Source organism: Myotis yumanensis, unplaced genomic scaffold, assembly GCF_028538775.1.
Source record: "Myotis yumanensis isolate MYYU_CA2020_CCGP unplaced genomic scaffold, mMyoYum1.0.hap1 SCAF_18, whole genome shotgun sequence".
Lineage (NCBI taxonomy): Eukaryota > Metazoa > Chordata > Mammalia > Chiroptera > Vespertilionidae > Myotis > Myotis yumanensis.
Window position 1 is genome coordinate 27,276,834 of NW_027223769.1, and position 71,600 is coordinate 27,348,433.

The 71,600-nt window shown below is 46.2% G+C and overlaps 1 protein-coding gene across 1 annotated transcript; it reads right to left on the reverse strand.

The window, feature by feature from the left end:
* Positions 1 to 532: 532 nt before the first annotated feature.
* Positions 533 to 43,812, reverse strand: CDH3 (cadherin 3). Its single transcript, XM_070399059.1, is given in 17 exon segments — positions 533 to 1,388; positions 3,377 to 3,523; positions 4,046 to 4,066; positions 4,068 to 4,177; positions 4,813 to 5,022; positions 9,871 to 10,095; positions 10,861 to 11,006; positions 11,896 to 12,137; positions 13,210 to 13,395; positions 14,422 to 14,550; positions 15,968 to 16,140; positions 17,632 to 17,776; positions 17,869 to 18,024; positions 18,227 to 18,352; positions 19,283 to 19,365; positions 43,342 to 43,456; positions 43,662 to 43,812. Coding segments are annotated over 17 exon segments (2,484 nt in total). The 5' UTR covers positions 43,722 to 43,812; the 3' UTR covers positions 533 to 1,178.
* Between the last annotated feature and the right edge of the window lie 27,788 nt (positions 43,813 to 71,600).

The window sequence follows — 71,600 nt, forward strand, 5'->3', positions numbered from 1 at the left end:
CACCTTGTGCCACACATGAATTCACTTACCCTCCACAGGACCACCTCGTTTTATGCATGAAACCTCTGAGGCAGGTAGAGGTTAAGTGATGCTAGGAAGTAGCAAGCCAGACCCCCGCTCCCCACGCCCCCAACCCGTCTCTCAACACAGCCTCTCAACACAGCCCGTGGCAGAGGAAATCACGCGGTACATACGCCCCAAAAGAAATGATGTCCCAGGCAGCCCTGGTGGGGCTCAGCTCAGGGGTCAGGAGGTTAACTGGCTCTCACACAGACGGGAGACTGAATCCACAGGGAGGAGAGCAGCTTCGTCCCCACCTGGGCCTGTAAAGGGATCCTGAGTTTCCTCTACCAAGTGGGGGAAGCTGTGGTGAAGCCGTGGGTTGGGGGGTGGGGGGTTTAAGAGCACTCACTTCCCACCCACAACTCTGAAAAGTCTAAAAACCATTGAATTTTACACTTAAGTGGGTGAATGGTATGGTATGTGCATGTGAATCAATAAAACCGCTTAAAAAAGGAGTTCACTCCCCTGACACCTCTGGGAAAGTTCCTTTAATAAAAAAGTTCTAGTACATTTACCCGATTGTCATCACCCTTCGTCTACAGCACCCCACGGGGAAAATAAAAATAAAGAACAACCTAGACACGCTCAGTATAAAAACGCAGCAATCCGTTCCGATTAGGAGGCCTCGGGCCTGGAGATCAAAGAGAAATGTGTGAGGCCGAGAGCCCAGCAGCTCTGGGCTGGGCTCTGAAGGCTCCAGGGGACCGCTGAGGACCCGCCTCTAACTTTTTGAAAATAGCATTAAAAAAAAAAAAAAAAAAATCCGGGCTGTTAAAAGCAGCCTCTTCCTAAGGGGAAAGGTCCATTCCAGAGAGAACAGTATCTTGGGGCGTCAGGACACAGGGCTGAGCATTTCATGGCAGGGAAGAGACTCCCGAAAATTCAGCCTCCGGGGCACCCAGCCCGAGGCTGCGAGGTTTCAGTGCTGAAGTCCAACGGCCCATGTTTGAAGGGCTGAGAACCAACCCATCTGCTGTCAGACTCGAGGCCTCTTCCCTCCAAGTTGCTAAGGCCACTTCTCAACAGCTCAGAGTCCTGGGCTGAGGGGGGACTGAGCCCCTTTGCAGATGCAGCTGGGCCTGACGTTCAGCCCTGGGCCCTGCTGGCCCGGAGGCCTAGTCATCCTGGCCAGCCCCGTACATGTCTGCCAGCTTCTTGAAGCGGCTGCCCCATTCGTTCAGATAGTCATAGTCTTGGTCCTGGTCAGAGGCCGAGGAGGTGAGGGAGCTGAGCGAGGGGGCCTCAGAGCCGCAGCCCTCGTAGTCGAACACCAACAGGGAGTCATAGGGCGGGGCCGTGGGGTCCGTGTTGGCCGCCTTCAGGTTCTGTAGCGACAGAGAGCAGGTGGTTAAGAGCCGCGGGATCCCACACTTGGCAGCTGCGAGGACTCAGGCAAGTTGGTTCACTGGGCTGAGCCTGCATTTCCTCACTTGCGAAGCCACTTCTCCCCTCCCTTGAGGTTTTGAAGGTTGACATGAAATCATGCAATGAGCTCAGCACGGGGCCCGGCATACAGCAAGTGCTCAGCGCGACAGGCCAGCACGGTGAAGGGCCAGGACTCTGACATCAGAGGGCTTAAGCCAGAACTCAGACTTCACACGCTATCATGTGACGTAGGGCAAGTCCTTTAACCTCTCTGTGCTGCTTTTTTCTCATCTCTGAGATGGGGAGACTTCATATAGTTTTAGAGGAATAAATGGATATATGTAAAGTGCTTACTGAATAATACCTGGCATAATAGCAGAACACTATTTCCTTATTTGTAAAACGAGGATGATGATGGGCTTCCTACCCTACAGAGTTGCCATAGGGGTTAAATGAGATACTATTTGCAAACTGTCCAATACACAGAGACATTCTAGAAACTGACTTCATCTAAGGAAAAAGCTGCAGGTATTTAGCTCCAAGGTGTCTTCTCAAACCCACCACTCCAGGTACTTTCCCCAGATGCTGTTGTTTTAGCACGGCACTCTCAAATATGCTCAGGCTACTTCCAGAAAGCAAAAAGTGTAGCTGCCTTTTATGCAGAAGAGAAGACTGAGCCAGAAGGGGTCAAAAGCCAGGGTGAGGTATCCTGACTGCCCCTGAGCCCTTTGCCCACTGCTACTTCCTTGCACTCCCCAATCCATGCACCCACCCATCCATCCATCCATCCACCCACCCTTCCTATTAAAAACCTCCATTTACTGATTGTTACTGAGGTACCAGGCTCATATCATCTACCTCCTATGTACCTAGTTCAGTGGTTCTTACAACCCTGGGAGCCAAAAATATCAGAGCCTATAAAAACAGATGCCTGTGTCCCTGGCATTGATATTTTTCAAAATTCTTCAAATGTGTGACTAGAGTTAAGAACACTGGAGGCACTCAGCTACTAACCACAATCGCTAGCATTACCTAACGCAGTGGTCGGCAAACTGCGGCTCACGAGCCACATGTGGCTCTTTGGCCTCTGAGTGTGGCTCTTCCACAAAATACCGACTTTTGCGCATGGGCCACAAAGTTTCAATCGCACTGTACATGCGTGCCCACACGTGGTATTTTGTGGAAGAGCCACACTCAAGGGGCCACGGAGCCGCATGTGGCTCGCCAGCTGCAGTTTGCCGACCACCGACCTAACACATGGGAGGTGCCGGTCAGTGGTTCCCAAACTTAAATTACCTGGGAGTTTTTAAAACATTCCAACGCCCAGGTATGATCCAGGGCAATTAAATCACAATCTTGGGTGTAGGGGGGTGGGGTGAGTCCAAGGCATCAGTTTTTGACGTCCCCAGGAGATTGCAATGGGAGGGCAGCTTGGGAGCCACCGTGCTAGCCCTGTTCCAGGTGCTTATGCATCCAAGCCTTAAAGCGACCTGTAACACAGATCCCAACCCGACTCCACACCAGGACCGCCCGGCACCTTTAGAAATCCAAACCCAGGTTCTCTGGCTCCAGTTTTTTCCTAACAACCACTATACAGGGTGGGGCAAAAGTAGGTTTCCAGTTGTTCATATGGAAAATAATACAATAACTAATAAATAAGAATAAACTGTTTTGTGTACTCAAAACCGTACACCGACTTCTGCCCCATCCTGTATTTGTTGAATAAATGAGTAAATGATTCCTAATCCATTCTTTACCACTCTGCAAGCTAGGGTTTCATAAAGCAGGAAACAGAAGCACAGACGTTACTCAAAGGTGTCAGAGGTCACACGACTGGTTGGTGGTAAAGTCAGGATTTGAACCAAGAGCCAAGACTATGGCCCATGCTCTTTCCCTGTGCCACTGGAGCCTGAGTACCGGGCTGCCCTAGGCTGGCCCCCATGCTCACCTCGGTGATGAAGTTGCCGATTTCATCGGGGTTGGCTGGCCGCTGACGGTACATGGGCGTGGGGATAAAGGCTGGCGCCACATCGTTGCGGAGAACCACCTTGGGCCGGGCCTCCAGACCCCGGTGGAGCTGGGTGATGTCATAGTCCTTTGAGAAGGGAGAGCATGAGATTGAGAAGGACTCCCCCGCTCCCCCACCATCTACATCTCACCCCACTTCGCTCCCAGTTGGATGTTCTGGTTCATGGGTAGGTCTGAGAAGACAGAAACGCCTGTGATTTCTGAAAGCCCTAGTCTCCACGTCCCCTCTCTCAAATTAAGTGCAGGCTGAAGGTCACCTTATTTGGGGCCAAAGAGACTATAGCAATGGACCAGATACCCTCTCAGAAGAGGAGAGCTGGTGGTGGATCCTGCACGAAGATTAACGCTTTAGGGCAGGGGTGGGGAACGCCCACTCATTTGGTCTGGCCCTGCCAAGGCATTAGGGGTGAGTTTAATTAAGTGTCTGACCAAATAGAGCAGGCTAATTTTTAAGTTGATAATTTTGTATGGCCCGAGATGTTATAAATGTTAGGCCAGGGTCTGGTCAATGTAGCTAAGTAACATGGTTAGTTGGCTGACTTGACCACCCCTGCCAGTGGCCCACACCCCAGGTCTCCCAATGCCCTACCTGGTCCTCCTCGCCACCCCCCCTCTTCGCCATAGTAGAAGACGTTGTCACGGGTGTCGTCTTCTGGGAGCAGAAGGGGTTCCTTGACCTTCTGCTTCTTTCTCACCAGCAAGAGGAGCAGTACCAGGAGGACTGAAAGGGTGGGGAAGTGTGAACATTCACCGCCCCCCACAACCACACAGGACCCCCAGGCTCTCAGAGCCCCACCTAGTTTTAGATCCCTCCACTCGGTAGCCAGAGCATAACACACTTCAATCACTCCCTTGCACCTAGGCACACCTGTAACTCATCAAGGTGTACAGGATCTGGCCCTGGCCTGTTCCCAAACCTCCCTCTCCCCCACCCAGGTCTAGTCACAGTGGCCTCCTGGGAGTTCCTTAAATATACCCAGCGGGTCCCCACTTCAGAAAAGCTCCGGGCTTTTCCCTTGCCTGGAACACTATGCACATGCATGGCTCTCACCCTTCATGTCTCAGCTCAATGCCACCTCCTCCTGGCAGCATTGTAACTTCATCCCCATCTACAATTCTGCATCATTTATTGTCAGTCTTCCCTTATTAACGGTACTGGTCTTAGGGGAATTCTCCTTTGTAGGAATGGGACTCTTCTAGCTGATGTTCCTTTTCTACTGACTGAATGACACTCCTGGAATTCAGAGTTTAAGGAAGAGAAGGGCAATGCTGGTGGCCCTTGGTCCCAGAAGTTCAGTGTAGAATCAGGTTTTCTAACTACCCCATCCTTAGAGCGGGAAGGGCACCGGTACTCACACAGCAGAGCCAGGACGGCCCCCAGGATGGGGAGCAGGAGGAACCCCCCCTTCCAGCGTTCGGGGCAGGTCTCCACGTGGCCGTGGCAGTCGCACACGGTGGCCTTGATCACTGCCAGCTGCTGCTTGTTGCCGCGGTCAGACAGAGAAAGGTGCACATCGTATGTGTCTTGCTTTAGGAACTTCTTAAGCGACAAGGCCACTGTGTCTCCTGGAGTGGACAGATAATTTATTCACCTCAGGAAACCATAAAGGGAACAGAGCGTATCACAATGGAGGTTTGAGGCAACAGCCTCTATACCTGGGTGACAAAGGAAAGTATCCCCAAAGCACACTTTGATCAAGTGTTAAAAATTGGTATTTGGCCCTGGCCAGCAGAGCTCAGCTGGGTGTCATCCCGTGTACCAAAAGGTTGCTGGTTCAGTTCCTGGTCAAGGCACATGCCTGGGTTGTGGGCTCCATCTCCCATGGGGGGTGTGCAGGAGGCAGCCAGTTAATATTTCGGATGGTCACTCTCATATGGAAGTTCCTCTCTCCCTCTCTCTCTCTGAAAATCAATACAGTATCTTAAAATTTTTTTTTTATATATGGCCGAAGCCAAATTCACCATCATGGTAAGGATTATTGGGGCAGAAAAAAAAAAAATTACATTAAAAAACACACACAATAATCACAGTATTTTTAAAATATGACGTTTCTTAAAAGTCTTGTCATGCAGAGCCAGTAATTTCTTAGCACCATTAGCTGCTAGACCAGCGGTCGTCAACCGGTGGTCCGAGGTGGTCCGTGAGGTCCGAAAGGTTGGCGACCGCTGTAGACTGTTCTTTGCCTCAAAAACAACACTGTTCTTCCTAGGACAGTGATGGCGAACCTTTTGAGCTCGGCGTGTCAGCATTTTGAAAAACCCTAACTTAACTCTGGTGCCGTGTCACATACAGAAATTTTTTGATATTTGCAACCATAGTCAAACAAAGACTTACATTTTTGATATTTATTTTATATATTTAAATGCCATTTAACAAAGAAAAATCAACCAAAAAAATGAGTTCGCGTGTCACCTCTGACACGCGTGTCAGAGGTTCGCCATCACTGTCCTAGGAGATAGCTAACCTCATGCTTTCTTTCTTTCATCATCACCTGAGGATATTTTAAAAATTGATTTTTAGAGAGAGAGGAAGAAAGAAAGAAACATCGACATGAAAAACATTGACTGGTTGCCTCTGTATGCACCTCGATCGGGGACTGAACATACAACCTAGGTATGTGCCCTGACTTGGAATTAAACCCATAACCTTTTGGTATATGGCAGCGGTTCTCAACCTGTGGGTCGAAACCCCTTTGGTGGTCGAACGACCCTTTCACAGGAGTTGCCTAAGGCCATCCTGCATATCAGATATTTACATTACGATTCATAACAGTAACAACATTACAGTTATGAAGTAGCAACGAAAATAATTTTATGGTTGGGTCACAACATGAGGAACTGTATTTAAAGGGCCAGAAGGTTGAGAACCACTGGTGTACGCGATGGTGCTCCAACCAACTGAGCCACCTGGCCAGGGCTAACCTAATATTTTAATAGTCCTGTTAACTGGCCACTGTTTTCCTATTTGAAAGTTCACTACCATTTACTACTGCAACATTTTGCTCTTGCAATAGTAAATACAATGTTGACACCTCAACTGCATGATAGCATTTCACTATCCCAAGCACTGACATTGTGAGCATCAATTATTAATAAATTCAAATGCACACGACTTGGTGACATAACATGTTGTTAAGCAGGTCAGAGAGGACGCTAACCTGTGTTATGACTGCACACAAGTCAGGGTTGCTGGAAATGAGGCTGCAATGGGCACTGAGCTAACCGGCCTTCAAAAGCCCAGGGAGGGTGGCGGGCTAACCACAGGCAGAAGCTGAGCTCGGTGCAGCCTGCACAGGGGGCATTATTCTGGGGAGACGGTGGGGCAATCCTAGAGTGGGGAGAGGGGCTATGTTTGCAGGTGAGAAATACAGTCAGGGGCATCTCTGAAAAAAGACCTTCCGTTTAGAGCCAAAGTTCTCAGGCAGAGAGCTACTTAAGCTCGGATGGGACTATTTTTCATCATGCAGGACTTCCCCAAGCATGGCAGATCCTCACCACTCAAGGCCACAGTATTTCCCAATCACTGGGACAATAAGAAACAGCCCCACATTTCCAGCTCACCTGCCCTCAGGGGTGCTGGCCTATGCCAGCACTGACCTCGAGCCATTTTCAGTTCAAAGCCTCTGTACACTCACTGGGCCCCTCTTAGTGAAAAGGCCAGAAGGGAGAATCCACCCTGTGCCCCTTCGGCAATGGCAGGGCGAGTTCTGCAGGCTGAACGTCTGGTCTGCATGTAGAGAGGCCAATGTGGGGTATTTCACAAACACCTCTATCACCATGCTGTTCCCAGACACTGGAGGGCCGATTTCTCAGTTGGTGGTGGTGGCGGTGCTGGTGGCCGTGGTGATTAAATTGACGCGTACTATGTATATGTACCAAATCCTATTCTAATCTTCACCATAGCTTGGAGGCAGGTACTGCTATCCCCCTTTTACAAACGCAGGAACTGAAGCTTAGGGAGATCAAGTAACCAGCTTGAGGTCACACTGGGTCAAGTTTGAATTAATTCCCCTGACAACGGGGACAAGATCAGGTCAAAAAACTAAATTAAAACCAAGAACCAGATATCAATACTGTTATCAGGTGCTGGTACCATTGGGCTTTGGCCATAATGCTCACACCTGACAGAGCCGGAGCTGATCTGTTGGGAAGTCGCGGTGGTGAAAAGGGCATCTACCGAGCACTGACGTGCCAGACACAACCTTTCCATGTGATCATTTACTCACCCTCCATCGTAACTGGAGAAGCAGGTTCAGTTACTGGCACCATTTTATAGACAGGGGAATCGAGGAACAGTGAGGCTCGGCAACTTGCCCACAATCACAAAGCTAGTAAATGAAGGAATCAGGTCTGGGAACAAGGCCTTGTGGCTCCAGAGTCCACTCTCTCTGAACAACATGGTCAGGGAGGGAAAAATGTCTTCTAGGCCACAAGGGGGTGACAGGAGACCAATCTGGGCTCCCCAAAGGAAAGGTGCTGGATAGATATACCCAAATCACAGGAATCACAAAAATGAGCCAATGCGGGTGTCTGAAGCAGGTGGGAAGTCCTTTCTGCACTGGGATTAGCAGCAGTAATGGACACTGGGCATCTGGTTTCACTGCAGCAGAAGGCAGAGCCTGATTGTACTAGTTCCCAGATACTGGAGGACCGATTTTTCTCCTGGGGGATCTTGGCCCCAAGAGGAAGAGGAGAACGTTTTTTAAAATATACTTTTTTTCCTTGATTTCAGAGAGGAGGGGAGAGGGAGAGAGAGACAGAAACAACAATGATGAGAAAGAATCACTGACCGGCTGCCTCCTGCATACCCCACAAGACTGGGGACCAAGCCCACAACCTGGGCATGTGCCCTGACTGGGAATCAAACAGTGACCTCCTGGTTCTTAGGTCGATGCTCAATCGCTGAGCCATGCTGACCAGGCAAGAAGAGAACATTTTAAAGGAGAGTGATGCAGACCCTGGCCAGGGTGCTCAATTGGTTGAGTGTTGTTTCATACACCAAAAAGGTGCCGGTTTGATTTCGGGTCAGGGTACATACCCAGGTTTCGGCTTAATCCCTGATCAGGGTGCATACGGGAGGCCAACGATCAATGTTTCTCTCTCACATTGATGTCTCTCTCTCTCTCCCCATTTCCTTTTTTCTCTTCCTAAAAAAATAAGTAAATAAACACATATTTAAAAAAATACTGCAACCTTAAAAAAAAAAAAAAAAAAAGGAAAGTGATGCAATGCTTCTCCAGGGACCTACTGGCACTTACTGGATCTGCCTCTCTCATGCACCCGGGGTCATCACCCATTTAATACTAGTAAAGCCCCTCTCTAGGCCTGTGGCAAATAAACTACTACTGAAGGTCGAGAAGCGACAGGGGTATCAGAAAGAGAAAGGACAGAGGCAGGTGGGAGCAGGGTTGGGGGCCAGGGGCTCTGGCTTCAATCTTTATTGCTCACTCACTCTGTGCCCGTGGGAATGCTATTTAACCTCTCTGAGTCTCACTCTCATCTGTAAATAGGGAGAAAAAATACTGACCACAGAGGTGGTAGAAATATTAAATAAGGAAAAAAGAAAAAGCATCTGCACATCACCAAGGTTCAATAAACGGGAGGCAGCAGAGTATTAGAGTAAATCAGACTGCCTGGATTCAAACCCTGGTGCCATCAATTTCTAGCCATAGAGCCTCAAGCAAGGTAAGCCTTGGTCTCCTCATCTGTAAAATGGGTGTGCACACGTGTGTATGTGGTAATGGTACCTTCTTCACAGGATTGTTGTGAGGATTTAAAAATCGAATCTACGTAAAGCATCTGAAGTGGTGGTTAGCACGCTCAGTGCACTTTAGCTGTTATCATGGCGTTGGGACCCTGACTCACGTGACATAGTCACACCCCCTCTCTCTGGGCTTGTTTTTCCATTTACACAGGACGGCAGTTGGGCTAGAATGGTATTTAACACGTTAAGCGCCCAGCCTGTTTTGTCTTCTGCATGGAAAGTGTAGAGCAGGGGTCCTCAAACTTTTTAAACAGGGGGCCAGTTCACTGTCCCTCAGACCGTTGGAGGGCCGGACTATAGTTTAAAAAAAAACCAGGAACAAATTCCTATGCACACTGCACATATCTTATTTTGAAGTAAAAAACCAAAATGGGAACAAATACAATATTTGTATTTGCATGTGGCCTGCGGGCCGTAGTTTGAGGACCCCTGGTATAGTGTCAGTCATCGGTGACTGGGCGCTTAACGTGTTAAGGCTCTTATGGAATTCTACAGGCTCCCGGTAGGTAAATCATTAGCCTTGGATTGATGTTCTCGAGACCATGACCTCTGTGGCCCACAAGATGCTCAGTGGGCGTGTGTGTGGGGTCCTGGTGTGGGGCAAACCCACCCAGCAGAGCTGGCACCCGCCTGCCACCATCGCTCATTACCTTTCTCATTGACCTTTGCTGTCCAGTAGATGTCCGAGTCCTGTGTGAGCTGGGCCTTGAAAGGGGAGGTGTGTGGGGACAGGTCCTTGTCCGTGATGTTCAGCACCTGGGGCACGGGGCTTTGGTTGCAGATGGTGATCTGACGGGGCTCGGGGACAGGGCCGTGGTCGTTGACGTCCACCAGTGTCAGCAGGAGGGTCCCCGTGCCAGTGGCGGGAGGGCTCCCTGTGCATAATGACACGTATGATCCTTCTCAACACCTGCCCTTGATTGGGTTGATGAATCAATGCTAAGCTCCCCTATGACCTACCCAGCCGGCCTCAGGGAGGGTCCTGTTACCGCCTGGCTGTAGCCTCTGAAGACCCTCCATACACCAGCTTCACTATAGATCAAACCAGTGATGGCAGATACAAGGCAATGAGCCAGCATTCTCGTTTCTGTGTCCACAGCAGATATTACTAACTGACCAGAGCACAGAATTGCAGCCACTTCATCCAGACAGCCACTAGCATTCTGTCACAAAGCACTACTGGCCACCTCTGGGCTAATGCAGCTTCCCTTCACAGACCTCTCACCTGCCTCCAGGCCTCCATTCACTCACTATGTGTCAAACAGAGATGACAATCACATCACAACCCCCACCCTGCCATAGTGTGACATCACTAATCAAGCATGGCACTTCCAGGCAACCCCTTTCAATTAATCCAGGGGCACGGACAGGCTAATTCAGGGCTTAGTGAACCACAAACTTAGGCTCCAAAATATCTCCTAACTCAGGTTTTAGGAAATCAGAACCATAGCCAGCCACCCAAGGACCAGTCTTTAAAACACTCCTCTGAAGGACCCCTTCGAACCTTCCAGATTGGATTGTTAACAGCCCCCTACACACACACACACACACCCCTACTCCCTCTATGGAGGGGACATGCTGTGTTATGTGACCTGGGAACCAAAAGTGCCCATGAGGAGGGGCTGGGAGGAAGCTCTCACCATCGTCCGTGGCCAAGACCATGACTTCATAGATGTTGTTCCTCACAAACCGCTCATCCTCGCGGTCCAGGACTCCCGCGGCAGTGACCTGCCCACTGTCCGGGTCCATCGCCAGCCACCCTGCTGGGTCTCTCAGGATGTGGTAGCTGGAGTGGAAAAGTGGAGAAGAGTCACACACAGAATACTCAGAATTCTGGTGTCATTATTCAAAGCTTCCTCATGCCAACTAGCGGACAGTATCCTGGGACGCAGGGCTCCTGAGCAGGATCATGTGGAGAGCATCTTACCCCTAAATGGGAGCCTGAGCAGCAGGTGGGGGGCCAGCACGAATATGTGAGAAGGAGCAGGAACACCTGCCCCCTAAACCCCTGCCCAGAGTCTTTAGCCTTGGGGAGGGTGGGAAGGGGAGCCAGGGGAGATGTTCAAAATACTTCACAATCTTTACGGCAATAAGAACAAACACCGGCCATGATAAACAACCATCCAGAAGGTTCAAAATACTTAACAATCTTTAGGGCAATGACAACAAGTACTGGTCATAATAAATAACTGTCCAGAAGGTTCAAAATATTTCACAATCTTTATAGTAATAAGAAATACTGGCCATAATAAACAACCGTCCAGAAGGTTCAAAATATTTCACAATCTTTACAGTAATAAGAATACTGGCTGTAATAAACAACTGTCCAGAAGGATCAAAATATTTCACATTTTTAAAATATATTTTTTAATTGATTTCAGAGAGGAAGGGAGAGGGAGAGAGAAAAACATCAATGATGAGAGAGAATCATTGATTGGCTGCCTCCTGTACGCCCCACACTGGGGATCAAGCCCGAAACCCGGGCATGGGCCCCGACCAGGAATAGAACCATGACCTCCTGGTTCATAGGATGATGCTCAACCACTGAGCCATGCCCGTCGGGCAAAATATTTCACAATCTTTACGGCAATGAGAACAAACACTGGCCATAATGAACAACGCCCAGTGCACTGTTCCAGTACATCTGGAGGCATCCGAGCCCAGCCCCTGCATACCTGACCCTCTGGCTCCCCCTGTCCGGGTCCTGCGCGGTGTAGGTGCAGACAGGCTCCCCAGCAGAGATGTCCTCCTGGACCTCAACGACATTGGAGGGTGGGACGAACACGGGGGCCTCATTCACATCCTCCACGTGGACCACTACAGTGGCCGTGGAGGTCGGGAGCTTCACTACGAAGGGAGCCTCGTTGGTCACTTCAATGTACAGAGTGTGCTGGTTTTTGGCCTCAAAATCCAAGCCCTGAGAGGGAAGAAGGAGGATCTGAGCTGCCATTTTATGAGGAGGCCCCCTGCAGAGATGGGATGTCAGAAGGAAGGGCCCACCACGCTGCCCCTTCCCTATCCATAAAGCCACCTGCATTTCCTGAGTGGCATCTAGAGGGGCCTCTCAGACCACCCCACCGCCCCAAAGGCAATGCCCAGAACTGGTTCCCAACGGGTGGTGCCGCCCCCTAGTAGGCACTGTAGACACTTGTGAAGGCATTTCTCTCTGTCATAACGACTGGGGGTACCACTGGCATTTACAGGCTGAGGCAGGGACACAAAGAACTGTCCCATATCCATATGACTAGACAACATTCCGCTGGACATTTGTGTATTCACGGGTGTGAAAAATCTGTTAACAATTGCAATCTAGAACGTTTTACGTAAAAAACCCTTTTCGGTGTGGTTTTAATATAGACTGAATTTTCTAGGAATGGAACTTCTGAGGGGGAATTGCAATTTGATTTGTTCAGGCCTTTCCCAAGAGTTGTTTATTTGCTGTTGTGGGGGAAAACATTAATACCACTTGTGCTGTGAGCCGCCTGAATGAGCCAGTAGTCACTACATTAGAATGATTCTACAGAGATACAAAAGAAATCAAAGAAAGATCAGTCCCATTTTCCTGAAGTATCTATTTTATTTACGTAGAAGTTAAGACACCTAACTACTAAGTAATTCAGAATACCTTACTATCCAATCACCTAGATATGGATTAAGTACAAAATTAGCAAGAATTCCAATAAGACAGGGACCCTCTGTGTGTGGACTGACTGAGGCCAGCCAACGGACACTGGGAACTGAGCGGAGGGTCTCCACTGACCTGCTTCGATGCGATTTGGGTCCCTGGTTAAGATTTAGTATGAAGGAAGGTATTCCGCCACAGGAAAGGGATGGGGAAGTGTTGGAGGCCACTGGCCCGGTGCGCACTCTGATGAACGAATGGTCCAAGGCACATGTCCCCAGGCAGGGGTTACCTGCCTCCTTGTCCTGGAGGCTGCAGACCTGACTGTCCCAGGTGTGGCCCTCGTCTAAAGCCCAAACGGACTCACCTTCTTGGTTGTCAGGATACCCTGGTTGCTCTCGGGGTGGGTGGTGACGGTAAAATGGTCCCCACTGTCACCTTCCAAGATGCGGTAGGTGGCACGCCATGCCGGTGAGTTGGGGGCGTCCAGATCAGTCACTGTCAGCCTCTGTACCTCACGGCCCACCGCGTTCTCGGGCACATGGGCCTCATACTGTCAGTGGGAAGCACAGTAGTCAGCGCAGAGACCAACACTCAGAGAGACTGTTCCATTCTTCTCCCGCTGCGAATCCTCCATCCAGCTCTAGGGCGCCTCATGCCTCTTAGCCTTTCTGGGACCACCCGCCTCAGTCACCAGGGTTTCGGGGCACAAAGACAGGCAGCATGCCCCGAGCACTGGCCTCCCAGCTACTGGGACAGACCACAGCCATCTCGGGCCTGCTTTCCCTATACCCAGGGGCCTGATACTCCAGGAATCTCACCGGTCTGGGTGCCCAACCCCCTCCAAGTGTGACCACCTATGTAGTTGAGATCAGGAAGGCGTAAGTGCTCTGAGGCAGGGACCGGGATGTTTTTTGGAAGTTCTAGAACAGATGACAATGACTAGGAAGTCAACTGCTTAGAACAAACTTTAATCAGCCTTAAGTAATGCTCTGCAGCCAAAGCTGCCTCAAGACAGAAGGGAGTTAGGTTTCGTCTCAACTGGCCCCGAGCTCTGTCACTGGAATGTACAAGCATTCACTGGGTGGGCGGGTAAGTCAGAAGTTTTTTTATCATCGAAGATTTTCATACGACTTATACACCAGGGGTTGTGTTACACAGATGATTTCATTTAAAACTCAGAACAATGAGAAGGTGTTATCATGATCCCCGTTTCTCAGATGAGGAAATGCAGCACAGAGAGGTGGTTCTCAGCCTTCCTAATGCCGCGACTCTTTAATACAGTTCATGTTGTGGTGACCCCCAATCATAAGATTATTTTCGTTGCTACTTCATAACTGTAATTTTGCTACTGTTATGAATCGTAATGTAAATATCTGATAGGCAGGATGTATTTTCATTGTTCTCGACCCACAGGTTGAGAACCGCTGGGTTAGGGAGTTTGCCTGAGGTCACACTGCTCGTAGGTGGTGGGGCTGGAATTGAAGCAACATAAGCTGGTTCTGGAGTTTCATTAGAAAGGAAACCCCTCGTCCTTCATTGCTGATGCGGGAAGAGGGAAGGAAGGAAGAGGCGTTACCTTTTGGGGATCAAACACGGGAGCGTTGTCATTGGCGTCGAGGACTGCCACGATGGCCACTGCCGTGGTGGTGGAGCCTTCCCCGTCCAGGTCGGTAGCCTGGACGGTCAGTGTGTACTCAGGGACTTTCTGGGGAGGAGAGGAGAGTGGAGGCCACTGAGAGTGCATGCCAGGGACCAATTCCAGCATGTCATAATTTCAAGAGTTTCATCAAAAGGTTGATGAGACTTGGGGACTCAACAGGGTTGAGTCACACGTGTAGTCACCTGTTGGAAATGGCTAAAGGCATTTCCCCAAACCTGAATAGGAAACTGATTGTGGGTGCCAGTCAGTTAAAGGGCATCTTAATCTACATGTTATTGCCTCCTGCTGGCCAAACACCTGTACAGCCGTAGGCTAATTCCCCCATTCTGACAATGGACTCTGTACCAAACCCTGACCCTTTGAAGTGTATATCCTGCCTTGCCTCAGGACAAGTTGTGTTAATAAAAAGCATGGGGTCCTGGGGACGGAGAGAACCTAAGACCTAAGACTTAAGATCTTAGAACTTAGCTCCTTTAGCTAAGCTCCTCTGACCCCCAATGCCTTTCAAAATTATATCTTGTCTCCGGACTCTTTATTAGTCTCTGGACTCCTATGTCATCTACGTACAGCCCCTTCTCCAGATTCCCGAACCCTTCTTAATGCTGGGACAAGATCCCCGGCAAGTGCAGCCTTGGGAAGATGTGGAGGGCGGCTGAATGTTTCTCCCTCTCACAGTGTTCTCTCTCTCTCTCTTTTTTTTTTTTTTAAATATATTTTATTGATTTTTTACAGAGAGGAAGGGAGAGAGATAGAGAGTTAGAAACATCGATCAGCTGCCTCCTGCACACCCCCCACTGGGGATGTGCCCGCAACCCAGGTACATGCCCTTAACCGGAATCGAACCCGGGACCCTTCAGTCCACAGGCCGACGCTCTATCCACTGAGCCAAACCGGTTTCGGCATCACAGTGTTCTCTTGACTCCTCAACCCACCTCCCGAAGGAACAGAAGCAAAGGGTGGGAGGGGAGGGAAACTGCCCATACAAACAGCATCCCTGGGCCTGTCGGGGGCTGAAGCCTGGGCACTGCCCCCTGACCCTGGGCAGATGCAGAACGAGAGCTTTGAGCAGGGATGTGGTCAAAGGAATTAATTAGGAAACAGGAGGCAACTCCAGTATCCAAGGAGCTAATTCTACTTTGTGGTCCACGGGGGACAAATCTGGGCCATGTGCATGCTAAGTGAGCCGTTCCGAGAGGAAATGAGAAAACCTACAGAAAATATCAAATGTCTGCATTTTATAGCTGCCTCCTCAGCCTCAACAAGATGGTTTGGCGGCATGCCATTGGCCCAATGAGCTGGGGGACGCCAGCATAGGAACGGAGCAGCAACCACTGCCAGCTGACGTGGGTCCCCACTGCTCCACCGTGGGCTTTGGGGGCAGGGCCAGAGGCTTCTGCTCTGAGTGTCAGGCCCTGGCCTGGACAAACCTGGGTAGGCAGCACTTTTCCTAAGGGCCACTCACCTCCCGGTCCAGGCCACTGGAGATGACGCTGATGGTGCCTGTGCTCCGGTGGATGGTGAACATGTTAGGAGGGTCCTTTGGCTCTTGGCTGTGAATGGAGTAAGCAACCACCCCATTGTAGGTGTTGATGGCATCGTCCTCATCTATGGCTGTCACCTGCATCACAGATGTACCTGGAGGGGAGAAAGGATGAGTGAGCCCCCTTCCTGCTCAGCGGCTTAGACCCATATTCCACTTTGTGACAGAGATTGATAATTGGTGCCCATTTTCCATTCTCCCTTTCTCCTCCCTCCCTTCTTTCTTAGAGACATAATCCTCCACAATCACTTGAGGCTGGGCACAGGCTTACCTGGAACAAAGACTATTTCCCATCCCTTCCTCAGCTAGCTGTGACCACAACTCTAAATTCTGACAAACGGGATTTACAACTTTGGGGGATGTGTTTTTCCGAGTATGGGTTTATTCTTCCCACCCTTCCCCTTGTCCCAGGTGGAATGGCTGGAGCTCCAGCAGCAACCATGAGACAACCTTGGGAACCACGCCAAAATAGCAGAGCAAGGAGATAGATGGAGTCTAGGTCTCCAACACTGGACAATACCATTCCAGACTGAACTGACCACTTGTAGGCTTCCTAAATATAATGGGGGGGAGGGGGGAGCTTCCATCTTGTTTAAGGTACTGTGTTTCTTTTGAGAATTTCTGTTATTGGCAGCCTAACCAATTTATACTTCTCTGTATGTATTGTCTACAATTCGGAGAGGAAGGAAGAGGATCCCTTCCCAGCAGGACCCGTCTTTGAGAGCATTACTATGTACCTATTTTCCTGGTTTGCTGCTGGCCTCCCCCACCCTGTTCTCCAGCCCTGGGAATTTATTGTTCGCTCAGCATAAACCATGCTCCAGGACCTCCTAGCCCAGTGATGGCGAACCTTTTGAGCTCGGTGTGTCAGCATTTTGAAAAACCCTAACTTAACTCTGGTGCCGTGTCACATATAGAAATTTCTTGATATTTGCAACCATAGCCAAACAAAGACTTATATTTTTGATATTTATATTATATATTTAAATGCCATTTAACAAAGAAAAATCAACCAAAAAAATGAGTTCGCGTGTCACCTCTGACACACGTGTCATAGGTTCGCCATCACTGTCCTAGCCTCTACTGCTTTTCTGCAGCTGCCATTCACTGCAGAGCCTCGTGGCAGGTGCTTCATGTTACATAAGTTAAGTGTATTATCTCTAATCTTCAGAATCCTTTAAGGCTGATATTATTGCCATTTTCAGATATGAGGACTGAGGCTCAGAGATCAAGAACTTGCCCAGGGTCACAGCAAGTAAAGAGGCGAAATCAAGATTCAAATCTGGTCTTTGTAGCTCCAAAGCTAGTGGTTCCTAAACCTGGCTGATCATCTGAGACTTCTGGGAAATTTTCATATATACAGTTTCCAGAGCTCGAGTCCAGGATCACTCTTACTCAGGGATCTTGGGATGGAGTAGGAGCATCTAGATTTTAAAGAAGATCCCAGGTGATCTGTTGCACAGCCAAGGAAGTCAGAGGTAGGGGGTCCTTCCAGCCTTAAGGGTCTGGGCTGATCTCCAGATGGTACCATAAGTCGACCCAAGGCCACAGACCTCGATAGCTATCCCCTCCCCCAATCCTCTTACCGGGCAGTGCCCCCTCCAAGACACTCCCTTTGAAGACATCCTGGGTGAACTTGGGCTTGTGGTCATTCTGGTCTGTCACAATGATGGAGATGTTCATGGGTTCTTCCACGGAGGCGCCGTTTTCTGACACAGCGTGGCCAAAGAGCTGCGGGTGCACAGGTCTGGGGTCAGCTTGGCGCCTCCCTTCCCACCAGGCCCCCGGGCCCTGCTTCTCATTGGATGCTAAAGGTTACTTGCCTCATACTTGGCAATCTTCTCCCGGTCCAGTGGCTTATTCAACAACAACCAGCCCGTTTCCTTCTCTATGGTGAAGACACCCTCAGGGGGGCTGTCTGCCCCAGGCCCTGTGATGCTGTAGAAAATCTTGGTGCCTCTGTCCTTGCTAGATTTGAGCTGGAAGCAAAATGAAAAATGGCAGCTGACCAAGTGACAAATATCTCATGGGTGAGGAGGCGCTGCCTTATCAGAAACTGGTGCCACGAGAGAGGCTTTCCTCGGTGGGCCCCAGTGCTCAGCACCAAGAAACCTCTATTCAGGCCTTTAGGTGAGGGTCCCTGCAGCCACCAATGACGCCCAGGGAGAAGCACAGTCATACCTGATTCAGCCTCTGAGGGAAGGGACCCTTGCCATTCTCAGGGACAGACAGCGGCGGGAACACCCATTCTCTCTTGCGTCTTCGTAAGATACGTTTGGATGGGGAGGTCCTCAGAGCCTTACTTTCCTGTAAGGAGAGAAGACCCCTTAACCGAGATATGCAAACAGCTGGAACACACCCACCATCCTCACCTACAGGAGTTAAGGGTCAGGAGGCAGACCTGGATAGGTCTATTGCAAAAGAAAAATTGGAATAATCTAAGGTCCAGAGGACCAATGGAAAATTCTACAGTATATACATCTAGTGGAATACTATGCAGCTCTAAAAATGAGGAGTAAGGAAGCTCTCTATGTGCTGACATAGAAAGACCTTTGATATGTACTGTTGAGTGCCAAGAACAAGGTACAGAATGATTTAGCATTTTATTTAACAAACACATAGTGCTTAACAGATGCCAGGCACTGTTCCATCTTTTGTGTAAAAAGGTAGGAAAATAAGACCATATCTTCATATTTGCTTATTTATAGACGAAGTCTGCGGGAACACAGAAGAAATTAATAATGGTGATTACCTGTGGGAAAGGGGTGGAGAGGGCATTAGGCAGATGGAGAGAAAAAAGGGGAGGTAATTCATTGCATAATTTTAAATATATGTATTTTTTATTTTTGAACCATGTATACTAGTATATTAGCTATTCAAAAAACTAAAAGAAACAATGTGTGACCAAGTGCCTCATGTCCATCTTCCCAGGGGCTCATGGGATTGGCAGTTCTGTGTGGGAATTGCCTTCCCTCGGGGTTTACCCAGATGATATGGGAAAGAAAAGAGAGGTGAGAGAAAGAATCCAAGGTTACAAGAGCATTGGACCATTACTCACAAGACAGCTCTCTGCCGCCCCTCCTGGGCAGCTGCAAGCACTACACCGTGGTACCTGAGGGCTAACACCACCTCCTCTGAAGGGGATAAATAAGGTGGCTCACAGCAGCAATCTGGGCATGCACGAAGAACACCCCACCGACTCCCCACATACACACACGGGTGGACACAGTGTTTTACCTGGACTGTTGTGTCGTTCAGTGCAGTGAAATCGTGATCAGTGCTAAGCAGGGCCAACTTTTGCCCAGGGCAGCCCATGAAAACTGGGGAGAAGAGAGAAAGGGAGTATTAGGAAGGAGGGGCTTCTGGAAGCTACCCCAGAGAAACTACAGCAGACAACAGCCCCCTGATTGGATCAAGGAGTGTTCTACTACAGGAGGAGGCTCGGCTTACTTCCTCTGAGCAGCACTGTGACCAAATACGAGTTTCAGATGGGGCTTCCAAAGTTTGGTCTCTAAAGGGAGGGCCACTTTGTGGTCAGTTTGTAAGCCAAACCCCTTTCTTCATTCACGAGGCCAGAAAACCAAGATCACAGACACTGAGTGACATTAGTTCCCAGTGGCCTCATGAGAAGTAGGGAATGGGGAGGGGGGCAAGGTCACAGCTGGAGGCAGAAGATTTTCATGCGCTATGCATCCTGCTCCATCATCGCTCACAGAGCTTGCTCTAAACCAGCAGTCGCCAACATTTTGGACCACTGGTTGGCGACTGCTGCTCTAGACAACCTCAGCTTGTCACACTCCTTCTGGATCCCTCCTGCTTGGCCACTCTTTAAATAACATTGTGAGTTAATAACTATCATTCACCAAGCCAGAGACTGGGCCCATTTTATCCTTACATCTACCCCACCAAGGTAGGTGTTAGCCTCTTTTCAAAGATAAGAAAACGGAGGTTCAGAAGCCAGGTCAGCCTGACCCTAAAGCAGTGATGGCGAACCTCTGACACGCGAACTCATTTTTTTGGTTGATTTTTCTTTGTTAAATGGCATTTAAATATATAAAATAAATATCAAAAATATAAGTCTTTGTTTTATTATGGTTGCAAATATCAAAAAATTTCTATATGTGACACGGCACCAGAGTTAAGTTAGGGTTTTTCAAAATGCTGACACGCCAAGCTCAAAAGGTTCGCCATCACTGCCCTAAAGCATACGCTATATAAAACTCACAACCAATGTTCTTACACGCTATTCCTGTGGCCAAATCAGGGAACCTGCCAGAGGCCACAGGTGGGTCCATCAGCACCAGGCTCTGGCCCAGTGGTTCCCTTTGTGCTGGCCCAGACCCCAGGTCAGTCTGTGCCATGGAAATGTCAGGGTGAGGCCTTCCAACTGTCCTTTTTTGAAGAATTGTCCTTGAGGCTCAGTTGATGATGATGGTAATTGTTTTTCTTTTAAATCCTTCTTTAGTATAAGAAAGGGTAACAGATGAGGTTTTTTGGTAAAGTACAAAAGTAATGTGAACATGACAAAGTATTTAAAGAATTTAATATAAAAAGTCAAATTCCAAAGGATTAATAACCAGAAAATACAAAGAACTCCTTAAAACTCAACAAAAACAACCCAAGTTGTTTTGGGGGCAGGCAAAAAACTTGAAAGGACATTTCTCCAAAGACAATATACAAGGAAGGGCCAATAAGCATATGAAAGATACTCAATATCATTAGTCATTGAAAGAACAAATCAAAATCACAATGAGGTACCTCTTCACACCCACTAGGATGGCTATTTTTTTTTTTAAAAAACCCACGTGGGCCCTGGCCGGTGTGGCTTAGTTGGTAGAGCTGTTGTCCTTTGCACATGCCTGAGTTTGGGACCTCATCCCCAGTAGGGGACAGACAGGAGGCAGGGTAGGTCAGTTGGTTCAAGCATCGTCCAATTCCCTAAGGTTGTAGTTTCGGTTCGATCTCTGGTCAGAGCACATACAAAGAATCAACCAATAAATGCATAAATAAGTGGAACAACAAATCTATGTCTGTCTGTCTGTCTGTCTCTCTCTCTCCCCCCTTCCCCTTTCTCTAAAAATCAACACATTTTTACAAATGTGTGACACCCCCACCCCTCAAATGGAAGATAGTAAGTGTTGACAAGATGTAAATAAATTGGAACCGACATGCATTGGGAATGTGAAATAGTGGTTCCTCAAAAGGTAAACATAGAATTACCGCATGATCCAGCAATTTCACTTCTAGGTGCATACCCAAAAGAATTGTGGAAATTCAAACAGATATTCATATACAAATTTTCAGAGCAAAATTATTCATAATAGCAAAAAGATAGAAACAATCCAACTGTCCATCAAGAGATGAATAGACAAAATGTGGTTTATACATACAATGGAATATTATTCAGCTTTTAAAAGGAATAAAGTTCTGATACACACTACAATATGAACAAACCTCGAAAACATTATGCTAAGTAAAATAAGCCAGTCACAAAAGGACAAATACTGTACGGTTCTGCTTACATGAGGTACTTAGGATAGATTAATAGAGAAAGTAGAACAGAGGTCACCAGGGGCTGGGGATTTACTGTTTAATGGATATAGAGTTTCTGTTTCAGAAGATGAAAAAGTTCTAGAGATGGAAAACGGTGATGGTTGCACAACATTGTGAATGTACTTAATATCACTAAATTGTTTACTTTAAAATGGTTTTTTAAATGGTCAATTTTTATGCATATTTTAGCTCAATAGAAAAGTGGAAGTCCGACATGAGAGTGTAAAATGGGACAGTCATTTTGGGAAACTGTTGGTCAGTATTTACTGAAGCTAAATATACACATTCCCCAAGACCCAGCAATTCACTCTGAGATATAGATTCAACAAAAATACATTGACCAAAAGACATGCATTAAAATGTTCACAGCAGCACTGTTTATAATAGCTAAAAACTGCAAACAGCCCAAAGGTCCATCAAGGTAGAATGGCTAGAAACATCATGGTATATTCACATAATGAAATAAATCAACTGTAAGGACATTCTGGATGAATCTTACAAACATATGGTTCCCTAATAGAAGCCAGATTGAACAGAGAACATATGCATGATCCCATTAACATGAAGTTCAAAAACAGGCAAAACTAACCTAGGTGAAGGAAGTTATTAACATACTGGCCATAATTTGGGGAGAGGGGTTAGTGATAGAAGGGAGTAAAGGGGGACTTAAAAGCATACAGAGCTGCCTTCAGCTCCCCAGAGCCCAGTGCCAGCTCCCTAGAGCCCACAAGCTCTCTCACACAGAGGCAGGATCCGTTGCGGGAAGGCTGGAATGCACCCACGTGAAAGAGAAGATTGCTTAGAAACCAGCCCTGCCTCCTTGACGACATTCCCACTGAGGAGTCATGGGTTGTGACATGCCTGGCCAGTGGGAGGAAGGGAAAGAGAGACCAGGCCTGATTCCGCTCCAGAGGGCCTCAGGGGCAACAAGATCCCCAGGGAGAACCTGCCCTTTACCTCCAACACACAGCGTTGTAGTCTCATCTTCTGAGTTATCTTTTGCTCTGCTTTAGGGCTAAAAGGACCAGGAATGACATGTGGCAAAGATTGCATCATCTTTAATATAGGGCAAGAGTTAAATAATCTAGCCCTGGCCAGGTAGCTCAGTTGGTAAGAGCATCATCCAAGGTTGCAGGTTTGATCCCTACTCAAGAAGCAACCAATTAATGCGTAAGTAAGTAGAACAACAAACCTCTCTCTCCCTCCCACCCGCCCCCCCCCCCCCCCCCCCCCCCCCGTAAATAAATAAATTTTAAAAGAGCCCCTAGCCGGTTTGGCTCAGTAGATACAATGTCGGCCTGCAGACCAAAGGGTCCCAGGTTCAATTCTGGTGAACGGCACGTGCTGTACCTTGGTTGCAGGCTTCTCCTCGGCCTGGCCCTATGCAGGAGGCAACCAATTGATGTGTTTCTCTCTACCTTTCCCTCTTTCATTCTCCCTAAAAATCAATGGAAAAATATCCTCGGGTGAGGATTAACAACAAAATAAAAGAGTTAAATAACCTATGGGGTACTAACTCCATGCATTATTGATCAACTATGCAAAATGATATTTATAGTAGTGTTTAAGTTATCTAGGGAAGGACTTATACTATGAAGTAAAAAAAAGTAAGCAGAATGTAGAACTGTACATACAGTATATGTAATTAGTCACAGAAAAAGAAAAAAAAAGACTGGAAGGAAGTCCACCTTCCCAATGATTAGGGTTATCAGACATTTACTTTCTTGCCACTGGAGTGACTCAGTTGGTCGAGCATCAAAAAGTTGCTGGTTTTATTCCAGGTCAGGCACATACCTAGGGTGCAGGTTTGGTTCCCGGTTGGGGCATATGCAGATTAATGTTTCTCTCTCTGCATGTGAGGATTAGAAATGTATGTTTAAGTTTTCTCTTAACATGACTCTTAACAGGAATCATGTCTCCCCTAAAACTCGTATGTTGAGGTCCTAAACCCCAGTATTTCGGGATGTGACTGTTTTTGGAGATAGAACCTTTAAAGAGGTGATGCGTTAAAATGAGGTCATAGGGTGGGTCCTAATCCAGTATGGACTTAGGGGCTTAAACAACAAAATTTTATTTTCTCATAATTCTGGAGGCCAGAAGTCTGAGATGAAGGTGTGTCATAGGGTTGGTTTCTTTTGAGGCCTCTCTCTCTCCTCGGCTTGTAAATGGCTGTCTCCTCCCTGTGTCTTTGTATAGTCTTCCCTCTGTGACTGCCAGTGGCCAAATTTCCTCCTCTTATAAGGACACCATAATCTTTCCTCAGCTTTCTAGCAAACCAACCAACAAAGCGTTCATTAAAATAGCAAAAGTCCCGAAAACAGAAATGTCCATCAACAAGGTTAACTTTGGGTGATGCTACCATTTATACAAGAGAACATGATGTAGCCATAAAAACTATAAAAGATGAGGAAGCTCCTGTGTCTTGATATGGAAAGGTCTCTAAGACATATTGTTAATTAAAAAAGAAAAAAGATATAGAACAATGCAGTCTCTACAAAATGCTAACATTTGTATTTTTAAATTGTATTTGAGAAATACCTCTAGAAGGTGACTCAAAAAACTGGGCTTACAGGTGGAGACGCAGCGAGGGAATAAGGATGAGACTTTTTAGTGTATACCCTTCTGAATGCTGACCCACTCGAACGCATTAGCTATTCAAACACTGGTAAAAAATTAAGTCACTTTTTCCATTCTTAAAACAGTCCTCTTCCTAAGGGAGGGGCTTCAGCGAGCAGAGGGCTGGCCAGATCAGTCTATCAGCGATTTTCCTTCATGAGAGACTCAATGAGCCCTGCAATCCTCCCCAGCAGGCTTCCCAGCAAGAGGCTAATGGAGTGACTCCCCTTATTACTCAGAAGCCTGAATCCTCCAAACTCTAAAAGCTGCCAGGAACCAGAAATCCTCTTTCTGCTATCTGCAAGATCTGCCCCCCAGGAACATGAACACGCTTCACTACTGCTTGCCAGCACATTTCCATTATTCTTATGGTTCCAAATATTTGTAGCACAGTATCTGGGCTGTCCATCTAATCTTCGAGGGGAAAGCGCCAACGATCAAGAAGCCAAGAGTGATGTATGCCAACTGTACATGCCTCCCACTCAGGCCGAATATTCCAGTTGCATCAGAGGGCCTGGCCCCACCAGCTCCAACCCGCATTCAGCTGGAGGCAGAATACAGCCAAGGGCCTGGGCCAGGCAGGCAGGAACAAGCTTCAAAGGCCTGAGACACCCAGCTAAGTGTTTTCCTATCCAAATCCTCAAAAACTAACCTGCAAGGTGGATATTACACCTCCTCCCCTTTCTGACAACTCAGGAAACCAGAGGCTGCCTGGGGTTGAAGTGCCGTAAGAAGCCGTTTCAGACAGGTAAGCATACAAGGCCCACAACCAAGAAGCAGCAGGACCAGATTTCAAATCCTAGAGGCAGGGAAGTGATGAAGAACATGGGAACTGGAGACTAAAAGGCTTGGGTTCAAATCCATATTGTATGAGCACATGGAAGCTGTCCGCCTCTGGAAAATAGGAATAATCATAGGTATCTCATAAGCTTATCAGGATTAAATGGGATAATGTTTCACACAGCACTGAGCACTGTGTCTAGCCCAAGCAAGCCTTTAACAAAAGTTACCTTTAGCCTACTCACAATTAACCTAGGCTTCAGACTCCAAGTCTGGGCCTGCCCCTACAGCACAGACAAACCATCTCTCAAAGTGGGTAGGGGCTTAGCTATAGCCAAATGCTTTGCCTGAGGGATGAAGCACTGAAGGGAGGAGGAAATACATGGGACCAAAGAGCACAAAGGGATCTGGCTCAGTCTGCATCTGGAGGACTGTTGCTTAGGGGTGCTCTGGGCTGATTGGGGAAGGCAAAGGATAGAGATCTCACGGACAAGCTGACCTGCCCACGGAAACTTGCTGAGACAACTGTAGGAATATGAGCAGTTTCCTCTGCGAGCCATGAGTCACAAAGAGACCGGTGAACAGCAAGCCGTGGGGCAAAATCATTACAACTTCCTCCCAGATGCTTCCTGGCACCAGTGGCTTGCATCATTTGTTTCAAAATGAAATTGATCTGAAACCAGGTCTCGTAATCACTCATCCACCCTCTACTCCACCTTCTAACAGCCGGTAAAGTGAAGTAAGTAGATGTATTTCCTGTTCCTGACTGCAGCCTGGCTCCACAAGGCCACAAACCTTGGCCAAGTCCTGAAGGCATGAATGGGCCTGTGTCAAACTCTGCTTGGGGCCAGCTAGTGGGTGCTGATGAGCACATGGGCAACAGTTCATATCTTAAGACTGGAAAACAGAGACCTACTATCCACCCACATCCTGTACGGTAAACAAAGTCAGTTGACTGCTTCAGGTTCAGTTTCTCCCACAGGAATTCTGAATCACAAAGTCAATGAACCTGATGAAAAGGTAGATATAAATTGATAGTTTTCAGCACTGAGCCTAAATACACAATTCCTCGAATACTGTACTGTTGGGGAAGGGAGTTGATAACCTGAGACTGCTTCTAGAGAAATTAATTGATAAAAACCAGAGTTCTAGGTATCTGCACTGGATAGGAAGACATCCAATGGAACCAGGAGTCCCTGGCCTGTGCTCAAAGCTCCTCTGTAAAGATCGCCCCTGCCAAGCCTGACCTCAGATCCTGAAATGGCACCCCTATAAAACTTGGGCAAGAAGAGTCAAGTCCCTGGGGTACTAGAGCTATTGCAGAAAGAAAGCTTTTTATTTCTTTATTATTTTAAATTTATTTTTAGAGAGAGGGGGGAAGGCAGAGAGAGAAAGATTGATGATGTGTTCTTCCACCCACTCATGCACCCATTGGTTGATTTTTGTACGTGCCCCGACTGGGGATCGAATCTGTAACCTTAGTGTTACAATGCTCTAACGAACTAAGCCACCTGGCCAGGACAAGAAATATGTTTAAATAGACTTACAAGAACTGATGGATACTGGGCTGAGAAGTCATTCCAGGCCTGCTTTAGGTTGGAATGGCCTGGGGCACCTCCAAACTCTCAAGGGAACACCCTTGAAGGTGAGGAGCTTATCTTCTCAGTCATGACATAGAGGTACTATAGAGCCACAATATCCATTCTTACTGAACGAATGTCTTGGCAAAATACAAGAGATAATACCTACCTCATAAGCTTATTGGGAGGATTAAACAGAATGATGTTCACATAGCGCTGAGCACTGTGTCTAGCCCAGAGTAAGCCCTGTGTCATCTTCTCCTCAGGAACTCTGACTGATAGTGTCCTTTCTGAAATAGCAGAGTGCATTTAGGTCTAGAGGAGAAACCTTTCATTTGAAGTTGAACCTGAGAGCTGTAGGTAGTATTCCTCTCCCTGCTTGTTATCTGGCCTACTTTATAATTCCTGAATAACTCATAATTGGCACTTATTGCCAACTAGAGGCCCGATGCACGAAATCTGTGCAAGAGTAGGCCTTCCTTTCCCCTGGCTGCCGGCACCAGCATCCGGGACCTGGGCTTCCCTTGCAGCCCTGGCTTTGTCTGGAAGGTCGTTTGGTCTAATTAGCACATTATGCTTTTATTATAGATAAGTCATTGCAGAGTCTCCAGTAAATGATAATGTATTGTGAAACTGAAAATATTTGCTTATACTGCTCTAAGTAAGAAGTCTTTTGTTTTCATTTCTTTAACTCTTTATTGTTGAAAGTATTATATATGTCCCGCCCTCAAAAATGACCCCTTCCAGCCTGTTCCCACCCAGTGAGAAGTCTTTTTTTAAAAATGTTTTTAGCCCTAGCCGGTTTGGCTCAGTGGATAGAGCGCCAGCCTGCGAACTGAAGGGTCCCAGGTTCTACTCTAGTCAAGGGCACATGCCTGGTTGTGGACTCAATCCCCAGTAGGAGGCAGCCAATCAATGATGCCCTTTCATCATTGATGTTTCTATCTCTCTCCCCCTTTCCCTTCCTCTCTGAAGTCAATAAAAATATATTTTTAAATAGTAATAAATAAATATAAAATAAAAAACATGTTTTTATTGATTTAGAGAGAATAAGGGAGAGGGAGAGATAGATAGAAACATCAATGATGAAAAAGAATCACTGATTGGCTGCCTCCTGCATGTCACACTGGGGATCGAGCCTGCAACCCAGGCATGTCTCCCCTGGCCAGGAATCAAACCATGACCTCCTGGTTCATAGGTTGACACTCAACCCTGGAGCCACACCAGCCAGGCTACATGAGAAGTCTTTTATAAGGTTTTCAATACACTGCAGAATTTTCAAGATAAAGGAATATGATATGAAAAATGTCAGTTTTGATACACTAAAAATAGTGACTTTTCTGAACATAAATGTGTTTGCAATTCCATTTTTGTACACATTGCATGGTGTAATGGTTTGAGAAATAAAAACAAACAAATCACTGGTAATTGCCACACCCAGGTAGAAAATTTTCTTCTAAAAAACATACAAAACCAAGATTTTAATGTAAAATATTTTCCTATAATTGTATTTTATATCTTGATTAATGAAACATGGAAACAGTGATTTTCAGTTTGGGTCACCTGAGAAACCTATTTTCTTTTATTTATTTCAGAGAGGAAGGGAGAGCAAGAGAGAAAGTGAGAGAGAGAGAGAGAAACAATGATGAGAGAATCACTGACTGGCTGCCTCCTGCACATCCCCTCCTGGGGATCGAGCCCGCAACCCGAGCATGTGCCCTTGACCGGAATCGAACCCGAGACCCTTCCGTCCACAGGCCAATGCTCCATCCACTGAGCCAAACCAGCTAGGGCTGAGGAACCTATTTTCGTTTGCTTTTGGAGAAGTCCATTTCCTAAAATAGATACCAATGTGCAAAACCTTTTTGGTAAGTAAAAGTTGTCTGTTATTTCCAAAAAAGCAAAATACAACCAGCCATCTCTCTGGGGACAAATGTCCTTTGAGTGATCAACCTTGGCCAGTTTCCCTACTGACCTTTGGGCATTCTGACTGGAAGGGAAGACTGTTTGAAAGTGTTGTGGCAAAGGGCAGCTTGTGAGGGATGGGGGGGACTGTCCAAGAAGTCTCCACCTCGCTTGGTGTAGGGACGTATCTAGCTCATGAAGCGAGCACTTGTCTTTGCAGCGATCACTACCCTGTTAGGTATAAGAAGGTGCAGGGGGAAATTATGTAAAATTGCCTTGAAAAAGATTCTGCTGATTTCCTGAGTAAGACTATATAGTATATATAAAAAGGCTCACTTATTAAGAAACACAAATGAAGAGAACAAGTATGTGGAATACTTGGGAAACGGTGCTGCTATATATTGTTAGGGGTGGGGGAGTGCAAACTGGTACAACCTTTCTGAAAATTAAGCCTCAAACAAGCCCTTTGACCCAGGAATTGTGCCAGAAATCATCCCAGACGTCAAAAACCGGAACTGCAAGGATGTTCGTGACTGTTGCTTGAACGGTGTATTAAAAAAAACTTTTTAAAGCTTCAACAACTTTACTTTCAACAGAATCCTTAATTATGTGTGCAACAAGTTGTTCAAATGTCTAACCTATAGCCTTAAATGTCATAAAAGAAGACCTATCACTCTGCTGAAGGCGGGGATGGGGACAGGTCACAAAACAGGCATGTATAGTTTATACCATGCACCTGGCAATTAAGAAGTATTACTATGTTTATCTTATAGAAGAGAGAGGCAGATGCACAGATTAGATAGATTACATATGGCCCCGAGCGCTGGCACCAGGAAGGCAGACTAGCTCTCCCCAGAACCACCCATCTTCCTGGCAAAAACACAAAAACAAAACAAAACACTAACAACAAAACAAGCTGGCGATGGGCAAGCAGGGCCAGAGGGAAGAGGCCCGTGGGGCAACATCAAGCCACGCTGGCAGCCAAGGGGCTCGAGGCCATTTGATTGACAGTGAGCCGAGAGGAGCTAGGTCGCTTAGGCAGCTCCACCTGCCCCCCCAGTGCCCTCCTAGAAGCCAGGTTCTTCTTCCCAAAAGCCAACCCACCACCATGGAAGTGTAAGTGATAATTCATCACCACAAAATCACTGTCTTCCGGGCGCCAAGGAGCCCAGCGCTGTGCTGCAGCTGAAGCGCTCCGTGGATGGGATTCCCCCGCGGTCACCAGCACAGCGATGGCTTTACAGAGATGACCAGCTGCGGGGCCACAGCATGGCCCTAGGAGAGTGTGGCTACACTGGCAGGGGGCCCCCACCTATGCTCTCCTCACCCTGCAACTGGATCTTCCTGCAGATAGAGCAGGCAGGGCAGTTGAGGCCCTCGGCTCGGAACCCTTGGAACCCTTCTCCGACCCAGCGAAGTAGGAGGGGCAGCTGGACTGCCAGGGAAGGGGGCTGGAGAGCGTGCACAATGGATGCAGGTCCACTCCCTCCAGGTCCACTCACTCCGATCAGACACCCTCGATGAAGTCTTGGTTAGGTAAATGGACCTGAAAGATCTATTGAAAATGTTCACTTGAAAAGGCAAAGGTCCTCTATGGGTGGTGACCTCCATTTTGCTTATTTTCCATAGTAAACATTGGATTTGCAATTAAAATGAGATGTGATTCTCCCCCCCAACCCTCACTTGAAAAGCATTTTGGTAACCAGCTGTTAAGGAGAAAGCAATTCTTTCCAGGGGATTCAGTTTTAACTCTCTTTGGAAAGAGCTTCCCTTCTTACCGGTGGGAGCCGGGTCCTCCCTTAAAAAAAAAATCCCTACAGCAGCGGTTCTCAACCTGTGGGTCGCGACCCCTTTGGGGGTCAAACGACCCTTTCACAGGGGTTGCCTAAGACCATCAGAAAACACATATTGTTTTTGTGATTAATCACTATGCTTTAATTATGTTCAATTTGTAACAATGAAAATACATCCTGCATATCAGGTATTTACATTACGATTCATAACAGTAGCAAAATTAGTTATGAAGTAGCAACGAAAATAATTTTATGGTTGGGGGTCACCACAACATGAGGAACTGTATTAAAGGGTCGCGGCATTAGGAAGGTTGAGAACCACTGCTCTAGAGAAACCCAAGCTGGGCTACACTCCACAGCACTCAGAGCTTGAAGCACCCACAAACTCAAAGCTGCGCATGAGGTGTTCGGCTCACTGATTTCAACTTTCAAGAACCAAATCAGAATAGAGTGCTCAACCTGGGACATCTGGGATAGCAATTAAGGGTCTGTTGGGTAAAACTGCTGCACACTGGCTGGCCCTGCAGCCTTGAGCAAGTCACTTCATATTTAAGCTGTGTTACAGTAAGCACTCCACAAATATAAGCCCTTATTCAGTTCCAGTCTCTAAAATGGGAAAACACACACATGTAGGGAGCGGCTATAAGGTTAAGCCTTGGACTGACCTGTTGGCAAAGCCACAAACAAGTCCCAGCTTAGAGGGCACAGCCCTCTCAGCATAATTAGGCTTGACCTTAGCTCCCTAGATCTTATCTGGGTAGCTAATGGGCTGAGGGAGATGCAGCAAGTGCTGCCAAAACAAGTAAAACTCACAAGAACATTGTAACTATGGTGACCACTACCTTGTTTACCTCTGACTATAAAATAAAGGCTCAGCTTGCCGTCTGGATCTCTCTCTGTGGCCTCAGCCAGGCATAGGAAGATCCACCTAGACCAGCCGTGGGCAAACTACGGCCGCGGGCCGGATCCGGCCTGTATGAAATGAATAAAACTAAAAAAAAAAAAAAAAAAAAAAGACCGTACCCTTTGATGTAATGATGTTTACTTTGAATTTATATTAGTTCACACAAACACTCCATCCATCCTTTTGTTCCAGCCCTCCGGTCCAGTTTAAGAACCCATTGTGGCCCTCGAGTCAAAAAGTTTGCCCACCCCTGACCTAGACCCAGCTTATTCTCTTTGTCTTTTCTTCATCCTTTACTGCCCTCCCTCAGGCTTGCGGAACCCTTGGCTGAGGTGGCTCGGTGCACGCTCTGATGAGGGTCAAACAGGATGTGTTGTGCTTTTAAAGGCACAATTAACACTGGCTGGTGTGGTTCAGTTGGTTAGGTGTCATCCTGTGCACCAAAAGGTTGCCTGTTCAATTCCTGGTCAGGGCACATGCCTGGGCTGTGGATTTGATCCCTGGTAGGGGGAGTGCAGGAAGCAACCAATCAATGTCTGGCTCTCACATCGATGTTTCTCTCTCTCTCTCGCTCTCAAAAAATAAATAAATACACACATAATTAAGTATTTAAAACCAGGGACAGTAATTTAAAAAGCAAAAAACAACAACAAACCAATACCCAAAATAGAAAGTGAAGGCCACCCAGAATCCTGATTTAAGCAGAAAGTTAAGAAAAAACAGATCAACTGCCATAGAGGCAAGCACTGGAAATTAAATTCAAAATGCCATGCTTCTTTCATTCATACCTTACTAGTTTCTTTTTTTCTTTTAGATCCTCTGTCAAAGAGATACATTAATCCCAGCCCCTGTGGCTCAGTAGTTGAGCATTGACCCATGAACCAGGAGGTCATGGTTCGATTCCCAGTCAGGGCACATGCCCGGGTTTCAGGCTCGATCCCCAGTAGGGGCCATGCTGGAGGCAGCCGAGCAACGATCCTCTCTCATCATTCATGTTTCTCTCTCTCTCTCTTCCCTTCCTCTCTGAAATCAATAAAAATAATTTTTTAAAAATAATTTTAAAAAAGTGAAAAAAGGATCTTTTAGCATGCTCTCCCTCTGGGGAGCACACCCGCACCATTCCCTTCCCCCTCTTCTTCCCTCACAGGCACACATCTCCTAAACTCTAAGGGACCCCATGAGACTTGCAACCAGAGAAGCAATGGGCACTGGCAGCTCAGGCTACCCCCAGAACCTGTCTCCAAGGCCCCCTTTTCTCTGACTTCCCAGTGAGCCAATGCAGCCCAGACTAGACTTTCCTGTTGCTTCTTCTATGCTAAGTCCTTCCTTGTTTTCACTATCCTGAGTGTGTTTTTGCTGTGGCCAATAAATGCTTGCTTGCCTTGCTGCAAAAAAAAAAAGGGGGGGGGGGTCCTTTACAAATACAACAGATGATACATTTGAGAAAATAAAATTAATTCCTTGTTTGAAACTTATCAATGATGTGCCATTGTTCTTAGGATCAAAAACATTATCTTTAATGTGCTCAATCCTTATCTCTGCAGTCTACCCATATTAGTTCTTTTCTAATATTCATCATAATCCCCTTACCACAGGCCCTTTGCACATTCCATTTCCTCTGTCTAGAACAGTTTCTCCCTGTATTCCCACTCTAATTTTACCCAGTTAACTTCTAACATCCTTCAAATTCAAAAGTTACTTTCTCAGGAAAACTCCCTCAACCCTCCCAAAGTAGATCAGTTTCCCATTTTAAAAACTCTTCTAGCTCTAAATAACTTTATTCCATAGAATGCCTTACACTTTATCATTGTTTACTTATTAGCTAAATGCTTATCTCCCCTCCTAGTTTCTATAATGTGCAAAGGCAAAGATTGTGTTAAAATTTGCTTATCACTGTATCCCAACACTCAGCACAATGCCTGACACACAGTAGGTATTCAATAATTGTTGAATGAACTATGAAAGTCCTTTGATCTGGCAATTTTGCTTCCAAGAAAGCATCCTAAGGAAATATGCATACAGACTTGTCCAACTGTAATAATACTATTAAAACCACCACTAACACCTAACATTTATTTACTACATGCGTTTTCTTTTTTGTTGTTTTTACTACATGCGTTTTCATACACTAACTCATTTTTGTTGTTGTTAATCCTCCTCACCTGAGGACAGTTTTTCCACTGATTTTTCGAGAGAGTGGAAGGGATGGAGAGAGGGAGGGAGGGGACAGAGGGGAAGAGGAGAGAGCGAGAGAGAGAGAGAGAGAAAGAACGATATGAGAAAGACACATCAATTGGTTGCCTCCTGCATGCGCCCCGACCAAGGCTGGGGATTGAACCTACAACCCAGGTACCACAACCCTTCGGTGGGTGGGCTGAGGTTCCATTACGCCACACCAGCCAAGGCAACACTAACTCATTTAATCCTCACCACAGTGTTATGAGATCCCCATTATTATCCCTATTTTACAGATGAGAAAAGAGGCATAGAGGTTAAGCAACTTACCCAAGATTCCACAGCTATTAAGGGGACAAACACAGTAACTCAGGCAATGTAGCCCTGAACTCCAGCTCAGGCCTCTAGGCATTATAATATGGTTATATTTTGTGCAAATTTCAGTGATAGAAATTTGAAATGGTGCCATAATTATTAAGTCTCACTTTGTACGCAAAGTTTAAAGAAATGCAAATCTCCAAAATTAAGAAAAAGTGTAAAAAGTCTCATAATTTCAAAACTGGAGGGACTAAGTGAATTGTAAGCATCCCCTAGCTTCCTCATCCCACACACATACACTTCACATATGTTCATATGAGACTGTAAGTCTTGAATCATGGAAGTTATGAATTTTTGAGGTTTCTAAGAATGCATATTTTACATCAATGCAACCACCCTGTATAAGACTGTGTATTGCAGTAATATTTGTGTTAGAAAAAAGACACACCCAAAAGCCCCTCTTGGGGGGGAGGGAAAAGTAAGACCAGAAAAGAGTATCCTCTTTAAAAATGGAAGTCAGCTTTTATTCAGCACAATACTTGCTAACTAGATTTTGGGATCTGAAGAAAACTTGAGAAAAAATGCATTTTTGCTTTGACCGAATGTCACATTCTCAAGCTCTCAACACTTCAGGAAAATAATACAAGTGCTAATAAATTTGTTACACAAGTAAATTTTTTTACTTTTGGTGATTTCAAATGCTTTTTGAAAGTCAGATAATTAAGACATACAACAATGGTTAGTCTGAAAACTATGATTTTTAAGTGGTACAGTAAACTTATTAAGCTTATAAGCAAATCTTGTCCTTGAAGGTTATTATTCAAACGTAAAGGCTAAATTTATCTGGATGGGGTTGAGATGAACAATTCATTCACTCCTCTTTCTATAGCAGTCTTTCCTAATAAGGTGATTCCTGATAGTTGAGAGTTCTAAAAGTCTAAACACTTCACAATTTTTATGGTAAGTCCTCCCCACTCCACATCTGTCAAAGATAAAAATAGGGGTCAGCTATATAAATCACGGTATGCCTACCATGTAGACCACGGAGCTGTTAAAGGACAAGACAGATGTGTGCTTAGCACGCTGGAAAGAAACCTGATTCAGTAAGTTGGAAAAGCTACAGAGTAATATTCTTGTGCATAATACAGTTCAATTCGTGCTTTAAGAATTTTGGTGTGCAGCCATACGTTTTTTTTTGTAAAGAAAAAGGTCTACGAGGATTCACATTAAACCGTTCATTGTGCTTATCCTTAGGGAGTAGGACTGAGGAAGAGGAGAACTTTCATGTGTTTGTTTCTGTTTGCTTCTATTGAGAGGCAGTGACATTTAGTAGTTAAAGCTCAGGCTGCTTAGATTTGAATCCAAGATCTGCTATTCACTAGCTGTGTGGTCTTAGGCAAGTTACCTAACCTCTCTGGTCTTGGTTTCCTCATCTGTAACGAGAGGGTGATAGTAGTATCTACTTCAAGGGATGCCATGGTGATTAAACAAGCTAACACATCAAATGCTAAGAGCAGTACCTGTTACATAGTAAGTGCTATATATTTGAGTGGAAAACGTGGTTTTTACAGTGAACACATACTTATGTATTATCGTAAAATCCCAACCACCCAACCCTACATAAACAATATAAAATAGTATACAAGGAAGGGAGTAGGATGAAAATAAAAAGCTCCCTAGGCAATTTTAACACTCAGTCAAGCTTGCAAATTACTGACTTGGATGCCAAAGGCAGGGGCAGACCAGTTAAGAATGTGGTTGAGTCCCAGATGGGGCATGCAGGAGAATTCTGGAAGCGGAAAAAGACAAGAAAATAACAGGTCTTGAAGCCCCGGTGGGAAGCCCCAGCTGAAGCCGACTCCACAAGGAGAGGGCAGGGCGTGGGGCCTGGAGTCTTGTTCTGACTTGTGTGCGGGGAGCCCACAAGTAGCTGTCTTTTCTCTCTGCCTGAAGCTACAACAAGACAGGGCTCGCTGAGAAAAGGCAGCCCGCCTGAGCAAGACACCCAGGCTGGCAGCTGAGCGCTCCAGCCCTCTCACCGACCGACCAGCAGTCCACCTCCCCGTAGCTCAGGGCCAGGGGGCATTTCCCACATAGGACGTTAGAACCTAAAGGCTGATGCTTGCGTGTGCCTTGACCGAGGACTGAACCTTGGCGTATTGGGACCACACTCTGACCAACTGAGCCACCCAGCCAGGGCCACATGCTCTCTTGTACACAATTCATGGCAGGGGAGCAAAGACTTCCTAAAGGTAATGCGAGACCCGGAGGTCGGAACCCCTGGGCAAGATCAATTTACTTCTAGTCTTCAACTCCAGTTTAAGGTTTCTTAGAGAGATGTCATTCCGAACTGACCTTATGCACTAAGTGGGTTACTGAGATTGAGGGTGAAGAGGGAAGCCTGGGATGGTGCGTCCTCAGCCCCACCTCCCCATCTAGCCCTTGAGATGCCTCAGAGTCCGGGGGGGAGACCAGATCTCTCCTCCCTAGGGTTGTGTGTAGCCTAGAGATACTCGGCTTGTGGGGGTAGCAGCCTTCAGCCCTCCCACCTACTGGCTGTGTAGTCCTGGCTGTGAGCCTTCCCCTCAAAAGTCAGGCAGTGACAGAGCCAGTTGTGAGTTCAAAGATGGGGTGAAGGGAGAGAGCAAGGTGTGCATTTAACTTTCTTTCCACGGGTTCACTGAGCAAGCAGTGGGATCCCAGCACGCTGATGCTCAGCAGGACCATGGCCACCGCAGCGGGAGGGGATTCTGCCAGCTTGAGGGATTTTGCAGCCCACTGGTGTTCTAGGTAATCCAGAAGGGCAAGGGTATCCAGATATGGCCGGAGGAGTAGGGGGAGGGCAGAGTACATCAAGCTCCTCCACTCAGAGCAAGGTGGGGGGAGGGTCTTGGTTCCGGAGCAGGGGGGGGGGGGGGGGGGGGGCGCGGGGACCGGCCGGAGGCAGATGAACACCAGAAGCAGATTCTCTGCTGAGAATGTCAGTGTGAGGCTATCAGGCCTGGGTCCTGAGCCCTCCCTGCCAGCCTTACATCCTAAAAGGCAGGCCAGGGATCCTGGATAGAAATGCCCCCTCCCCCCCAACTCCAGCTCCTGGTGATTAACAGAGGCCTGTGGAGGGGACAGGAATTCAAAGCTCTTAGGTCAGAAGTTAACTATTTCCAATCTTCCTCCAGCTTGGCCGGGGCCAGAGACTCACACCCTCTTTCCCTCTCTCACCCCGACTCCCAAATGGCGAGTACCTCACACTTAGAGTCCAACCTGGGTTCAAACCCTAACTCCACAATTTACTACCTGGGTGACCTTGGATAAGCTACAAAGTTAAAAGCCTAGGTTTCCTATCCAGTTTAATGGGGCCAATTCCACCCCGCTCACGGGGCTTTCAGGAGGATTAAAGGGGCTTATTACATAAAGTACACAGTGTAGTTTCTGGAACTCAGTTAGCTCTTGGCAAATGGTACTTAGGTTGTGTTTTTGTTTCGTTTTGTTTGAAAATCCGTCCTCATCAGCCCGGCTGCCTGGGTTGGCAATGCCCAGTAACTAAATGAAATGAGGGGGAAAATTCAACTGAGGCTGACAACATCCTTGCCCTCGGGTCTGGGAAAAGGGAGGTTGAGAAGGGATGCAGGCGGTGGGGCCCGGTGTCTTGGCTCAAGGGGAGACTTCAGAGCCTCTGGCCTCCATGGGGGCACAACTGGGACTTCAGCCCCCTGTCCTGCCTTTCCAGAACACCTTGCAACCTCTGTTCTGAGGGGATACCAATTCCAAGCTGGACTGGACCCTGCCTACTTCTTTTGCCTCTCCCCACCTTACACTCCATGGACCAGCCAGGGACACGTATTTAAGTTCCTAGAACCCATATGCTGTTCCCCTGCCAGGAACACTCACTCCCTCTCATGCCTCAACTCTCTTGCATTAAGTCTTCCTCAGACTCCAGCTTGGCCACCACTTCCTCCAGGTTCCCCCAAGAACATGTCAGCAGCCATTCCTATGTGACTCTAAATTTTTTCTCTCCCACCTCCCACTCAGTCATATATGTATATAAATAATACACACACACACACACACACGCACACATTCATGTAAATAACTTAATTTGTCTGTCTCCCTCCACTGACAGATAAGTAGCTCATGAAGTCTGAGTTTTTTTCATGTTTTGTTCACCAATGTATCCCCGGCACCTAAAACAGTACCTGGAACTTAGTAGGTACTCAATAAGTATTTGCTGAACAAAGGATTCACTATTAAAACCGCCTGGTGACTGCCCTGGCCAGTGTGCTCACTGGTTACAGAGTTGGCCTAAACACCGTGGGGTTCGATTCCGGTCAAGGGCATGTACCTGGGTTGCAGGTTCGATCCCCTTGTGTGTGGAAGGCAACCAATCGATGTCTCTCTCACACTCTGATGTTTCTTGCTCTCTTTCCCACTTCTACTCTCTCTAAAAAAAAAAAAAAATCAATGGAAAAATATCCTTGGGTGAGGATTAACAAAAAAGTAAATAAAATTGCCTGGTGACTGCTTCCTCCTCTAATCAGAGGAGCCCACTGAGGTTAAGGAGCTGTGGGTCTTGCTCACTTATGAACATCTATCAGACATTTGTTGGCTGAATGACCACTCAACTTGGCTTTTGATCTCAGATACTTCACTGCCTGTGTATTGAGGGAGGAGCTGGACTTGACCACCTTTGTCATAGGAGGAGTCTGCTGCCCACCCACACACTGGCCAGGATAACAATCTTCACCCAGGAAAAAGACCCCACCTAAGGAATTCAGGGTCCTTTTGAGATTTCCTTTCTACTTTGGGGGAAAATACACGCATTCGCTTAAGGGCAAAAAAAAAAAAAAAAAAAAAAAAAGATAAAGATTTCTCCCCCAAGATAAAGGAAGCTACCAAGCACATAATAACAACTTGTCTCTTAGCATAAGGCCAGATAAGAAGCAACACAGGATGGGTCTGGCAAGGAGACTGTTGGGGGAGGGCAGGTGGCTGAATCCAGAAGAGACTCAGCTACTTCAAGACAGAGAAAAGCTGACTTCTCAGGACACGGTCACAGTACTGTGAGTCTCACTCAGTTAACCCAGCAATTATGCTCCCAGGTATGTAGCTAACAGATCCTGTTTATAGTTTCACCAAAAGTCTTGAACAATAGTATTCACAGTAGCACCAGTTATTATAGCCAAAAAAGGGGGAAACTCCTCAATCGCTGCTCAACAGAACTGTGGACAGTCACGTAATGACTACTGTATGATCACCTTTGTCATACGAGGAGTCTGCTGCTCAAATACTCAATTCCCAAATGCTATACTGAGTATTTCAGCCACATGAGAATCAACTACAGCCACATCCAGACTATGCAAGAATCTCACATACGCAGTCAAGAAGCCGGATCCAAGAGGATATTCTCTATGGTTCTTCTACATAAAGTCCAAATACAGGCAAATTAAATTATCTTATTAGAATCAGGATAGTGGCTTTCTTGGGAGGCAGGTAGAGAGAGACTGGAAAGGAAGGGGTATCTGAGGTGCTTGTAATGCTGTTTCTTGAGCTGGGTGCTAGGTACATGGGTGTTTTCAGTAAAGTTCATCAAGCACTTTCCTCCACATGTTATTCTTCAATAACAGTGGTTCTCTGAATAGAGCAGTGGTTCTCAACCTTCCTAATGTCGCGACCCTTTAATACAGTTCCTCATGTTGTGGTGAACCCCAACCATAAAATTATTTTCGTTGCTACTTCATAACTGCAATTTTGCTACTGTTATGAATCGTAATGTAAATATCTGATATGCAGGATGTATTTTCATTGTTACAAATTGAACATAATTAATGCATAGTGATTAATCACAAAAACAGTACGTAATTATATGTGTTTTCCCATGGTCTTAGTTCTATCCCCAAAGGGGTCGCGACCCACAGGTTGAGAACCGCTGGAATAGAGCCATTTCAGTCTCAGAACCCAAGTTTCAACTGATTTGGGCAGGGGAAGCCCTTCTCTCCCTCCTTTTCCATCACTCTCCAAATGCTTTGCAGAGCTAGTTTTTAGCCCTAGAAACTCATTGCTCATCATAAGCCATGCCTTTCTTACACAGCAGAGTTGTGGGCGCCCTGCACTGGGTAACCTAGGAACAGTGCCTTGTGAGGAGGTGGGAAGGGAGTCTAGAGATTTGAGACCTGCTCCCCAGGCACAAGCTAACAGCGATGTGCAACAGGCTTTGGTAACCAACCCTACTCTGCTGCCGAACCAGCTTGAAGCCACAATTCCCAAATACTCATTCATCAGAGGCAGATTTTTCAGGCACTGCAGAATCCCTCTGGGTTTCGATCCTGGCCGTACTGCTGACTGCCCCAGTGACCTCATGTCCAGTTCCTTATCCCCATCCTACACTAAGGGGAAAATACCGTCACCTGTTCTGCAAGGCAGTCAGTCAGTCACAAGCACAAAAATAACTAACTTTAGACTGTAAGTTCCCAGAAGGCAGGGACTTCGTTTTGTTCATTGCTATATCGCTGCAGATCTAGAACAGTATCTGATACATGCAGATGCTAAATATATGTTTACTGAAAGAATAAAATGTAACTAGAGGCCAAATAATCATCAAATAGAGGGCACGGCCCAGAATGGGGGCTCCAAAACAAAAGGCAATTTTTACACAAGTTGAAATAAGCAAAACCATCTTGAAGTTAACTCATGTTCAGTCAGATTTATTACGAACTTTGAAATTACCCAAACGCTGAGTAAGGGGGAGCTGAACCTGCTGAGGGACCACATGAAGTACTGAATTTCTTGTACTATAAGCTGCCTCTCAATTGTTCACCATTAAGGATGTACAGACCGCTTTAGGTCACTCACTTTTAATCACTGCACTAATATGCAAGTCCTTCCTCCCACCTCTCCTTTGTCTTTGCTTGCAGACCACACTTGAAGGAAAGCAGACCCCACACTGTGGGGCTGGGGTAGAGAACATTCCTGCTCTATCTCCATTTCATCCACCTCCCACTTTCTGGCAGTAAAAAAAAAAAAAATGCCAGGGGACTTGGGAGTCAGAAACTGCCATTCAAGTCCCAGCTGGTTACTGCAGTGATGATGTTAGTGAAGCCATAAATACTCAGGTTTCACCTGTAAAATGGGCAGACTCTTCATAAGAGTGTCATGATTCATGCAAATACCCACTGGGCATCCGACTTAACAGGTCCTGGGCATAACCCTACAGGTAAAAGTCATGCCTGTGATGCTCGAGGAAGCTTGCGAGCTATTTAACCAAGCAAATTAAATTCATTAAGCTGTTCCTCCATTTCTCCACCTTTTAAAACCTCCAGAAGGGCTGCGCTAAGGCTTTCTGAAGTCCCAACTCAGATTGGGAGCTGAAGTAGTTTAATATTTACCTTACCAGCTTCAAGAGAACGTCAGGAGGATTAAGCAAGCTCAGGGTTGTGGAAATGCTTTGAAGAGGAAAGTGCACATACAAACAAGGTATTAATTATATCAGATAATTTCTTTGAGCTCAACTTCATAGACACCTGTGATATTCATAACCCAGGGGAGAACAACAGGGGCAGTTGTTCCTTGGCAATATGGAAACTGTTGTCTGCTTGGCCAGACTTGAGAGTGTGTATGTCCCCTCAGGATAACCCTTTCAGCTGGGCTGGATCTATCCTGTGTACTGAGGATGGGGAGCTGGGGTAGAGGTAGGGAGGTAGAAAGGTGCCAGCAGCTGATGACTAAGGGGAGAAATACCAATATTTTTTTGCTGGGGCATCTTAATTGAAGGGGACCAATTGGGCCCAGACACTTATTTTTACTTTAAATAAAGTGGCAGCCTATCTCACGGGAAGACTGCTCTAAGAACTAGTCGTGTTGCAGGGAGGCGCAAAGTTAGCCAAGGGTATGAATCCCTCCCCCCCTTTGTTTTATATCCCAGGTGCGCTCCTGGCAGGAACCCACCCTTTTCACAATCATAAACCACACATCCGAGAAAGCGGAATTTTCTCAAAAGGTTTAAAATGTCTGATGTCACCAGGAAACACTCACCAAGCAGACCATGAAATCGAAAACCAGATCACCGCTTCCCCCCAACAACTTCAAGCTTTAGTGAAGTGACAGTTAATCTGATATTTCTTGCTTCAGTAAGAAAGATAAGGCAGACGGCACTCAAAGCCACAGCTTGCTCTCCCAGAACTTAGTCAAAGGACTTACAATGAGGGGGAGGGGTACAGATTTGGCCAGGGCTCAGGTTAGCAATAAGGCTTCCTCCGGGAGCCCGAATTGGATTTGGGGCCCGGTCCAAGTTAACATTTTTACAGGTTGCCTGAGCTGCAGCTTGTTAGCTAGTCAGTAATAAACCCCTGCACAAGAATTTAAAGTTTATGAGGCATGGCCTCTTAATGCCTCTCCTCTGCTCCCTACAGCCAAGAGTTTAAGGAGCTTGGCCTAGCCTGAGTGTTAATTGTTTTTGTCAATCCGCAGTTATTTTGGAAAAGAGGGTGGAGGAAAGGCTTCCACAGGCTCAAGGCCTCCAATCCTCTTTTGCAGAAACAAAAGAGAGCCATTCTGTCCCCTAAGCACAGGCACCCCCACGTTAAAGCAGTGGGGTGAGGGGTATGCTGATGGGGGCTGAGAAAAATGCTAGGTGGCAGCGTTTAATTGTTTTGAAAACCAAGTAAACTATAGATCCCCTCCCAAGAAAAATGCATACAGCAGTTCTTAAACAATGCTACAGATTAACAGTCCTCCGGAACCGCACTCAAGGATCCTGAGTTACACCTCTTTTTTTTTTTAAGAACTTGGGTTTGGTCCAGCGGAGAAGCCACAACCCCCTCCTCCGCGTGGAGGAAAGGAGACCCCCTTGAGCCTGCAGCTGCCTGGGTCTCAGAACACACTGGTCCTCCACACAAAGTGATCCCCACCCCCACTCTCAAGTTTTTGAACTAAAGGGGGTAAACAAGTAATTGGGAAGTCAAAAATGTGCTTTGATCTCCCATCCACCGCCCCCCTCAGCTCAGGACTTTCAAGCTTGGGACCCCCCCACTCCCCAAGTGCCCTACCATTCCAGTCCCAAGGCACTGGAGGTGCGGGAGTGTCCCCGTTGCGTGATGGCCCAAGCCCAGGTGTGCCAGCCCCAGTTTCCAGGCAGGCAGCAGGGGCGCAGACCCTCCGGGAAGGGCAGGGTTAAGAGTGCATTCCAGCTGCCGGGGAAGAAGGGGGGCGGGGGAGGAGAGCGCGAAGAAGAGAAACAGACCCGGTCTGTCTGTCGGAGACACAAAGCACCGTACACAAAGGGGCCCGAGAGGGGCGAAGGGGGCTGCCCCGGGCACGGTTCATCCCCACACCTGCGCGGGGGCTGGGGGAAGAATGCGGACGGCACATTCCTCCGCTGGGGCCAGCGGGGGAGCCTCCCACAGACCCGCTGGGTGAGGAGCTCAGCCGCCTGGTTAGCAGCCGCAGCGGGGCAAGGAGGACCTGGACCTCAGAGGGCGCTACGCTCTCCGTTCTTCCCCGTCAACCGCCCACCTACACCCCGGCCCCCAAGATGCTTTCTGCGCCTCCCCCTACCTGAGGCGGCGCCAGAAGTCCCCCGCCCCAGTCTGGACACCCCTCGCGCGGGCCACACCGGAGCGGACCACGTGCGGTTTCCACTCGCCCCGTAGATGCTCGGGGCGGGTTCCTGGAGGATCTTACCTCTCCCCGGAGCCTGGCCCGGCTCCAGCTCCGCTCCTCCCGCCTCCAAGGTCACTTCAGCACCCCCGGGGTCCGCCCGGCACGGCTCGGAGGCCGCGCACGGCAGCCAGCAAACCTACGCCAAGGGAAGAGCGGGGAAAGAGGAAGGTCGGGTGGGTCAGAGGCGTGCCCGGCCCCGCACACCCATCTCCGGATTACTAACGGGGCTTCGGGGCTTCCAGGAGCCCAGGCACCCCGACGCCATCCCCGACGCCACCGCATGCGGACCCGCCCGCCCTCCGGGGAGCGTCTGGCGGGGCAAGGGCGAGGCAACTGGGTACCTGAAGTAGGAGGAAGAGGTGGAAGAGGAGGGACGCGAGAGACCCACTAGGGAGCCCCATTGCTGGAGAGAGAGGTGAGGACGCTGCCCCAACAGCGTGCTGCTGCTCCGCTAAGCTCTCCGCGCCGCTCTGAGCTCCGAAGTCTCGGGAGCAGCGGAAGGAGGCCAGGTGAGAGCCGGTGTGTGCTGATTGGCCCAGCGCCGCGAGGTCCCTCCTCCCTCGCAGGTGGGGCGGTGGCTGGCGCGGTCCTGGCACCTCCGAAGCCCCTGGAAACCCCTCCTGGCCTCCCTCCGGCGTTCTCTCGGCTTTTCTCGAGCTGCTCCCGCCAGGGACTCAGCTGTCTCACAGGTTCTGGGTTCGAGGGGGAAAAAGCAGAACAAAAATTCCACCCCACTCTTCAGCCTCCCCAGCAAGCAAAGAAAAATGTTTCTGGGTCTCGCGGCTATAGCTGAAAAAAGTGGAGAGGCATTCGAACCTGACCCGAAACAGAGGCGCCCCATTCATGTCCCCCCCTCCCCCCCCCAAGGCCCTGGGACCCAAAGCTTTGATGGAGGCGGGTGTGTCCGCCCCACTCCCGGCTACAGCCGGGTCTCCACCTCCCACGCCAGTCCACTCGGAGGGTTTAAAACGCAGTGAGTGGCGAGGAACCGCGTTACAAAATCTGCAGAAAACCCATTGCACAGCAGAACCACTGGAGCCTGGGAGAGATGCTCCCAGCGTTCGGAAGTCACGGTGGCGTCAAAGGGCACAAGGTAAAGGAGTGGTTATTAGCCTCAGAGTCTCCAGCAACACCCTCCACTCCCATAAAACATAACACCTTCTCAACTTAAATAAAGGCATTTTTTAAAATGCGGCTCTTTTTATTGGTCTTTAATACTGAATATAACCTAAGCAAAAACTGCTTGCTGCCTAAAGCAGGCTTGCTGCGAGCCCTCCTTGAACACAGCTCTGGGAGATGTGCGCGGACCTGAAGTGCTTTTCTCTTCTCGGCTCACAGGGGGCCCTGGACACAGAAACTGTGCCGGGAATTGCTGCGCCCTACACGCCCTCTCCCCACCCTCTTGTTCCCTGAAGCCTCTCCCTTTTCTTCCTCCACTCCAGCACAGATTTAGGGGTTTCGGGAGGAGATTCGAGTCTTTGCCCTCCCAGCCCCCCCCCAGGGCTGAGTTGGTGGTTTAGTCCTTCCCACCATCAGGCCTGCAGCAGGCTAAAAGGGGGACGGATTGCTTTGCGACCCTGACAGTCCTTTCTCTACCTGAGCATTGGCTCTGGGGCGCACCGCCCGCCTTCCCGCATGCGTTGCACCACTTACTATAAGCGCTGTGGCCTCAAGCAAGTGAATTGCCCCTTCTGAGCTACAGTTCTGCAAACGTCAGATGGGGCTATTACAACATCTACCATCCACCGTACTAGGAGATTAAGTGAGCTAATGCATACCGACGAGGATTAAATCAGCACCTTTAAAACGCTAAACTCAGTACCTGGCACCGAGCAAGTGCCCAAATGTTTCCTGGTATTGCTTCAACATCCGGCTCATTCGTCCTCCTCCTCCGCCTCTCGAGCCCTTTCTCTCCTCTGAAGCACCCTTACATTCCCCCAACTAAGAGAATGAGAAACGCTGTAATCCTTCAATTTCACGGCTCACGGTTCAGCGAGCAATTGGCCTCCGATATCACCGGAGCGCTGGGTCATCCGGCCCATGGTCCCTCGGGTGGAGTTGGGGACCAGGGTAGATAAAGCTCAATATAAACTGGAAGCTCGCTGAACTCTGCACCTCCCTCGCCTCGCTTTCCCGCAGGGGTCGCTTTCCGGGCGGGAGGAGAGGTAGATACCCGCGCCGGATGGGGCGGGGGGGGGGGGTGGGGGGGGGGACGGGGGAGAACCACTGGGCGGGGCAGGTCCCAGAATGTACCCTAGGGCCCCGCCTACCCTCGCCTCACAGGTTCCCCTTATCCAGCCAGGAGCCAGATGAAGCCATTAGGCGGACAGTTAAACACAAACGAGCCCGGGGATACAGGTCCTAATTAAGTAAACACCCGGCTGGAGGGTTGTTGGGCGCACTCATTTCCGCCTCCTTCTCGGGCGCTCAGCATTCCGGGCGGCGGCGGGAGAGGAGAAATTGAGAGTCAGCTCTTCCGCCCGCAGCTTGGACCACACTGCGGTCTTCTCCGTAGCTCCCTTGTCTATCGTTCGTTCGTTCGTTCGTTCGTTCATTCATTCATTAAACAATTGCTTGCTTTGTGCCAATCACTAAGGATACAATAGTGAACTAAACAGACAAACAACCTTCCATCCAAGAGTGTGGGGCATTGAGGAAAATAATTAAGTAAATATATATAATGTTAGATAACATGCGCTGTGTAGAAGAATGAGAACAGAATGGGAATATCCAATTCATGGGACAGAAGATAGGGTTGGAAATTGTAAATAAAGTGTCCGGGTAAGGGTGTAGCAGAAGACAGAATCCAGCTTGGTTGGGGGGTGGGGCGGTTCAAGTCTTAGTGAAAGGGTAGAGGAATGGTCAGGGAACCAACAGGGGTTGAGTGACAGCAGAAAGGCATTACAACTCTGAGGACTGAAGGACAAAAAGAGGTAATGGTATCTTTGGAAGTTGGAGCTGAGGAAGAGCTGGAGAGTGAGAATCACCCTTCCAAATGCGTCTGTGGTCCCAGAGAGGTAGGGCCACTGCCCAGAGCAGAGCAGGGAAGAGTAGGGGAAATACCCATGCATTGGTTTCCTTCTGCCCTTCATCTCCTGCCAGTGCCTCCAATGGTCCAAACCCACCCAGAAACCTGAGGGCAAGAAAGCCCGCCCAAGTGGTGGGGTCTTTAGCTGTCATTCTCCCCAGGCACATCGAAGGGCAGAGAAGGGCAGAAAATAGATGAGGGGCAGATGAGCAATCAGGAAGCCCAGAGGCCTCACTGAGAAATGGACAGTTGGCCCTGGGGTAGTTCAGTTGGTGAGAGTGTTATCCAAAGGCCAAGGTTGTGGGTTTGATCCCTGGTGAGGGCACATACAAGAAGCAACAAGTGAATGCATAAATAAGTGGAACAACAAATCCATGTTTCTCTCTCTCTCTCTCTCTCTCTCTCTCTCTCGCTCTCTCTCTTTCTCTCTCTCTCTCTTTCTCTCCCCTGAGAAAGCAAAAAGGCTAGTTACACTAAGGATATCTGAAGAAAGAGTATTCCAGCTAAAGAAAAGAGGCAAAGGCCCCAAGACAGTGGATAAATTACTTGGGACAGAAACATAAACAAAAAGCCAGTGTGGCTGGAGTAGAGCTAGTCAGTAAGAAATTATTTAGAGTTGGGAGGGCGGGGAGCAAATCTTGTAGAGCCTCATAGACCATGGTAAGACAAGGCAGAAATTCCAAGACTAGCTAAGAACCCAAGGACCACCACCCAGAAACCAGCTGGCACCTGACCTTCCACTAACTTTTCTTCACTAGCATAGTTAAAATCATGCCCAGGGGTGGAGATTTAACATTAAAATGAGACATGTGATGCCTGGATAGGCATGTTCCAAACATGTTTAGGAACTGCGCATGCTCCCTTAGAAATCCAAGAACTCTCTAACCCTTTCTCAGGAATCCCCACCCCTAAACTCACCTACCCTCCTCCCCCACCTTAGACCCTTTCATGTTTTCCTAATTCCCCAGAATCAGGGAGAAGGAATCATTAGGCATTTGATTATTCTCCACTCCTTGGACACAGAATAGTTTCTGACTTGCTTTGTCAAATACTATCTTGTCCTATTGATGTGGGCAGAATGACTATGATTTGGGGGTCTCTGACCAGCAGGGGTTAGTGACAGATGTACTTAATACCACTGAACTGTATCTTTTATGTATTCTACCACAATTTTTAAAAAATTACCAAAAAGAAAAAAAGAGCCCTGGCCAGTTTTCTCAGTGGTTAAAACATCAATCCCCAGTTGTAGGCTTGGCCATGGTCAAGATGCATGAAGAAGGAAGCTAATTGATGTGTCTCTCTTACATTGATGTTTCTCTCTCTCCTCCCCACCTCCACTCTTTCTAAAAAAATTCAATGGAAAAAATATCCTTTCGTGAGGATTTAAAAAAGAAAAAAGAGGGGAAAAAAGGAGTGATCAGATTCTGGGTATATTTTGAAGGTCTTGACAATAAGATTGTCTAAAGGATTGGATATGGAGTGTGAGAGGCAGATCGGGTCAAGGATGACTTCAGACTTTCGGGCCTCAGCAACCACCAGGATGGCAATGCCATTTCCTGAGATGGGAAGGTACATGTAATGGACACTCTCATGGCATCACTCAAATCCCCTGGGATCCCTTTGCTTATTTCTGCTCACCTTGGCTTCTTTGTGCTGATTCTCCTAGCAGCCAGCCCCTATGGCTCTCTTCAGAGGTCTATCCTCATGCTGTTTGTTGGAGTCCCCTTGCCCTTGCAAGGAAGTGCCCAGGAGTTCACGTTCCCAGCCCTTAGCCAATGACCAACTCTCTTTCCCCCAGACAAGCTCCCAGTGGTAACCTACCCCCAGCATCCCCTGGATCAGGCTGAAGCTTCCCTCCAGGGACTTGCTCTGAAATCACATCTTTGCGCAGCCTCTTACCCTTTTTATCCCGTTTCTCCCATTCCTTTATCTGTTAGGAGCTCTTCCTTAATAAGTCATTCAGACACATGAGTCCCTGTCTCAGGGTCTGCTTCTTGGAGTCCTATTGCAGGCAGAGCAAGTTTGGGATTGGGGAAGGTCCAGACTTGAATGTGGGGCAGGTTTAACATGCTGGGGTTGTGGGCTCCATCCCCAGTGAGGGCACGCAGGAGGAGGCAGCCGATTGATCCATGATTCTCTCATCATTGATGTTTCTCTCTCTCCTTCTCCCTTCCTCTCTCTAAAATCAATAAAAACATATTTAAATATATATATATATATAACTTCTCCAGATTTCCCCAGAGCACCCAATCAGGGAAGGGCTGTGGCATGGAAATTAGGGTCAGCACCCCGGGAGACTGAACCTTTTCCTCTGGAGACAACTGCCTGATTGCCTCGGGTGAGTTATTTCATTTCTCAAGCCCTCTGGAGCCAGTCATTCCTGTTTGATGGGTGACAATGAGAATTATCCCAAACTGAACTCCTGACCTTCCCCCCACAAACCTGCTCCTCCTGCCATCTTTCCATCTCAGAGAAAGGCAATTGCAGGCTTCCTCTTTCACTCTCTGGCTCGTCTTCTGCCACTTGCTCCCTCCGCTTCTCCTACACCGGCCTACCTGTGGTTCTCCCACACACCAGGCACGGGTCTGCCTCCAGCTCTCTGCACTTGCAGTTTCCTTGCCTGGATTGCCCTTCCCTCAGGAGTCCCCCTGCCTCTCCCTCACTCCTTCAGGTCTTGCGGCTCCTCAGAGAGGCCTTTCCAGACCTCCTGCATAGATGGCACTCTCCTATCATCCCCTCTCTCCAAGTTACCCTAGTTTTTGTTTTTTAATTAAATCTTTATTATTGAAATGATTACATATGTCCTTTTTTTCTTTACCCCATTGACCCCTTCTAGCCCGCCTCCACCCCGCTTTATTTTTTTTCATAGCATTTATCATACTCTGATTTATTAGTACATATGTACTTTTTAAAAAAAATATGTATTTTTATTGATTTCAGAGAGGAAGAGAGAGGGAAAAAGAAATGGAAACATCAATGATGAGAGAGAATCATTGATTGGCTGGCTCCTGCACACCCCCTACTGGGGATAAAGCCCACAACCCAGGCATGTGCCCTTGACTGGAATCAAACCTGGGACCCTTCAGTCCACAGGCTGACGCTCTATCCACTGAGCCAAACCAGCTAGGGCAGTGGTTGGCAAACTGCGGCCCCTTGAGTGTGGCTCTTCCACAAAATACCACGTGCAGGCGCGTACATACAGTGCAACTGAAACTTCATGGCCACACTCAAGGGGCCAAAGAGCTGCATGTGGCTCGCGAACCGCAGTTTGCCGACCACTGAGCTAGGGCCATATGTACTTTTTTTTGAGAGGCAATTTACAGTAATGATTAAGAGCAAGGGCTCTGGAGTCACAATGTCCGACATTGGATCCTGAATCCAGCTCTTCTGAGCTGTGAGACCTTGGGCAAGTGGCTTTCAACTCCCTAGTGCCTCAGGATCCGCATGGGGAAAAGTGGGATAAGCATAACAATCCCTTCTTCATGGTTATGCGTTAATATGTGTAAAGCCCTTTAGGACATAGTAAACATAAGTGTTCATTAAATTGCATTTCCTATTTCTCTCCCCTATGGAGGGAATCTTCTGTGAGAGGCAGGGATTTTTGTCTGCTTTGTTCACTGCTGTACCTGGTGTACAGACCAGCCTGGCATTAAATAGATACTAAAATATTTATAGAATGAATGAAATCAACAAGATAATAACTGTCTTGCATTTGGCAGGGTGCTAGATGCATAGAAGCAAAATCGATGTTTCTTGCCCCATCTCACAGAACTGAGATGAGAAAGGATTTTGCAAAGTTTCATACAAGTAATACAAGTCCCCCTGTCTCTCCCTCACTTCTTCAGGTCTTGCGGCTACTATCATTTTCGGAGCACGCACTGGATTCAGACTCTGTGCTAGGAACTCTCATGCATGATCTCATTCTAATCCCCACAACTTACACAGCAGTTCATATTTCCTTTTCACAGACAAGAAAACTGAGGCCACACAGCTATAACAGAGGCAAAATGACAGTATAACCCAATTCTGTCTCACTCCACAACTCATTGCCTGAATCAGTTGCCAACCTACTACCCACCAATATGTGCTAGAAGAATTAATTTGGGGAGCAGATATTAGAAAGAATTCCATATCAGATCCTTTTCTTTTAAGAACCTCTTAAACATATTTGCCTCCAGGCCAAGGTTAAATTCTGAGTCCTCAAGAAACATTTAGAAAGAGCTTTTCTACCCATTTTTGGTAGCAAGTTTCCCAGAACTTCACTCCCACACTGTACACTATGGGGATGTATCCCAAAGACAAGTGGGTATTTTTCAGTCTTTTCTAGGAAACAGCCTTAAAACTGGGTGAGGCCCTATTTCCTGCCTCTCCTCCTGTCCAATGCTCTGCACAAATGATTCCAGTTTTACTTCCTTATGTCTGTTCCTGAGCTTTCTGGGACTCTCACTGTTTTTTAAATATTTTTTTTTATTGATTTCAGAGAGGAAGGGAGAGAGGGAGAGAGATAGAAACATCAATGATGAAAAAGAATCATTGATCAGCTGTCTCTTGCATGCCCCACACATGAGCCCATATGTGCCCTGACTGGGAATCGAACCGTGACCTCCTGGTTCATAGGTCAATGCTCAACCACTGAGCACACTGGCTGGGCTGGGACTCTCACTTTTGAATCCTTAAAGTACTGAGGCAGCTGATCCCCATTGAGAAACCTAACACACATACTGTACATCCCTTTCCCCTGAGTCTCAGGCAGGGCGGTGATGCCTTCAGCACTGGTGAATTTTTGCCAAGGCCTGAGCTGTCAGTTTCAGGAGATCAGAGGCCAAGTATTTATGTATGTGTGTATATTGAGGGCATGGAACCGATCAATCAATAAGCACTCACGAAGCCCTGAATCCCTGTGGTTGGCTAAGGTCTAGAAACTTTAACAACTGTAAGGCCAAAAAGGGACCTGAAAGAAAATAATAATCTATAATAATAAAAGTGTAATATGCTAATTAGACCTGATGTCCTTCCGGATGACCTTCCAGATAAAGCGGGGGCTATAAGGGAAGCCCGGGTCTGGGTGCCAGAGGGAAGCCGAGGGAAGAAAGGGCTACTCTTGCATGAATTTCGTGCATTGGGCCTCTAGTAATATTATGTAATTCAATTAATGAAATTTAATTTAATTTGATCAATGCTATTTAATTCAATCAACTATATTTACCTAGCTTTTGACTGTCCTGCCTCAATTCTAATGCAACTAAATTATCTCAGCACTCATCCATGAACTGGTATTCAGCAAGATCCAGATCTGGAAGGTGACCTGCTCATGGCTGCACAGCAAGCTAACTTCCACTGCTTTCTCCCTCAAGATCACAAAGCTGGTTCTCATGTTTGGACTTGCTTTTGAGGTGAAATATTTTTTAAAAATTCAGTATATAAACAGACATGTATGCAGGATTGGTAAGTGTTTGGGAAAAGAAAGGCGGTTAGAAGTATTTTTGAAAAATTCAGTATATAAACAGATGTGTATGCAGGATTGCTAAGTGACTGATCAGTGTTTGGGAAAAGGAAGGCAAGTTTAATCTACTTAACCTTTTAATTTTAGTCCTTTCTGAATAACTTCAGGGCGTTAGCTAACCCTTCTCCCATCCTATCTTCCCTATTCCAACCAAGACTGTAGTCGGGCCAAGAATCTGTTTGTCTTTTTCATGGGCTCAAGGTGATCTGACCATTTGGAAAATATCAAAATCCAAAAAGCCCAGAATGTGAATGGACTTCCACAATAACATCAACCTTGGAAGGGTTGCATTTTCTGTCTTTCCTCCTCCCCCACCCCCCACTGCTATATTCTCAGCACCAACAATGGTGCCTGGCCCACAGTAGATGCTTAATAAATATTTCTTTTTTCTTTTCTTTTAAAAAAATTAATATTGAATAAAATAATAATATTTTTTCTTACATTTTGAAAATGTTTTCTGTACAGTTATCCACGGATCCTCACAGAATCCTCATTTTGTAGAAGATGAAACAGTTCAGAGAGACTGGGTGACTTATAAGGTCCCATGACTAACAAGAAGTGTTAGTGTTATCGTAATTAGCTTGTTATTATTAATAAAGAAAACAAAGGGAAGTCAGACATTATAAGCATGGACATCTGGGCGGCTTCATGAGGAAGCTACAGCTTTACCCTCCCCAGGGAACCACCTGTCCATTCCTTGCAGATCACAGGGGAAAGGATCAAACAAAGGAGGAGGTGGGTACATAAGCAGTGAACTCAGGGTGACGTAGGGAAGGTACTTGCCTGTCAGTCTAGCTTAGGAAACAACGAATTGGTTGGCAGGTGGACACCACTGGAAACATGCAGAATCTTGGAAGGGTAAAATTCCTAGACAAAGAGTTCCCTCCTCCCCTTCTTGTGTTTCCTTGCTCTGTGACCTACACTCACCCTTGTGCTCACTTCCATAGCCCTGTGGCCATGTGGGCTCCACACACAGGATACTGGACTGGACTGGACTTTAATATGGAACAGAGATTCTGGGCAGTGGCCTCATTTCTAGCCCTGCTGAAGAACATTGGACTTTTTCCATGGTGGGATGGACAGAGATGGGACCTTGGAGGGGAGCCTCCTTAATTTTACGTCATTAATAAAGGTTTCCACGAAACCCCATCCTCCCATGGGGGGATTCAGGAAATTCTTTTCCTCGTGGTAACCCAAGAACTTCACTTCCACTGATAACATTAGAAGCTCTCTCCATGCAATTCTTCCCTCCCAGCTGATGGTGACAAGAAGGAACACAGGTGGAAAAATACAAACATAAATGGAGATTAACTACCAAAATACAGGTCAAATAACTTGGTAAGGATAAAAGACTCTAGTATTTATCACTGGAGGAGGGGAAAAGAGTTTCAAAGGCCCAGGGGACACACAAGTGCCTCTCTCTGGACTCTTAACTTATTGCCATATTTGTTAATAGTAACTCCCCCTCATCCCATATCATTTAGAGCTTTGCACATTTTATTCTACTTAATTCTGTCATCTCTTTCCTGGACTACTACAGTGGCCTTCTTTAGTCCCCTCCAGCCCGTCTTCCCCTCTACGGACAGACTGATCTTTCGGTGCACAGGGCGACGCTCCAACCAACTGAGCCACACTGACCAGAGCTATATTTTTTTCTATTAGAATAACCAAGAATATGTGTTATTTGTGAGTTAAAAACCAGTCTTGCCCGAACTCTAATTTTTCAGACTGTGTAATACAGAATCTATAGATCAAAATCAGGAAGAACGTCAAGATCTCCCTTTGGATATAAAACCCCAAAATGAGATAAGTGTCCAAACAGAAGAATCCAGGAAAAAGAATAAATTAAGTTAAATAAAAAAGACGCTTCCCCCCACCACCACCATCAAAAATAAAAAATAAAAAAATAAATGGCAAGAAAAATAGAAGAATCCAGGAACAATTTTGTTTGAGAGCAAACAATTCTCCTGATCCCCAATTTCCCCATCCCCCACTAATTGTCGGTCCTTGCAGCAGCCTTTGCTTTCACACCCTCATACACAATAGTTAAGGACACCAAAGCTGATTTATCTGCCCTCCTCAAAAAAGCGACAGCAAGACAAAACATCACCAACCAGTCTTTAAAAATTTAAAGAGCCTGATAAAGTCCTCCATTCGGCATCTGCCATGGAAGGAAATCGCCCCTGGCATGCACATCTGTTGTGCTCCCCCTTTCCCAGACACCTTAGTACAAGCACCCCTTTGCCCCCCACAGCTGTTTACCCTCAGCTTCTTGCAGGAGGGTGTCTAGGCTCCTTGCCAGAGGAGTAGGAGGATGGGAAACCCCCTTATAATTCACAGGATTGAAACTAATGAGTTGATGTTCTTCAAACACGTTGAGGATCAAAGCCTGAGATCTGAAGCTTTGGCAAGAACACAGCCACCTGAGGGCATGGGTGGGCCCAAGCTGGGAGGCCCTGGATCCCAGTGCCAGGTGCTTTGCACACTGGGCTGAGCCTGCCTGCGACAAGACAGGTGTCAGGGCTGGCTGGAGAAGGCCAGGTCCCCAAGCTGATGCTAAAGAAAACGAAGGATTCAGAACCACTGTCATTCAATTAATATGGGAATTTGGGAGGAGGGAGTGCAGAAATAAACAACACAGAAGAAAACAACAATCATATCCTCATCAAACCTAATTAACCAATGTTAGATTTTAGCTGTTTTGCCCCCAGTTTTTTTCCTATGCATGACTTTTTTTAAATGATGCAATTAGTGTACTTTTTGTATAATAAGAAAAATAGAACATTCCAATTAAAGCAAAATCCTTTTTTATTTCTACTTAGAAATCCATTCCCACTTTTGCCTTTGAAGAGACAAACACTCTAAGACAGTTTTTTGTCCTCCTCCCTTTTAAAATACTTTAAAAAATATTTATTATTGATTTCAGAGAGGAAGGAAGTGGGAGAAAGAGATAGAAACATCGATGATGAGAGAGAATCTTTGATTGGCTGCCTCCTGCACACACCACACTGGGGATTGAGCCCGTAACCTGGGGATGTGTCCTGTCTGGGAATCAAATCCATGACCTTCTGGTTCATAGGTTGACACTCAACCACTGAGACATGCTGGCCAGGCTTAAAGTACTTTTCCATAAATGTTATGATCCTACAATTTACTTTTTCCACACAATCATATATTTTTGAGAATTGTCCAAGTTTATATGTATGTTAAATTTACTCCTGTATCATCTCTAGCACAAATATAAACCACATTTATTGGTGATCATATCATACCAATAGCCAACACTTAATAGCATTGACCTCTACCAAAAATTATTTCAAGTCCTTTCTGTATATTAACCCCTCGAATTCTCTCAAGGATCTAGGAGAACATAGGGGGAAGTTGAATAAATTTCTCATCGTCAAAGAGCTGGTAAGTGGCAGGGATTTGGGGCTCAAGCCTCAAAGTCCAGGCTCCTACAAACTACACCATACAACCTGCATTTGGGTTGCTTCTCAGTTTTTGAGAGTGCAAGCAGGGCCTCAGTATTGTATCAGTCAGCTATTGCTGGGTAAAAAACCATCCCCAACGCTTAATAGCTGAAAACAATAAAAATTTATTATTCCTCATGATTCTGTGGGTTGACAAGATGTTTCTCCTAATCTTACCTGGACTCACTGGCTGTGGTCAGCCGACAGCTTGGCCGAATGGCCTCACTCACATGTCTGGAGTCTCAGCTGGGATGTCTGGCCTCTTTATCCAGCTGGACTTCTTCACATGATGGTGAAAAGGTACCAAGAGTCAGAGCAGAATCTGCAAGGTCTCCTGAAGAATCTGCAATAGTCACTTCTGCTGAATTCTATTGGTTATGAAGACATAAGACTAGCTCAGATTCAAAGGGTGGGAAAATCGACCTCACCTCTTAATATGAGGGACTGCAAAGAATTTGTGGCCATTTTTAAACTATAAAGTAAGCTTCATATATGCTCCTGGTGCTTGGTGGGAGTGGTGAGGCGGTATTGTCTCTAGAATGTGCACCAAGGAGTAGAATTGCTGGAACTGAACTTTTCAACCTTAGTTTTTTAATTATATTAAGATTATTTATTTAGATATAATTTTCGTACCATAAAATTTACCATTTTAAAGTGGTGAATTCAAGAGCTTTTAAGTTGTACAACCATCACTATTATCTAATTACAGAACACTTTTATTAACCCAAAAAGGAATCCCTTACCCATTAGCAGTGAGCCCCATCCCCAACTCCTCAGCTCCTGGCAACCACCTGCAGATTTGCCTACTCAAAACATTTCATATGAATGGAATCATATAGTCCATGGTTTTCTGTGCTTAGCTTCTTTCACTTAATATAATGTTTTCAAGGTTCATCCAGGCTGTAGCATGCATCAGTACTTCATTCCTTTCTATGGCTGAATAATGTTTCATTGTATTAATAACTACATTTTGTTTATCCATTCACCAGTTGGCTATTATGAATAATGCTGCTATGGATATTCATGTACAAGTTTGTATACATATTTTCAATTCTCTAGAATATATACCTAAGAGTGGAATTGCTGGATCATATGATGATTTTATGTTTAACTTTTTGAGGAATCACCACACTGTTTTCCATAGCAGCTGAACCATTTTACATTTCCACCAGTAATGCATGAAGTTTCCAATTTCTCCACACCCTGGTCAACACTTGTTATTTTCTAGTTTTAAAAAATCACAGCCATTCTAGTGGGTGTGAAGTGGCATTTCATTGTGATTTTGATTTGTATTTCCCTAATGATTAATGATGTTGTGCATCTTTTCATGTGCTTGTTGGCCATCTGCATGTCTTTGGAGAAATATCTATTCAAATCCTATGTCCATTTTAGAAATGGGTTGTCTTTTTATTTTAATATATTTGTATTGATTTTAGAGAGAGAGGAAGGGAGAAGGAAAGCGAGAGAGAAATATCAATTGATTGCCTCCCCTGATTGGGGATTGAACCCACAACCTGGGTATGAACCCTGACTGAGAAGCAAACCAATGACCTTTCAGTGCATGGGACAATGTTCAACCAACTGAGCCACACCGGCCAGGTCATTAAAAATGGGTTGTCTTTTTATTGTTGAGTTGTAAGAATTCTTTATGTATTCTGGATGCTAGACCATTATCACATACATGATATGCAAATATTTTCTCCCATTCTGTGGATTGTCTCTTCACTTTTTTAATGCCATCCTTTAAGACACAAAAGTTTATGTTGATGAAATGCAATTCATCTATTTTTTTCTTTGGTTGCTCATGCCTTTGGTGTTATATTTAAGAAATCATTGACTAATATAAAGTCCTAAAGATTTACACCAAAGTTTTCTGCTAAGTATTTTATAGTTTTAACTCATACATTTAGGTCTTTGATTCATTTCTAGTTCATTTTTGTATATGGTGTGAGGTAAGGGTCCAGCTTCATTCCTTTGTGTGTGGATGCCCAGTTGTCCCAGCACCATCTGTTGAAAGGACTCTTCATTCCCCCATTGAATGATCTTAAAACTCTTGTTGAAAATCATTTGTCTATTATCACAATATCAAATAGCAAGAATGATAGCCAGCATGCTTGCCTTGTTCCTAGTTTGGGAATCACCCTATTTTTTTCATCATTAAGTATGCTGCTTGATATGAGATATATATATATATATATATATATATATATATATATATATCAGGAACAGAAATTTCCCTTTTAATTCTGGTTTACTAATGTTTAATAATAAATGAGTATTACATTTTATCAGCTACATTTTCCTGAAGGTATTAAACTGATTACAATCTTCTCTAACTAGATACTATGGTATATTACATTAATGAATTTTCTGCTGTTGAAATGCCCCTGCATTCCTGGGGTAACCAATAGCAATTATTTTCTACTATGAGTTCCTTTTCTAGCTCCTTGTCTCAGATCATGCATTGGAGTGGCAATGTCATTTCCTGTCTTGGCTCCTCATCAAAAACTCCAGTTGGAATGTTCTCCTAGATGCTTCCGGAAGTTTGAATTTGCTCATTAGTGATGGGGGGTGGGAAGGGGGGAGGTGGCCAAGAGGCTCTAGGGCAGAGCCTAGTGCTTTAGGCTGTGTAAGTATTTGCTATAGAGGATCCAGGTGAAAGCCAATGAAAAGTATAAGCTTATTATCTCATGTTTTGAGCACTTTCTAATACACCAGGCACTGTGCTCAGTGCTATATATACATTATTAATAATGATGCCACCTGAAACATAATTTTATTAACCAATGTCACCCCAATAAATTCAATAAAAAAGTTTTTAAAAAATAACGATGCCAGTTTGGTTGCTATAGCTCAGTGGTTGAGTGTCGACCTATGAACTAGAAGGTCATAGTTCTATCCCCAGTCAGGGCACATGCCCAGAGTTGTGGGCTCGATCCCCAGTGGGGGGTGTGCAGGAGGCAGCCAATCAAGGATTCTCTCTCATTATTGATGTTTCTATCTCTCTCTTCCTCTCCTTTCCGCTCTGAAATCAATAAAAATACATTTAAAAAAAATAATGATACCAGCTACCATTTATTGATTCTTTACTCAGTTCAGGCACTGTACTATTTGTCATACAAATAGTATTTCATGTAATCCCCATAATCACCCTATGGAAAGTGTATTATTATCTTTATTTTACAGATGAAGAAACTGAGGCTGAGAGAAGCTAATTTGCCAATGGTCATAAGCCAGAGCTAGGATTCAAAATCAAGTTTGTCTTGTTGCAGAGTTTGTGACCTTAACCACTGCTATCCTTGCTATTTTTAATTAGTTTTGTCAGCCCAAACTCCCATGATCAGTTTTAAGTACGGACAGCTCTGTGTGACTGACCACCGCCAAGTGTGACTGGCTAGTCATTTATGGTCTGACTGGTCTTAATGTGAGGCCATGACACATGCTCACATGAGGTTTTCTGAAATATCAGCTATTTTAGGGAATTCACGGTGTGTAGTTTTTTTAAAAATTGTGGGTTTTTTTAATTTGAGAGAGAGAGAGGAAGGGAGCTGGAGAGAGAGAGAGGCAGGAAGGAAGCAGGGGTACAGGGAGGGAGGGAAGGAGGAAGGAAGGGAGAGTGAGAGAGAGAGAGAGAGAGAGAGAGAGAAAGAGAGTAAGAGAGCGAGAGACAGAGAGAGAGAGAGAGAGAATTGATGAGAGAGAAACATTGATCGGCCCACACGTGCCCTGACTGGAATTGAACCTATGACCTCGAGGTGCATGGGACTACACTCAGCCAACTGAACCACACCAGCTAGAGCAGTGTGTACTTTTTAAAAAAGCTTTTAAAAAAACAATAGCTTTAGTCTGGCTGGTGTGGCTCAGTGGTTGATCTCCATTGCCCTCTTTTCTTTCTCTCACATTCCAATCCAGTAACTCCTGTTGGTTCTATCTTCCAAATATATCCAGAATTGGACCCCTTTTAAGACTGGATTATGGTCCTGATCTCCTCTGATCCCCACCTTCTGCTTTTGTCCTCAATCTGTTCACCCCACGGCAGCCAGATCATGTCACTGCTTTGCTCAAAACTCTCTTCTGTCCTTCTCAGTGCAAAAACCAAAGCTATCCTAGGGGTTCTGACCCCCTTACTTCTCAGATTTCTTCTTCTACTTCCTCCCCACTCACTCCTTTTCAGCACTCAGGCCTCTGAACTGTTCCTCAAGCACCAAGTATACCCCTGCCCATATGACTCCTTTCACCTGCAGCACTCCTCACTCAGATAGCCACAGGGCTCCCTCCCTCCCAGGATTCACATCTTGGCTCTTCCTCTACTGAGGTCTCCCTGACCTTCCTATTGAAAGGTGTACCCTTGCACACACTACTTTTCAACTCCCTCACCCTACTTTAGTTTTCACCTTAGCACTTCTCACCTTCTAACATAATACAGAACTTACTTTTATTATGTTTATTATTAGAGGCCCAGTGCACGAAAATTCGTGCACTTGGGGGGAGAGGTCCCTCAGGCCGGCCTGCGCCCTCTTGCAGTTCGGGACCCCTCGGGGGATGTCCACCTGCTGGCTTAGGCCTGCTCCCCAGGAGATCAGGCCTAAGTGGCAGCCAGACATCCCTCTGGCAGCCTGGGAGCCCTTGGAGGATGTCCAACTAACGGCTTAGGCCCACTCCCCATGGTGAGTGGGCCTAAGCCGTTAGTTGGACATCCTTAGCGCTGTCCGCTGCTGCGCTGGCCAGCCATGAGTTGGCTTCTAGCAGAGCGGCACTCCCCCCGTGGAAGCACACTGACCACCAGGGGGCAGCTCCCGCGTTGAGTGTCTGCCCCCTGGTGGTCAGTGCATGTCATAGTGACCGGTTGTTCTGCCATTAGGGTCAATTTGCATATTACCCTTTTATTATATAGGATTATCCTCTCCTCCTATCTATATGTCAGCACAAGGAGGGGAGAGGTTTTTGAGTGTTTTGTTCCAGAGTCTGGAACACTGCCTGGCACACAGCAGATGCACAATAGATATTTATTGAACGAGTGAATGACCCAGGTTGCTCTGAATGAACCAGAGCATCCAAGGTTGCTTCCTTTCATCCTCTACTCTCTTTTGAGGCAAACATGTTTTGGAGACACTCTCAGACTCTTTGCTCCCAGCCCCTCATTCTCACAGCCAGCTAATTTTCCACCTGGAGGTAGTGCCTGAAACCTCCTTTCAAACTCACTTTGAGTTAATATTTATATACAAAAAGCCTCACATTTGTGTTTATTATGTGCCTGCCCTCTGGGCACACCAGGTGCACATTCAGTGCCTCCTTCTGAATAAGAGAACCTGAGGTTCTTCCTGCATACATTTCTGTGGACCTTAATTTGGGTTCATTCATTCATTCACAGGCAGATCTGGGCTTCAGGGGGCTGAAGAATGCACAATTCTTAAAGAAGGGGAGGCCTTCTTTAAGGAAAAAAAAACAACCCACAAAATTACAAGTACAAAATTAGGTATTAAAGTTAGTATTTACTTAGAATGTGAAAATAAATCACTATGAGCCACAATTTTAAAAAGCTAGATTCCTTCTTTCCTAATCTATATCCTTTTTCTTTCTTTTTCTTGTCTTATTGCATTAGTTAAGATTTCCAGTATGATGCTGAAAAGCAGTGGTAAGAGGGAACATCTTGGCTTGTTCCTGATCTTTGTGGGAAAGCTTAAGTTTCTGACCATTAAGTACGATGTTAGGTGTAGGTGTTTGGTAGGTATTTATCCAGTTGAGGAAGTTCCCTTCTATTCCTAGTTTCCTGAAAATTTTTATCTTTAAATGTGTGTTGAATTTTGTCAAGTGCTTTTTGTGCATCTATTGATATTGTGGACAAAAAAGAGGCCACACACTAAATCTGACAAGCTCAGGGGAGGCCTGCATGACAAGACTTTCAAAATCAGAGACCGAAAATAACCACACAGGATGATCTGAACATAAAAATTCCCAACTAAAAGCAGGTCATGGCAGGGAGTCACAGCCTAGGCATGTAGCTTAAGTGAGCCTGTCTATTGTGTTTTTGTGTCTAAGATAACATACCTTTAAAATGTCACAGTAATCTTTTCCAGACCCCTCAGGTCACACCCCTGCACCTGAGAACGAGACCACAGAATCCATGGTTGTTAATTTATTCCCCATATACTAGTACATCTCTATGTGCTGTAAATGTTCATTGTTAACTATCCTCTGCTCACCCATGTAAAAGAAGTGTGTGTCCCTCCATTTTACTTTTTATACAATCCCAGAGATTTTCTCACTTTGCTTTCTCCTGCCCCCTTAACCTACCATCAACATTTTTTATGTAACCCTTCTTACTTCTCCTTTGATTTAATGTATAAAATAAGCTGAAAAACTGCCATTCTTGAGAGCATTTTCTCAGTCTGTTGAGATTGTGCTTCCTGGCACTTGTTGTCAGTTTGGCTCAAATAAATTCTTGTAAGATTTTTTCTTAGACTGGATGTTCTTTTGTCCACAATATGATCATGTGATTTTTCTTCATTAGCCTGCTGATGTGATGATGCTTGTCAACACCATACTGGAAGTCCTAACTAATGCAGTAAGACAAGAAAAGTAAATTTAAAAAGTAAAAATTGGGAAAGAAGAAACAGAAATGCCTTTGTCTGCAGATGACATAATCATCTATGTAGAAAACCAGAAAGAATCAACAAAAAAAACCTCTTGGAACTAGTAAGTGATTAATAGCAACATTGCAGGATACAATGTTAATTTTCTTTAAAGCCAATTGTTTTCCTATATATCAGCAATGAACAAGTGGAATTTGAAATTAAAAGCAAAATACCATATATGTTAGCACCCCTAAAAAATGAAATGCTTAGAAGTAAATCTAACCAAATATGTACAAGATCTCTATGAGGAAAACTCTTAAATTCTGATGAAAGAAATAAAAAAACTGCCCTAGCCAGTTTTGCTCAGTGGAGAGAGCATTGGTCTGCGGACTGAAGTGTCCAGAGTTGGATTCCGGTCAAGGGCACATGCCTGGGTTGTGGGCTCAATCCCCAGTGAGGGGTGTGCAGGAGGCAGATGTACATCTCTGTGAATATAATTAAATGTGAGTGCTGCCCTCTGGAGTTGTGCAACATGGTGACCCTGCAATATGTTTGCATACCATTTAGATTTTCTTTTGCAAATTCTTTGTCCTTTACCCACATGCTAAATTCTCCCTTCTACCCCTAGACCCCATAATATATTTAACTGGAAACATACATGGGGCCTGAGCATATGGCATCTTCAGTGCCACAGTTTTTCCAAACCTACACCTTACCTAGTGTGATGGTTAATTTTGTATTAATGTGACTGGGCTAAGGGAGGCCCAGATAGCAGGTAAAACATACTTCTGGGTGTGCCTATGAGGGTGTTCCTGGAAAATTAGCATTTTAATAAATACATTTTTTAAATTGATTTCAGAGAGGAAAGGAGAGGAAGAGAGAGATAGAAAAATCAATGATGAGAGAGAATCATTGGTTGCCTCCTGCACGCCCCCCACTGGGGATTGAGCCCACAACCCAGGCATGTGCCTACCCTGACCAGAAATTGAACCATAACCTTCTGGTTCATACGTTGATGCTCAACCACTGAGCCAAACCAGACGGTCTGGAAAATTAGCATTTTAATCAGTAGACTGAGTAAAGTTGATCACCCTCACCAATGCTGGTGCACATCATAAAATCCATCAAGGGCCTGAACAGAGTAAAAAGGCAGGGAGGGCCTTGGCCAGGTAGCTCAGTTGGTTAAAGCCTCATTCCAATACGCCAAGGTTACAGGTTTGATCCCCAGTCAGGGCACATACAAGGATCAACCAATGAATTCATAAACAAGTAGAACAACAAATTCATGTTTCTCTCTCTTTCTCTTTAAAATCAATAAGTAATTTTTTGTTAAGGTAGAGAAAGTGTGAATTCACTCTCTACTTGAGCTGGGACATCCATCTTTACTGGCCCTCTGACACTGGTGCCTCTGGTTCTGGGGCCTTTGGACTTGGACTGGGACTTACAACATTGTCCCCATTCCCCCTTCTTCTCAGGCCTCCAGGTTTGGACTGGAACTATATCACTGGCTTTCCTGGGTCTTCAGTTTATAGACAGCAGATCGTGGGACTTCTCAGCCTCCAAACCACATGAGCCAATCCCTCATTATAAATCTCATTATACACATATTCCTAGTAACCACACAACCTTTTTTCCCTTTGGGTCATTTCCCTCCTAGGGGATAGTCCCAGTGAAGGTAGGGAAAAATAGCCTCAACTTGAAATATTACAAGCATTTCAAGTTCTGAGCCTCCTGAACTTGGAAATTAAATTGTATTCAGAGTGCTTTCCCAGTACCAGTTTACAAAAAATTCTAGTTTACCTCCTGCCGGCTGCAGATTTAATTATGAATCACGTTGGATGGATGGATAAGGACACAGTGTGCCTAGTGGGCTGGGTGGCTATCTATTCTTGCCTGCTGGGCTTGCGTTCTTGTGGTTTATAATGTCTTCTTGGATGAATAATAACCTCACGCTCAGGCCAGGACTTTTTCGTATTTGTCAATGACCTATAGAGGCTGGGAGCCTGAGATCTCAAATTCAACAGCAGGCCTTTTAAGCCCGGTCAATCAATCAGGCCACATAGAGCCACAGAAAGTACAAGCTGCTGATGCAGACGGCCTCAAGTACCCAGAGGAACACACCACTTGCCTGGAAGTGTGGGGTTGAATTTTTTTTTCTCTCTTGAAAATGCCCAGTTGCTAGGGCACTTTAGGTTCTCAATGGCAGGGCCCTCTCACAAGGAGTCTATTAGATCTGTCCTCTAAGCCCCCATCGGATGCACCAAATTCCATCAATAGATAATCATTCCTTTAAATTAAAACCTTCCCCCAGTAACCCAGCATTCCCTCCTGACTTGCTGATTATTTTCCACTTGGTCGGATTCAAAGACTCTTGGTTATTTTTTAAAAAATATATGTGTATTGATTTCAGAGAGGAAGGGAGAGGGAGAGATAGAAACATCAATGATGAGAGAGAATCATTGATCAGCTGCCTCCTGGGCCTGTGTCCCAACTAGGAATCAAACCAAGACCACGATGCACAACCACTGAGCCACACCGGCTGTGCATGTGTCCTGGTTATTTTTAATCCCTTCCTCCCCTCCTCCATTCAATTAATCATGAAGCTTCCTTGATTATTCCTTCAGAGTGCTTCTGGGGAAGGACTATTGAAGTGGTAGGAGTACTGGTTGTGTGATGTTGAACAAGTGATTCAAACTTTCTCTGAGCCTCAATTTCTTCATCTGTAAAGTGGAACCAACAACATTATATCTCACAGGGTTTTTTGTAAGGATGAAAATTAATACATGGTTTAATTAAAAAAAAAAACATGCACATACACAACACCATTTTCCCAGAAGCCTCTTCAGCTGACTAGTAAAAAGCCTAGTGATTTGTAAGATTCTTTGCATAGCTGAAACCGGTTTGGTTCAGTGGATAGAGCGTTGGCCTGCGGACTGAAGGGTCCCAGGTTCGATTCCAGTCAAGGGCATGTACCTGGGTTGCGGGCACATCCCCAGTAGGAGATGTGCAGGAGGCAGCTGATCGATGTTTCTCTCTCATCGATGTTTCTAACTCTCTCTCTCCCTTCCTCTCTGTGGAAAATCAATAAAATATATTTTTAAAAAAAAAGATTCTTTGCATATATTATATTTAAAAACACACATGCAAGTAATGCATGATTTTATAAATATGAGATCATATTCCATATTTTGAATAAAGAAATTTAACCCAGGTGTGTCCTTTCCTTTCTGTTTCCTCCTCCACAACCCAAATTAGGTCTATATTCACTTCTGCAACAGCTTCTTTTTTTTTAATGGATTTTTTTTTTTTCTGAGAGAGAGAGATTTGTTGTTCCACTTATTTATGCATTCATTGGTTGATTCTTGTATGTGCTCTGACCGGGGATTAAACCTACAACCCTGATGCATGGGGAGAATGTTCCAACCAACTGAGTCACCCCGCCAGGGCTGCAAAAACTTCTTAACTGTCCTTCTTATTACTATTCCCTCTCTCCCTGCTCCTCCATCATGTTCCCTCTCTCTTTAACACCCTCCTCCTCGCTGCTACTGCTGCTGCTACTGCTGAAGTTACTTTTTTCTAAAACACTCTTCAGACGATGACTTTCTCATACTCAAAAACCTTCAATGGCTCCCTTTGCCTTTGAGTATTGAGTCCCAACTCCTCAGCCTGGCAATGAAGGCTCTCCCAAATTGACCCAAACCCAGTCCAGTTGAACAAGCATTTCCTGAGTGCCCACTGTGTGCCAGCCTCAGGCATGGCTCAGGGATGGGGATTTGACAATGAGGAAGCCTTAGCCTCCTTGACCATCTATTGGGGGAGACGGACAGATGAACAGACATTTTCTATAATGCATAATAAACAGCAGGATAAAAATAATCCCAGCGAGCTCTGGGATCACAAGAAACCATCCACTTTTCTGGTCATGTCCTCCTCTCCTCTCATCCAAATCCTCCCTGTTCTGTGTTCCATACATATCATGGCAATTCTACCTTTACCCCGAGGTAAAAAAGCACCCACTGCCCATTATTGCATTCCTTTGTTGGGCCATTGCCAAGATTACAAACTCTTCAAGGGCATCAACAGTAGAATGGATAAAACAACCCATATATTCACCCAGTAGGACACTGCCCAGCAATGAGAATGAACGGCCTTCAATGACATGCAATGACATGGATGAATCTTACAGACATCATGTTGAATGAAAGAACCCAGACACAGAAGAGCCCAAAGCATTATGATTCAAGTTGCATACATTTAAGTCCAGGAGAAATTAATCTATGGCTTTGAAAGTCAGGATACAAAAGTTTCATGCAACACTTGCTCGCTCTTAGTGTGTGTGATGCAGTCTATTGTTTGCTGTTTTGAGATGTTGTTTTTAAGTACCAGTCAGTCACCCATTCAATGGACCCCATGAAGAATCAGAACCCACAATTTGAAAAACACACTGCTCTGGAATCTCCATTTGAAAAAGCAAACTAAGTAGCCCTCCTTCAACCCCACTTTTTCCTCCAGCTACTGCCTCATGGCATGCTTCCCCTTCAGAAAAGAGCGTCTACCCACACTGTTACTCCTCCTTCCACCCTCTTTCTTCAAACCCCACTGGATAATCTTGATGTATCCACTGCATTAAATTCATTCTGGTCTCCAACAACCTCCATGTTGCCAATCCAGATGTCATCTCTCTGCCAGCTCTGACTTTGCTTCTCCCTTGGCAACTGTGATGATTAATTTTATGTGTCAAATTCACTGGGCCACAGTGCCCAGATATTTGGCCAAAAATTATCCCTAATGTTTCTGTGAGGGTGTTTTTAGATAAAATTATATTTAAATTGGTGGACTCCAAGTAAAGCAAGTTGCCCTCCATAATGTGGGTGCACCTCATCTAATCAGTTGAAGGCCCGAATAGAAAAAAAGGCTGATCTCCCTGAGCAAAAGGGAATTTTGCCAGCACACTGCCTTTGGACTTCATCTGCAACACTGGCTCTTCCTGGTTTACCAGCTGACTGCCTTTGAACTCAAACTGAAACTCTTTTCCTGAGTCTCCAGCTAACTGCCTTCCCATCAGATTTTGGACTCTGCAATTATATGAACCAACTCCTTAAGATAAGTCTCTTTTTATATATATACTAGAAGCCCAGTGCACAAATTCGTGCACCAGTGGGGTCCCTTGGCCTGGCCTGTGGGATCCCCCAAGGGTCCTGGATTGCAAGAGGGTACAGGCCAGGCTGAGGGACCCCACTGGTGCGTGATTGGGGCTGGGGAGTGATGTGGGAGGTTGGCCAGCCAGGGAGGGACCATGGGAGGGCTCCAGGGCATGTCCGGCCTGTCTCGCTTAGTCCCGATCAGCCGGACCCCAGCAGCAAGCTAACCTACCAGTCAGAGCATCTGCCCCCTGGTGGTCAGTGTACATCATAGCGACTGGTCGGCCGGTCGACTGTCTGCCCCCGGGTGGTCAGTGCATGTCATAGCAAGTGGTTGTGCGGCCTTAGCATATCATTAGCATATTACGCTTTGATTGGTTGAACAGATGACTGGACTACCGGACACTTAGCATATTAGGCTTTTATTATATAGGATTAGAGGTCCTATGCATGAAATTTGTGCAAGGGGCTTGGCCCCCTCTGCCACAGCAGCTGCCTCTGCCTTGGCCCCCCCCCCCCCCCCCCCCCCCGCCACGGCTTTCGTCTGGAAGAACTTCTGGTCTAATTAGCATATTATGCTTTTATTATTATAGATTCATGTCCTATTAGTTCTGTTTCTCTGGAAAACCCAGATTAATACGGCATCTAACTTTGCACCCCGATCTCCAAATTAATCGGCCTCTGAGGAGATTCTTACTTAATAAATATGATTTAATAAATAAACCAATACTTATAAATTTAATTATTATTCTGTCTTTTTATTTTTAATATATTTTTGTTGATTTCAGAGAAGACAGAAGAGGGAGAGATAGAAACATGAATGATGAGAGAGAATCACTGATTGGCTGTCTCCTGCAGGCCCCCTTCTAGGGATAGATAGAGCCTGCAACCCAGGCATGTGTCCTGAACCAGGAATCGAACCATAACTTCCTGGTTCATAGGTCAAAGCATTAAACCACTGAGCCACAATGGCCGGACTATTCTATGTATTTATTTTTAATATATTTTTATTGATTTCAGAGAGAAAGGGAGAAGGAGAGATAGAAACATCAATAATGAGAGGGAATCATCGATTGGCTGCCTCCTGCATGCCCCTTACTGGGGATGGAGCCGGCAACCCAGGTGTATGCTCAAGACCGGAAATCGAACTAGTGACTTCTTGGTTCATAGGTCGACACTCAACCGCTGAGGCACACCCAGCTGGGCTATTCTATTTAAAGAATTCATTTTCCCAAAGTACCGCCTTCCTACTGACTGCTCAGGGTGGTAAGTGCCTCCATCATCAGATTTTTGAATGCTTAACTTCTGCCCCCAGTTGGTTTACAAGGTAGCCTTCTGGACTCCATTTCCTACTTCCCACACATTGACTTATTAACTGTTATTATTAACTGTGGGATCCTGAGCAAATTATTTACCACTCTCCCTCAATCTCCTCACCTGTAGAATGGGGACAAAAGAAGTATCAATCTCATAAGGTTGTTGTGAGGATTAAATGAAGATGCTTAGTACACAGAAAGCATCAAATAAATGGTTGCTAAGTTGGTGTTCTTTTATTCCAACATCCTCTCACCTTGTCTTCTCTTTAAGGGGCTGTATTAGTTAGCTCTTATTGAACAAAAAATCTTCCCCAAACTCAGAAATTTGAAACAATTGCTCATGAGTCTGTGGGCCAGCTGGGTGGTTCTGCTGATCTGAGCAGGCTTGGCTAATCTCTACTGGGCTGATTCATGTCTCTTTAGTCAGCCAGCAAGTCAGCTGGTGGCTCGCAGGTCTAGGATGGCCTCATTCACATGTCTGGCAGTTGGCTGGCTTTGGGATGACGGGGCCATGAGGCTCAGCAGTGTAGCCTGGGCTTGTTTTCACAGCGGAGGCAGTGTGCCAAGAGAAAGAGCGGAAGCATGCAAGCTCTCTCGGGGCCTGGGTGTGGAAGGTACACTGTTATTTCTGTGGCACTCTATCGGTCAAAGCAAGGCTGGTTCAGACCCAAGGATTGGGGAAATAGACTTTTTAGATGGTGGAGCTGCAAAGTCCTATTATAAAAGGCGAGGATACAGGGAGGGATGAGGATGCCAGCTTTGATATCAAACCGCCATGAGAGCATTGGTGCCTGATGTGGAGAGTTCACTTGTCAGGCCCAGCCGGTGTGGCTCAGTGATTGAGTCTTGACCTACAAACCCAGAGGTCACGGTTCAATTCTTGGTCAGGGCACATGCCCGGGTTTCAGGCTCCATCCCCAATAGAGGCCGTGCAAGAGGCAGCCAATCAATGATTCTCTCTCATCACTGATGTTTCTCTCTCTCTCTCCTTCTCCCTTTCTCTCTGAGAACAAGAAAAATATATTTTTAAAAAGAATATACTTGTCAGTTGAGGGACGGAAACTTCGGGTTAACTACTCTATCTACCTTCCCAAACTTCAGTTTCCTTACAAGTTTGTCGTGAGAATCAAACAAGGCAGGGAAGGGGCTGAGCACGTGAAGTGTGCCAGGCGCACACACAGAGGGAATATTCATTCTCAGAGCACAAGGCTCATCCTGGGCTCTGCTGAATCCTGCCCCCGCTTCCCAAGACTAAGAAGGCTATGGAAACCAAGCCAAGCAGGAGCATGACTTCAGATGGGGAACCATGAAATGGCAATTACAGAGTAAGGCTTAATTACCGTTCTTTGGGGGAAAAGAAGTGAGGAATGCAACCGGGTGGACAGAAGGGTGGAGACTGGGGGTGAGGGTCACGGGGAAGGGAAGAGAAAGAGGGAGGCCCAAGAGGGAAAAGCTGAGCCATTGGAAAGGAGTCTCCCCTCACCCCCTAAAAAAAAAATGTTAACGACATTTTTTATTTATTTTTTCATTGTTGCTTTGATTACAAAATTACAGTGTGTTCACTTTATAAAGTTTAAAAAATACATAGCCCAAGGAGATTATGCTAAGTAAAATAAGTCAGATAGAGAAAGACAACTATAAGATTTCACTTAAAGGAGAATATAAAAACAAATGTAGATATGGAGAACAGGTAAGGTGGTTACAACAGGCATCCTTTGTCCTTTAGTTTTGTTTTGGAATTTTCTGATTGCATCCTATGGTGTCATTTCACACGTTCCTCTGTCCTATAAACTAGTAGCTTTTAAAAGTGCACATGTCCAGACCCCACCCTGAAAATGTATCCAGTAGGACTGGTGTGGGTGCCGGGAATCTCTGACTTTCCTCAGATCTCTAGGTGAGTCTGAGACTGTTTGCCTCACATTTGGGAACTGCCAACCCATCTGACGCTGCCAGTAGTCACAAGTCAGCCTTGGTCACAGCAAGCATCAGAGACAGACACTAAGTTTCTAATCTCCAGTGCCGGGCGGCGGGCGTGCTCACTGCAGGAAGAGGCATTAGCTGTGTTTTGTGGGTTAACCGAGACTCACAGTGGGAACTCTCTGGGAGCCCCAGTGAGCCTGCCTCTTTCCTCTAACCCAGGTTAGGGAAATTTCTTTTATTTTTTAAAAAATATTTGATTTTTTAGAGAGAGAGGAAAAGGGGAGCGAAAGAAACATCCATGTGAGAGCACAACATTGATCTGCTGCCTCCTGAACACCTCCTAGCAGGGATCTATCCCACAACCCAGCACGTACCCTTGACCTGGGAATCAAACCTGCAACCTCCCGGAGCATAGGATGGTGCCCAACCAACTGAGCAATGCCGGTGAGGGCTAGGGAAAACTTAAGTGATCAGGACCTGCATGGCCTTGGAGGTATGTTTTGGGGGATGAGCAACACAACAGTCTTGCTGTTATGGCCCCTGAGGACAAGTGTGCTGTCCACAGGGTGGGTGACTTCAGTTGGGCCGGAGGGCCACAAGCTGCTGAGGCAGGTGGGCTTGGGACACAGGCCCAAAGTCTGTTCTCTTTCTTGTCTGCTGTTATCCCCTCCCCCCACTCCCCAGCACCAACTGTCCCCTTAACTGCTGAGACATCCGACTGGTAACAGCCAGCATCTCATGCCCTGCACAGCAGTCAGAGTGATCTTCCCATCGTCCTCATCAGATCACTTTACGACCCTGTTCTAGTCCACCCAGGTCTCCCATCACACTTGAGAACCACACTCCTGCCCTGGCTGGTTTGGCTCAATGGACTGAGCATCGGCCTGCAGACTGAAGGGTCACGGGTTCGATTCCGGCCAAGGGCACATGCTAAGGTTGCAGGCTCGATCCCCAGTAGGGGGCGTGCAGGAGGCAACAAATCAATGATCCTCTCTCATCATTGATGTTTCTCTCTCTCTTCCCTCTCTGAAATCAATAAAAATATACTAAAAAAAAAGAACCATACTCCTCACCATGGTTGACAAAGCTCACTGTAGTCTGGTCCATACCCACTTCTCCCATCACATCTTCATTCTTTTCTCTTTCCTCCCCGGCCACCCTGGCTTTTCTGGTGGCCCTAGAACAGGTGGCCTCATTCCTATCTCAAGGTCTTTGCATTTGCCACATCGTCCTCCAGGAATACTCTTCCTCCAGCTCCCACACGACCCGCCATTCACATCTCCACTGAAAATCCACCTCAAAGAAGGTGACCACTTTGTGTAACGCA